This window comes from Protopterus annectens, chromosome 9.part0 (genome assembly GCF_019279795.1).
Source record: "Protopterus annectens isolate FY-2018-M chromosome 9.part0, PAN1.0, whole genome shotgun sequence".
NCBI lineage: Eukaryota > Metazoa > Chordata > Ceratodontiformes > Protopteridae > Protopterus > Protopterus annectens.
In genome coordinates, this window is record NC_056743.1 from 1,901,110,262 (window position 1) to 1,901,182,350 (window position 72,089).

Consider the following 72,089-nt stretch of genomic DNA (forward strand, 5'->3'; position numbering starts at 1 on the left):
ATAACAAACATCCTGCTGACCTATAACATACATCCTGCTGACCTATAACAAACATTCTGCTGACCTATAACATACATCCTGCTGACCTATAACAAACATCCTGCTGACCTATAACATACATCCTGCTGACCTATAACAAACATCCTGCTGACCTATAACATACATCCTGCTGACCTATAACAAACATCCTGCTGACCTATAACATACATCCTGCTGACCTATAACATACATCCTGCTGACCTATAACAAACATCCTGCTGACCTATAACATACATCCTGCTGACCTATAACAAACATCCTGCTGACCTATAACATACATCCTGCTGACCTATAACAAACATCCTGCTGACCTATAACATACATCCTGCTGACCTATAACAAACATCCTGCTGACCTATAACATACATCCTGCTGACCTATAACAAACATCCTGCTGACCTATAACATACATCCTGCTGACCTATAACAAACATCCTGCTGACCTATAACATACATCCTGCTGACCTATAACATACATCCTGCTGACCTATAACAAACATCCTGCTGACCTATAACATACATCCTGCTGACCTATAACAAACATCCTGCTGACCTATAACATACATCCTGCTGACCTATAACATACATCCTGCTGACCTATAACAAACATCCTGCTGACCTATAACATACATCCTGCTGACCTATAACAAACATCCTGCTGACCTATAACATACATCCTGCTGACCTATAACAAACATCCTGCTGACCTATAACATACATCCTGCTGACCTATAACAAACATCCTGCTGACCTATAACATACATCCTGCTGACCTATAACAAACATCCTGCTGACCTATAACATACATCCTGCTGACCTATAACAAACATCCTGCTGACCTATAACATACATCCTGCTGACCTATGACATACATCCTGCTGACCTATAACATACATCCTGCTGACCTATAACAAACATCCTGCTGACCTATAACATACATCCTGCTGACCTATAACATACATCCTGCTGACCTATAACAAACATCCTGCTGACCTATAACATACATCCTGCTGACCTATAACAAACATCCTGCTGACCTATAACATACATCCTGCTGACCTATAACAAACATCCTGCTGACCTATAACATACATCCTGCTGACCTATAACATACATCCTGCTGACCTATAACAAACATCCTGCTGACCTATAACATACATCCTGCTGACCTATAACATACATCCTGCTGACCTATAACATACATCCTGCTGACCTATAACATACATCCTGCTGACCTATAACATACATCCTGCTGACCTATAACAAACATCCTGCTGACCTATAACATACATCCTGCTGACCTATAACAAACATCCTGCTGACCTATAACATACATCCTGCTGACCTATAACATACATCCTGCTGACCTATAACAAACATCCTGCTGACCTATAACATACATCCTGCTGACCTATAACAAACATCCTGCTGACCTATAACATACATCCTGCTGACCTATAACATACATCCTGCTGACCTATAACATACATCCTGCTGACCTATAACATACATCCTGCTGACCTATAACAAACATCCTGCTGACCTATAACATACATCCTGCTGACCTATAACAAACATCCTGCTGACCTATAACATACATCCTGCTGACCTATAACAAACATCCTGCTGACCTATAACATACATCCTGCTGACCTATAACATACATCCTGCTGACCTATAACATACATCCTGCTGACCTATAACATACATCCTGCTGACCTATAACAAACATCCTGCTGACCTATAACATACATCCTGCTGACCTATAACAAACATCCTGCTGACCTATAACATACATCCTGCTGACCTATAACAAACATCCTGCTGACCTATAACATACATCCTGCTGACCTATAACAAACATCCTGCTGACCTATAACATACATCCTGCTGACCTATAACATACATCCTGCTGACCTATAACAAACATCCTGCTGACCTATAACATACATCCTGCTGACCTATAACAAACATCCTGCTGACCTATAACATACATCCTGCTGACCTATAACATACATCCTGCTGACCTATAACAAACATCCTGCTGACCTATAACATACATCCTGCTGACCTATAACAAACATCCTGCTGACCTATAACATACATCCTGCTGACCTATAACAAACATCCTGCTGACCTATAACATACATCCTGCTGACCTATAACAAACATCCTGCTGACCTATAACATACATCCTGCTGACCTATAACAAACATCCTGCTGACCTATAACATACATCCTGCTGACCTATAACATACATCCTGCTGACCTATAACAAACATCCTGCTGACCTATAACATACATCCTGCTGACCTATAACAAACATCCTGCTGACCTATAACATACATCCTGCTGACCTATAACAAACATCCTGCTGACCTATAACATACATCCTGCTGACCTATAACAAACATCCTGCTGACCTATAACATACATCCTGCTGACCTATAACATACATCCTGCTGACCTATAACAAACATCCTGCTGACCTATAACATACATCCTGCTGACCTATAACAAACATCCTGCTGACCTATAACATACATCCTGCTGACCTATAACAAACATCCTGCTGACCTATAACATACATCCTGCTGACCTATAACAAACATCCTGCTGACCTATAACAAACATCCTGCTGACCTATAACATACATCCTGCTGACCTATAACAAACATCCTGCTGACCTATAACATACATCCTGCTGACCTATAACATACATCCTGCTGACCTATAACAAACATCCTGCTGACCTATAACATACATCCTGCTGACCTATAACAAACATCCTGCTGACCTATAACATACATCCTGCTGACCTATAACAAACATCCTGCTGACCTATAATATACATCCTGCTGACCTATAACATACATCCTGCTGACCTATAACAAACATCCTGCTGACCTATAACATACATCCTGCTGACCTATAACATACATCCTGCTGACCTATAACATACATCCTGCTGACCTATAACAAACATCCTGCTGACCTATAACATACATCCTGCTGACCTATAACAAACATCCTGCTGACATATAACATACATCTGGCATTATTTTCTTTCTCTTTTGACATCCTGCTTATGATATTGTTTGAAAGTGGAACATTCGAAGAGCACATTTTTTGCACCTTCTCCAAATATAATGCCCACAACTTCATGGCATGCTGGTAAAATGAGATTTCAACAATTGGAGGAGGCTTAATTTGTTTGGCAACATTTTCAGCAACAGCAAAACTTGCTTCATGAGTTTTTCTTCAGTTACTTCATTCTCTTCTCAAAGACTAGAAATTAACTTTTTTTTTTTGAAAGGTTAACATTTTTTGAAGTAATCCAGATTTTCATCAAGCGTTTGTATGTGTAAATATATTCTCAGTTGTACTTGCTGCAGTATGTTCAAGCCTTTTTCTGCTGAAACAGTGCACAATGTTGTAGGATAGGTCCTGTCCCTAGTCCATGTAACTCCCATGGTGAAATATTTGTATTGCAGTAAAAACTGTAAGGCTGGTGGTTCACAGCAGCTACTTTTAAATGTTTCAGGTTTCCATTATTTGTCTTGCTTCTCAGAGTCCATCTGTTCCTTAAAAGGCTCCTCTAAATTAAAAAAAAAATGTAAGTCTCTCAATAAAAGTGTAGCATATGGAGCTCACTGATTATGTTATCTTGACTGCAACCTGACTTTTTGGATTTGACTACATAAAAGTCTACAAGATCAGGTATAAGTGTATTTCCCTTCATTCTATTAAAGCATACTGTGTTTGCTATACACTAACACTGAGTTTTAAGTAATTTGTTTCAAAATTGTTTGCTGTTTTACTCTGATGAGATGAAGGGGACCTGACTGTTTCTGAGCTTCTAATTATTTAGACCTTTACAAAGGCATTGTTACTACTGGCTATGTGTTCTTTTGAGCCTTGTTGGTCTATGTACAGTGTCATTGTAATTTGCACTCCAAAGATTCAGTTTTATTGTCTATAGTCACGTGCAACTTGCCTTCAATAAATTTTATTGGTAATTTGTTCTCTCATTATCTAATGGCTGCTGTATTTTGCTTAGTGAGCCACAGTGCACTGTTAGCTGACCTCACTATTATTAGCTGTGCCTAAGTGAGAAGTAGCACATTGTGCATGGTACTGTTAGCTGACCTCACTATTATTAGCTGCGCCTAAGTGAGAAGTAGCACATTGTGCATGGCACTGTTATCTGACCTCACTATTATTATCTGTGCCTAAGTGAGAAGTAGCACATTGTGCATGGCACTGTTAGCTGACCTCACTATTATTAGCTGTGCCTAAGTGAGAAGTAGCACATTGTCCATGGCACTGCTATCTGACCTCACTATTATTATCTGTGCCTAAGTGAGAAGCAGCACATTGTGCATGGCACTGTTAGCTGACCTTACTATTATTAGCTGCGCCTAAGTGAGAAGCAGCACATTGTGCATGGCACTGTTAGCTGACCTCACTATTATTAGCTGTGCCTAAGTGAGAAGTAGCACATTGCACATGACACTGTTAGCTGACCTCACTATTATTAGCTGTGCCTAAGTGAGAAGTAGCACATTGTGCATGGCACTGTTAGCTGACCTCACTATTATTAGCTGTGCCTAAGTGAGAAGTAGCACATTGTGCATGGCACTGTTAGCTGACCTCACTATTATTAGCTGTGCTTAAGTGAGAAGTAGCTCATTGTGCATGGCACTGTTAGCTGACCTCACTATTATTATCTGTGCCTAAGTGAGAAGTAGCACATTGTGCATGGTACTGTTAGCTGACCTCATTATTATTAGCTGCGCCTAAGTGAGAAGCAGCACATTGTGCATGGCACTGTTATCTGACCCCACTATTATTAGCTGCACCTAAGTGAGAAGCAGGACATTGTCCATGGCACTGTTAGCTGACCTTACTATTGTTATCTGTGCCTAAGTGAGAAGCAGCACATTGTGCACAGCACTGTTAACTGATCTCACTATTATTAGCTGTGCCTAAGTGAGAAGAAGCACGTTGTGCATGGCACTATCTGACCTCACTATTATTACCTGCGCCTAAGTGAGAAGAAGAACATTGTGCATGGTACTGTTAGCTGACCTCACTATTATTAGCTGTGCCTAAGTGAGAAGCAGCACATTGTGCATGGCACTGTTAGCTGACCTCACTATTATTAGCTGCGCCTAAGTGAGAAGAAGCACATTGTGCATGGCATTGTTAGCTGACTTCAGTATTATTATCTGTGCCTAAGGGAGAAGCAGCACATTGTGCATGGCACTGTTAGCTGACCTCAGTATTATTATCTGTGCCTAAGTGAGAAGCAGCACATTGTGCATGGCACTGTTAGCTGACCTTACTATTATTAGCTGCGCCTAAGTGAGAAGCAGCACATTGTGCATGGCACTGTTAGCTGACCTCACTATTATTAGCTGTGCCTAAGTGAGAAGTAGCACATTGTGCATGGCACTGTTAGCTGACCTCACTATTATTAGCTGTGCCTAAGTGAGAAGTAGCACATTGTGCATGGCAATGTTAGCTGACCTCACTATTATTAGCTGTGCCTAAGTGAGAAGTAGCACATTGTGCATGGCACTGTTAGCTGACCTCACTATTATTAGCTGTGCCTAAGTGAGAAGCAGCACATTGTGCATGGCACTGTTAGCTGACCTCACTATTATTAGCTGCACCTAAGTGAGAAGCAGCACATTGTGCATGGCACTGTTAGCTGACCTCACTATTATTAGCTTTGCCTAAGTGAGAAGTAGCACATTGTGCATGGCACTGTAAGCTGACCTCACTATTATTAGCTGCGCCTAAGTGAGAAGCAGCACATTGTGCATGGCACTGTTAGCTGACCTCACTATTATTAGCTGCGCCTAAGTGAGAAGCAGCACATTGTGCATGGCACTGTTAGCTGACCTCACTATTATTAGCTGTGCCTAAATGAGAAGTAGCACATTGTGCATGACACTGTTATCTGACCTCACTATTGTTATAGATTCATAGATAGGATCTAGGCTATTGGTCCTAGGGCCTATATAAGCCTAGCCAAAAATTTACCCTGGCTTCCCCTACCCAAAAAAATTATTCTCCTGTGTCCCTGTCAAGCAGAGCCACAGAGGTGATCACCGGGGTGAATTTCCTATTTCCCATCCAATCATCAAGATTTTTCTTGAAGAGTGCTAATGAGGAACTTTGCTTGATATAGATAGGTAGTTTGTTCCAGCGTATGAGAAGTCTCTAGGACAGGAATCTATCCCTCCAGCATGTTCTGTTTATTGTGGTGACAAGGCTTAGGTCCCTAGAGCATGTAGCTCAGAGGGATTGGGATTTCTTTAAGTGAAGCCTGTCCAACAGCTCTGGGTTTGACATAGCTTTGTATGTTAGGCCTAGATTGCCTCTGAGTAAGTGATATGCGATGGAGTAAAGCTGGAGTTTTTTTGAGACAGTCTGCATAGGGCATCTGTTTGAGGCTGGTAATCCTCTTTTTGAGGTATTTCTGCAGCCTTTCCAGTTGTTGGAGATGTCTTGTGATGTATATACCAAAAGGGGCGTTGTACTCTATAATGGGTCTAATGAGTGATGAGAAGAGGGGAACAATTACCTCTTTTTTTCCTGGATGAGAAACCTTTTGTGATGAGGTGTGCCACGTAGAAGGATTTCCTGACTACTGTGATGATGTGATTATCAAAGGAGAGACTACTGTCCACCTGTGTTCCAAGGTCTCTTATCACACATTTGGTGTTAAGTAGATGACCTCCTATGTGGTAGCTCATGGGTACAGAGTTTTTACCAAAGGGGATGACAATGCATGGCATTGAGCTTGAGGCCATGGCAGTGACACCAGGCATCTGTCTCAGTGAGGCCCTTTTGTAGGATGTCCACATCATTAGGAGTTTCAATTATGGCTCCTAGTTTGCAGTCATCTGTGAACTTTGTTAGCCAAAGACCTTCTGTGTTAGTCTGTACTTCAGAAAAGTAGATACCAAACAGGAGACGGCCCAAAACTGAACCCTGTGGTACTCCACTTGTCACTGGCCTGAAGTTGGATTTGGAGTCTGCTACGTTCACAGAGTGGGTTGTCAGAGAGCCATTTGGCAACCCATCTTGTGACATAGTGATTTATACCTAGTTTAGTGAGTTTGTTTATAATTCCAGAGTGGGGGGTGGTGTCGAAAGACTTGGCGAGATCTAGCTAGGCTGTGTGAACCACCTTACCCTCATCTATGGCTTTGGTGACTGCTTCAAAGAAGTCTATCAGGTTTAGGAGACATGATCTGCCTTTTACAAACCTGAACTGGGTGGGATCTAAAGTTTGGAGATTACCAATGTCTTTGTTTATAAGTTCCATGGAATACACTGCCCAAACATGCCAAGCAGAGCATTTCTTGCAGAACAGGCTCATTAGGCTAATGGGGCAGTAGTTCCTGGGATCCGTAATGGCTCCCCATTTGTGGAGTGGTATAACCATCGCTGTGTCCCATTCAGTGAGCACAAAGCCTGAGGCGAGGCTATGATTGAACATGGTGCTTAGGTGGGATGCCAGTTCATTCTGTAGTTCATGTAGAATGCATCCTGGGATGTTGTCAGGTCCCATTGATTCATAGGTTCATAGACTGGTACTAGGCTATCAGCCCAAGGGCCTGTATAAGCCTAGTCATAACAATTCCCTGGATATTTCTTCCCACAATATTTACTTCCCTAGACCCCTGTCTTGCAGGGTGACTGATGTGATCCCTGGGTGAATTTCCTATCTCTCATCCAATCATCAAAGTTCCTTTTGAAGGGGGCCAAAGAAAAGCTCTGCTTGACATGTTTGGGCAGTGAATTCCAGAGGATGGTGAGTTTCTGGGTCAGGAACCTATCCATCCAGCATATTTTTTCATTGTGATGACAAGGTTTAGATCTCTGGAGCATGTGGCTCTGAGAGATTAGGATTTCTTTAAGTGGAGCATGTCCAACAGCTTAGGGTTTGACATGGCCTTGTATGTTAAGCAGAGATCGCCTCTGAGTAGACGATATGCCACAGAGTATAGCTGGAGTTTTTTTAGACGGTTAGCATAGGGCATCTGCTTTAGGTCTGTGATTCTTTTAGTGAGGTATTTATGTGGCCTTACCAGCTGTTGCAGATGTCTTGTGAGGTACATACCAAATGAGACATTGTACTCTAGAATGAGTCTAATGAGGGATGAGTACAGTGGGACAATGACCTCCTTTTTTCTGGATGAAAAGCCCTTAGTGATGAGGTGTGCCACATAGAAGGATTTCCTGACTGTTGTGGCAATGTGGTTATCGAAGGTGAGACTACTTCCACCTGTGTCCCTAAGTCTCCCATCACATTTTCGGTATTTAGTGTACTGCCACCTATGTGGTAATTCATGAGTACATTTTTCCCAAAGGGGATAACTATACATTTCTTGCCATTAAGCTTGAGCCCATGGCTCTGGCATCAAGCATCTGTTTCTGTAAGACCCTTTTGTAGAATATCCACATAATTTGGGGATTCAATAGTGGCTCCCAGTTTGCAGTCATCTGCAAACTTTGTTAGCCAGAGTCCCTTAGTATTGGCCTGTACTTCAGAGAAGTAGATGCCAAACAAGAGTGGTCCCAGGACTGAACCCTGAGGTACTCCACTTGTCTGGAGCTGGATTTAGAGTCGGCTACTTTTACAGTCTGGGTTCTGTCAGTAAGCTGGTTGGCAACCCATCGAGTGATGTAGGGATTTATGCCCAGCTTAGTAAGTTTATCTATGATTCCAGAGTGGGGGGTGGTGTCAAAGGCCTCAGTGAGGTCCAGATAGGCTTTGTGGACTGCCTTACCCTCGTCCACAGCTCTGGAGACTGATTCAAAGAAGTCAGTCAGGTTCAGGAGACAAGATTGGCCTTTTCTGAACCCAAACTGGGTTGGGTACAGTGTTTGAAGGTTGCTAATGTCTTTGTTTATAAGTTCCATGATAATGCGTTCCATGTCCTTGCAGATCAGGCTCATCAGACTGACTGGATGGTAGTTCCTGGGATCCAAGGTTGATCCCCCCTTGTGGAGTGGGATAACTGCAGTTGTGTGCCACTCAGTGGGCACAAAGCCTGAGGTGAGGCTATGATTAAACATGACACTTAGGTGAGGTGCCAGTTTATTTTGTAGTTCATGCAGTACACAGCCCAGGATCTCATTTGGTCCCATGGATGGTGTATTCTTAACTTTGGAGAGTGTGGCTTCTACCTGTGTGGCCGTGATTACTAGAATTTGGCAGTCTTTTGGCACTGAGATGGGCCCTTTAGGGGGTGAAAGGGGGGTGAAGTTGGCACTAAATCGATCTGCCAGGATATTGGCAATATCCTTGGATCAGTATATTTAATGCCATTCTGTTGTAGCTCAGAGCAGATCTGAGCATTGCCATTTAGATTCTTGACACAACTATAGAATTCCTTGTGGTTGTCTTTGGAATCTTTGGCAATTTTATTTTCGTAACTAGCTTTGGAGGATTTTATGAGGGGTCTCAGCTTCTTACTGAGGCTGGTAAGGGAGTTTTTTGCATCCTGGGATTTTTCTCTTTTCTGCAACAGTTTCTACCTTCTGTTGTATAGTTAGTTTATGGCAGAGGACCACCAGATTGGCTTCCTTTTTTTGGAGGAGAGAGTCTTGGTTCTATTTGGGATGGCACGATTCATGCACGAGTGGATGTGTTCGTACAGTGCCTTAGTGTTGGATTTGGCAGTCGAACTTTCAGCTCCTGTTTGCATGGGTGTCATAAAGTTTGTCACTTCTGACTTGAGTAGTAAGAAGTTGGCTTTGGAGAAGTTTTTTTACGGAGGTTTCCTATCTGGGGGGGGGGTGGGATGTGGATGTCAAGGGTGATTTGCTTATGGTCAGACCTGACCAATGAGGGGTTGACCACTGGTGTGGAGCATCTATCTTCCATGTTAGTAATGACCAGGTCTAGGATATTGGAGCCCCTGGTGGGACAATGGATTAGTTGATCCAGGGCATTGAAATTTATGAATTCACAGAACCATTGGGAAAAGGTGTTTGTACCCAAGTAGTTTTCCCAGTTAATGGCAGGGTAGTTGAAATCACTCAATATTAGGGTGTTTGGTTGTATCTTAATATTTTCCAGTATGTTTAGAAAGGTGTAGTGAGAATCTTGGGGCATGATGGGGGATCTGTAGCAAGCTACAATTTGGATTGCAGTCTTACCTAGTGTTAGTTGCACCTGGAAAATTTCAGATGCATTGTGTTGGGCAACTAGCCTGGAAGTGTGAATATCCATGGTGAATATGGACACTCCTCCACCTTTAGTGTTTTGGTCTTGGCTTGGTGGCTGAAAAGTGTGGTAAGAGTTGTAGCCTGGTATTGCAGGGGTGCTCTCTGGAGCTTTGAACCAGGTCTCAGTTACTGCACAGATATCAACCTTCTCAATTTTTAGGAGTGCCTTGAGAGAGTGCATTTTGAGGTTTAGACTTCTAGCATTGAGTAGCATTGCCTTCAGATTTTGCATGCTTGTATCTGTTACGGTGGTGGTTTTATCCTTTGAACCTTGCCTAAAAAAGGCACTACAGGGGTGACAAGAGCTTTAGCCAGTAACCTGAATCACAGGGGTGGCAGGTGAAGACCATCTCTGGCAAAGCATTGTGGTTTGTCGATCATGTTGTCCCAGGCAGACACATACTGTATCCCCTTTGAATGACACCAGAACCTTAGCCAATTGTTGAAGTCAGTCATTTTGTCCTTATACTGTGGTATCATTCTGGGTGAAGGCAGGATGCTACTCAGGGCTAGGATCATACCTGCCTGGGCCACATGATCCAAGAGCTCTTCCATGTCTCTTTTCATGTAGTCCAGGGAGGTACGTCTCAAATCATTCACTCCAACATGGACAATGACAGAGTCGTATTTGTACTTGTGGAGTGACTTGAGTGCATGTGTTATGTGGTGGATCCTGGCATCCGACAGGCAGCTGACTGTAATTTTCTCCTTGTTCAGCCTGGTGAGTGGGACATTAGTGTGCCTGACTATAGAGTCACCTATGACTAAAGTGTTGGGTACATTGTCTTGCCTTAGGGGCTGTTGTTGGGTGGCACACTGGTGTTGTGAGCTATGTGTCACTTTGGTTGTGACTAGTGTTTGTTTGCATTTCAGCTTCAGAGGTCCTTGATGCTTGGGCAGGTTAATGTTAAGGACCTCCATATATGTGGGTTTAGTGTTGCTATGTGTTGGTGTTAATGGTGTGGGTTTTGAAGGGCTATGTGTTGCTAGAGGTGTAGTGTAGGTGTTAACCTTCTCCTCTTGACTGTCTAGCACAATCTTGGCTGGAGAGAGCTTTGCTTCCAGATTGGCTATGTAAGTGCATCTCTCACAGGTTGTAGTGTTGGGTGGTAGGAGAAGAGGGTTGTCTGTGTACATGAGGCAGTTGCTGCATTGCCCCAGTATGCCCAGATTCACCAGGTGGGCAGGATAAATCACTGGAAACTGAACCTTGGACATGCTTGTTTAGGTGATTTTTTTTGTAAAGTACAATAGCAGTTTTCCCTTACCTTTGCAAGGTAGTTTGCAGTTATAGGCTGTTTAGTGCCTACGATTAATTTCTCCTTTTTAACAAGGAGAGTTGAGTGCTTGTATCAGTTTAAGGCTTCCTAGTGCTTTCCAGCAGGTTCTAGAGCAAGTGCTAGTCACAGGCGTTCAGATTTTAGTGCTACTACTGAGAAACCAGCTAGTTCTAAGGGAAAATTTTAGAGCAGACTTTCTGGCACCTGGAATGGTTTAACTGTTGCCCTGCGGTGCTGCATGATGCATAAAATGCACAAACACACATGTTTTTTAAGCAAGAAAGTTGAAAGGGATAGAAATCAGCCCAAAATGGTTAATACAATTACAATTTCGGAGCTGGAAACCACTCCTCTAGTGTTAGGCAGTACAATGCTCACCAGTCCCACTGGTAAGCAATAGGACTTCCCTCTACCACAGCAAGGTCTGGATAGCTCTGAACACAGAAAATAAAGTCCTGAAACCAGCAAAGCCTGGTATCTGGACTATACTAGCTAGGAACGGAGAGAGAGCAAACAAAGGATAGTAGTTATTTTTGGCTAAAACAGGCTAAACAATACAATAATGCAGTAAATAAACACAGAAAAGGTTAACACACTTGAGTGTGTAGCCCTAAACAGTAAATGCAATTAAAACTCCACACAATTAGAAATTTAAAACTTTTTAAATGAAGCAAGTGCACCACTGAAAAATGATTTAAGAGGCAGTGATAAGGTAGAATAAGTAACTAATCTACATATACAGAAAAGCAGCTAAAACACACTAAATTCAGATTCAGTGCAACCTAGAGCACTTGAGTTGTAGCAATATTAAGACAAATACAGATTTAATAACTACACTAAAATATAATCTATATTTCCAAAATGTTTGAGAAGCACAGTCAGAACACAAGCAGATTCAGGCAATTTAAGAAAGGGGGAAAGGAGGAACAGAAGGAATGAAACTAAGTGGGTTGACCTTCTCTGATATTCTCTCTGCATTGGGTAGAATGAGCTAATGACACTAGACTGGGAGGAGTGTCCAAGATCAAATTTAGAGTAGGGGTGGGCAACTGCAAGGCCAGCAGGCATAAAGACAAGATGCCAATAGGGAGGGTGGATGGGAAGCTATTTTAGGCAGAAAACACTACAGAAATGTTTAACACAGCAGAAAACCAGCAGTGAGACAATAGCTGTGACATACAGTACAAGTATGCAGTATACAATAAAATTGCTGTAAATATCTAGAATAAGCAATGACTACTACAAATAAGCAAAACACAGGCTACCTATTGCTGTATTTCACAGATCAGATGGTCCTCATCAGACAGCTCTGTGTGTAATGGCTGAAACACTCAAGTTAACTTCTTAAGTAACAGAAAGTTGAAACCTGAAACAACTTTAAAATAAAGCTTAAAGGAACCAATGAGGTGATTTCTACAAGCCGTAGATCTGGCAACCTGTGTTCTTGGCTTTGGAGAGTGTGTTTTTTACCTGTGCACCCATGATTACAGGAACTTTGCATTCTTCTGGTATAGAGATGGGCCTTTTAGGGGGTGAGAAGGGGGAATAGTTAGTACTAAACCTATCTGCCAGGATGTTGGCAATATCAGTTGGTTCTGTTTATTTAGTGTCATTGTGCTGTAACTCAGAGCAGATCTGAGTGATGCCATTGAGATTCTTGGCATAGCTATAGAATGCTTTGTGGTTGTCTTTAGAGTCAGTGGAAATTTTGTTTTCATAACTAGCTTTGGAAGATTTTATGAGGAATCTCAGCTTCTTATTGAGGCTGACCAGGGAGTTCCTCCAATCACGGGATTTTACTCTTTTTTTGAAACAATTTCTTTCTTCTGTTGTTGAGTTTGTTTATGACAGAGGACCACCAGATTGGCTTCATTTTTTTGGAGGATACCATCTTAGTTCTGTTAGGGATAGCATGATCCATGCACTCATGTATGTGCATATAAAGTGCAATTGTGTAGGATTCAGCAGTCGTACCTCTATTGTCCATCTGCATGGTTGTTGTGAAGTTTGCCACTTCTGTCTTAAGAAGTGTGAAGTTGGCTTTGGAGAAATTTTTCACGTGGTTTCCCTAATGGGGGGTGGTGGTGGGATGTGGATGTCTAGGGTGATTAGCTTGTGGTTGGATATGACCAATGAGGAATTTACTTCTGGTGTGGAACACCGGTCACCCATGTTGGTAATGACCAAACCTAGGATACTGGTGCCCCTGGTGGGGGTGTGAATATGTTGATCCAAGGTGTTGGAATTTATGAACTCCAGAAAACATCGAGCAAAAGAGTTGGTACATGAGTGGGGTAGTTGAAATCACCCATTATTAGGGTGTTGGGTTGTACCCTAATATTTTCCAATGTATCAAGAAATGAGGAGTGGGAATCCTGGGGCATGGTGGGGTATCTGTAGGAAGTTACAATTTGGATTGTGGTCTTGCCCAGAGTTAGTTGCACTTGGATAATCTTGGATGCATTATGCTCTGCAACTAGCTTAGAGGTGTGGATATCCTTAATGAATATGGACATGCCTCTGCCTTTAGTGTTCTGGTCCAGGTTAGGTGGCCGAAATGTGTGGTATGAATTATAGCCTGATGATGCAGGGGTGCTCTATGGAGCCTTGAAGCAGTTCTCTGTCACTGCACAGATGTCGATGTTCTCCATTTTAAGAAGTGCCTTGAGTGAATGCATTTTGAGGTTTAGGCTTCTAGCATTGAGTAGCATTACCCTCAGATTTTGCTTGCTTGTACCTCTTACAGTGGTGAATTTGTCATTTGACCCTTGCTTAAAAAAGGCACTATAGGGGTGGCAAGATCCTTAGCCAGTATCTGGAATCCCATTAGCTACACCAAAGTGAGAAGCAGCACATTGTGCACAGCGCTGTTAGCTGACCTCACTATTATTAGCTGCGCCTAAGTGAGAAGTAGCACATTGTGCATGGCACTATCTGACCTCACTATTGTTAGCTGTGTCTAAGTGAGAAGCAGCACACTGTGCATGGCACTGTTAGCTGACCTCACTATTATTAGCTGTGCCTAAGTGAGAAGCAGCACATTGTGCACAGCACTGTTAGCTGACCTCACTATTATTAGCTGTGCCTAAGTGAGAAGCAGCACATTGTGCATGGCACTATTATCTGACCTCACTATTATTAGCTGCGCCTAAGTGAGAAGAAGCACATTGTGCATAGCACTGTTAGCTGACCTCACTATTATTAGCTGTGCCTAAGTGAGAAGTAGCACATTGTGCATGGCACTGTTAGCTGACCTCACTATTATTAGCTGTGCCTAAGTGAGAAGTAACACATTGTGCATGACACTGTTAGCTGACCTTACTATTATTAGCTGTGCCTAAGTGAAAAGTAGCACATTGTGCACAGCACAGTTAGCTGACCTCACCATTATTATCTGCGCCTAAGTGAGAAGCAGTACATTGTGCACAGCACCGTTATCTGACCTCACTATTATTAGCTGTGCCTAAGTGAGAAGCAGCACATTGGGCATGGCACTATCTGACCTCACTATTATTAGCTGTGCCTAAGTAAGAAGCAGCACATTGTGCACAACACTGTTAGCTGACCTCACTATTATTAGCTGTGCCTAAGTGAGAAGCAGCACATTGTGCATGGCACTGTTAGCTGACCTCACTATTATTAGCTGCGCCTAAGTGAGAAGCAGCACATTGTGCATGGCACTATCTGACCTTAGTATTATTAGCTGTGCCTAAGTGAGAAGTATCACATTGTGCATGGCACTGTTAGATGACCTCACTATTATTAGCTGTGCCTAAGTGAGAAGCAGCACATTGTGTACAGCACTGTTAGCTGACCTCACTATTATTAAGTGCACCTATGTGAGAAGCAGCACATTGTGCATGGCACTGATGTTCATCGTGCTATACTGCTGCAGTCATCACACTTGGGTTATCCTGTCGTCAGGCGGTCCCGCAGTTGTCTGAATCCCAAAGTCTTGGTCCCGAGTCAGTTTTCGTTGCCTCTTCCCTGATGTCAGTGCGACAGGGGTATAAAAGAGACAGCCAACACCATTTTCTTCAGTCTTTCTTGCCGCGCGGTGCCCGAAGCAGAAGCAGTTTGCAAGTGCTGGTCGGCCAGCTCCTGAAATTTTCGAATCGAGTTTCAGCCTGAAGTCTTCCCTAAAGCTAAGTACCCCACTGGGGAAACTTTTTTTGCCTCAGACAGATGTCAGACAAAGTTAATAATTGTATTTCTTGTGGGAAGCCAATACCTCATAAGGATTTTCATTCTTATTGTATTCCTTGCCTAGGCCCAGACCATGACTTCTCTGGTTGTCGATTCTGTGCTAGGTTCAACAAACGTACAATAAAGCATCGGGCAGAATTCGCCCAGCATTATTTTGGCAGAAAATATAATTATAGCATGCCGTCGGAGCATCCGACATCAGCAATGATTAAAAAACGCAAAGATAAGGACTGGCAGCCAAGGCCAAGACCAGATACCGAGGCCTCAGCAAGGCCTGATGCCGGTTCTCCGGTTTTCAGCGAGGTGCCTTCGCAGCCCCTGACTACCGCTGATTCAGAATTTCTGACAGCATCCCAAACCAAAACTGTTGGGCCTCAGGATCCGGTCCCACCTCACTCCTCGGACGCCAGCCCCGATGGGGATCTGGAAACTTTGAATAGACCTTCGGTCTCAGAGGGTGTTTTCAAACTGACAACTGCCTCTGCCAAGCCTTATGCTAAGCTCAAAGCCCCCTTGAAAGTTAGAAAACCGGGGCCACACCCCCCCACAGACCCCTATGCCTAAAAAACAGATGCTTAAGATGGCCGAGGATTTAATTACCCTTATCAGGGGATCCCAACGCCCACCTGACAAAAGGCCTAGACTGGAGGAAGATTATCCTTCCTCTGACCAAGCATCAATTTCCTCAGGTAACTCTGACAACCAGGATTACTCCTTCCCTCCTTATGAAGACTCAGATGCTGAAGAGTCCATTCCCTCTGTCTCCCCCCCTGAAGACTACTCTTTTGGGGAAACTTTACACACCATGAGGGAACACTTCCACTGGGAAGGCCAAGACTACTCTGACTCCAAGAAAAGACTCCACAGCATAGACCCCTGGCAATTCCTCCAGTTTTAGACATTTTGGATGATGTTTTCTCTGAATCCAGTTTAAACCCAGATTCCTTACCTCCAGCTCCAGCTAAACCAGATAGATACTACCGAGTTCCTGATGCTCATAAGTTTCTATACAAAAACCCTAATGCAGACTCCGAGACCATTTCCCAGGGTCCCAAAGGGGTTAAGGCCTCTACTGCTAAGAATCCACTCCCTTCTGAAAGAGATTCCAAGGCATTAGAAAGATGGGGAAAGAAAGTGTATACTTCTGCCACTTTGGCCATGAGGGCATTAAACTGCCAATTCCACATGCTAAAATACCAACAGTATTTGATTACACAGTTAAAGCAGAAGCTGATCCTTCAGACAGATCAACTAGATTTAAAAGAGATACAGGATTTGCTGCATGCAGCAGAACAAGTGGGAAAACATACCTTACAGTATGGTTTTGATTCATTGGAAGCCTCATGTAGAGCAACTGTCACAGGGTCTGTCATACGTAGGCATGCTTGGCTTAAAGAACAAGTATTACCACAACATGTCAAAGCAAAGTTATTGGATGCCCCATTGCAGAAAGATGTGTTATTTGGTGTCAAAGCAGAGGAAGTTTTGAAGAAAATGGAAGAAAAGTCAAAATCTATGCAAACAGTTAAAGATTTTTTACAGGTATAACCTCCTCTTTTCAGCAGAAACTGGCCATCAAAAAACTGGTCCTTTCCTGCATCAGACAGACCCCAAAGAGGTAGGTACAGGCACCCAAGGGGCAGAGGCCAGCAACAAGGTTCTTTCAGGCCTAGACAATGGCATACAGCAACTCAAAGAGGTGGAGATGAAAGATCTCAACCTTTCAGGAAACAAACACAATGACTTCCCTCTTCACCTGCCAAGCAAAATTGCCCTGGCAGCACCTTTGGGAGGGAAACTGGCTCTATTTCCACAAAATTGGTGCATCATAACAAAGGACAAATGGATTCTGGACTTTATTACCCGAGGGTACAGATTTCATTTCCACACCTTACCTCGGATGAGAGGCATGCCAAATCTGCCTCCAAACCAATGGGCAGAGGCTCAAACGCAAATTTCAGCCCTCATGGATATGAAAGGAATTCAAAAGGTACCTACAAAAGAGCAAGGTCAAGGTTTTTACTCAAGACTGTTTCTAGTCCCAAGAAAGGACAAAGCCTGGAGGCCCATTTTAGACCTCTCAATTCTGAACACATACCAGAGATACCCAAATTCAAAATGCTCACTCTGCAGCAGCTCCTTCCCATGCTGGGCAAGGAGTCTTGGCTGGTAACATTGGACCTCAAAGAGGCATACCTGCATGTCCCTATCAGACAAGATTGCAGAAGATACCTCAGATTTTTGTCAGGTACAATGCATTATCAATTCTCTGCACTGCCCTTTGGCTTATCTACTGCGCCCAGAGTATTTACGAAATGCCTGGCATCAGTAATTGCATATTGCAGACAATGAGGAATACAAATTTACCCATATCTGGATGACTGCCTGATCCAAGCGGACAGCAAGGACATTCTATTACAGCATCTGGCTTTTGCAACACAGCTGCTCAGTTGCCTAGGGTACACAGTAAACAAAAAGAAGTCAAAACTAATACCCTCGCAACAAATAATATTCCTGGGTGCCAGCTTAAATACAACGGCCCAGATGACTTACCTAACGCCAGACAAACAAAAGCAATTGACTCAATACTTCAAAAACATAGCAACTTTTACCCAGTTCACTGCAAGGAAAATCCTGCAGGCATTGGGGTTCATGGCATCATGCATTCAACTAATCCCATATGCAAAGCTGCATATGAGAAAATTGCAATGGTACCTGAAAAGTGTATGGTCTCAACACAGGCACAGCCTCGAAACAAATATACCTATCATTCCCTGCCTTCAAAAAGAGTTCCTATGGTGGGCTCAAGCATGTCAAACAAACAAGGGTCTTCCTTTCATCTTGCCTCCAGCAAACCAAACCATGACAACAGATTCTTCAGACTACACCTGGGGAGCGCACATGGCAGGAAAGTGCATACAGGGCAAATGGTCTGCAAAACAAATGCATCTTCACATCAACCAAAATGAGATGCTAGCTGTGCAAAATGCCCTGACAGCCTTCAAGGGCCTCTTGCATCCAGGACAACTTCTAATAAGGACAGACAACACCACAGTTATGTGGTACATAAACAAACAGGGAGGAACACACTCCTACCCTTTATGCAGACAGGCTATGACCTTATGGAACACAGCTTTGACCTACCAAGTACAACTACAAGCACAATTCCTGCCAGGAAAGGAAAACATATTGGCAGATGAATTAAGCAGAAACATGGCAGACCCCCACGAGTGGAGACAACACCCACAAGTATTTTCAATGATAACTCAAAGATGGGGATGTCCGGACATAGATCTATTTGCATCCCCCAACAATTGCCAATTACAAAAATTCTGCACAAGGACTTATCACTCCCTAGCCTGGAAAGTGGACGCTCTATCATTCAGTTGGACAACACTGACAGTCTATGCCTTCCCTCCACTACCTCTATTGACCAAGGTATTACTGAAGGTCAGATCAGAGAGACCACAAATGATCCTCATTGCTCCAGACTGGCCACGCCAGCACTGGTCCCCATTTCTAAGGAACTTGACTCACAGTTTTCCATGGATCTTGCCTCAATTCCCACTACTGTTGACTCAGAAAAACTATCAAACCCATCACAGCCAGCTCAGAACTTTAAATTTAGCTGCATGAAGAATTCCTTAAATTATCAATCAACACTTCTCTCAAAGTACGTCCTGAATTTAATTACGGAGGCCAGGAGGCCCAGCACCAGGAAGACTTACTCAGACAAATGGAAAAGATTTTGTGCATGGCACCAGGCTAAAGGTCAAAATCCTTGGATTCCAAACATTCCTCACATACTGCAATACCTAGCTGAGATGTTACACAAAGGCCTTTCCTTCTCCTCCATTAAGATCCATGCTTCAGCCATTTCAGCTTAATATAAGACGGATTCCCCAATTTTCTCACACCCTTTACTTAGACAGTTTCTCAGAGGTGCTAAGAATATAAGAACCCCCAGAAAACCACCAACACCAACTTGGGACCTGAACTTCGTTTTAGAAAAGTTAACACTGCCTTCTTTCGAACCAGCATTCTCAGCAGAACTACAATGCTTGTCTTGGAAAACAGCCTTGCTACTGGCTATTACCTCAGCACGCAAGGTCTCAGAACTACAATCACTTATGGCAGTGGAACCTTTCATCATTTTCCATCAGGACAGAGTCTCTTTACGAACTAACCCTACCTTCATGCCCAAGGTAGTATCCAGTGTGGCCTTGAATCAGACCATTCATTTACCCACCTTTTATCCTAACCCACAGAATAAAGGAGAAAGGCTCCTTCACTCTTTGGACATTCACAGACAGCTACGTTACTATTTAGATAAGACAAAGATCTTCAGAAAAACTGACCAACTCTTTGTATCATATGCTGCAGGTTCACAAGGAAAGGCTATTTCAAAACAGAACATTTCCAAATGGATAGCACACTGTATCCGCTTTTGCTACTTGCACCATGGGAAGGCAGTGCCTGTCAATATTAGATCCCATTTTACCAGGGCTACTGCAACCTCAGCAGCCTTTCTCAGAGGGGTTCCAACCAAAGACATTCTGGAGGCAGCTACTTGGTGTTCAGTGCACACCTTTACCAAGCACTACAACCTTCCATTATACTCAAAAACCAGGGCTGGTTTTGCCACTGCATTTCTGCAAGGCATCCTAGCATCACCTAACCCAGTTTAGTACCAGCCACCCTTCCATAGCTTTGGGATTCTACCCAAGTGTGATGACTGCAGCAGTATTACACGATGAACATAGTACAGTTTTGTACCTACCATAAATGTAGATGTTCGAGTGGTTATACTGCTGCAGTCCAGGTTACCCTCCCTCCATCCCCTCTACATACCAGGGTGTTAGTTACAACTCCATGTAATTCAATCTTTTGGATGCATGTCTATATGGTGTATTTGCTAACAGCTAGTTCTATAGCTTATATACTAAGGTATTGTTGCATAGCTATTGTATTGCCTTCCTACTTAGGGGCACCTGACATCTGGGGCAAGAAAAACTGAAGAAAATGGCGTCAGCTGTCTCTTTTATACCCCTGTCACACTGACGTCAGGGAAGAGGTGACGACAACCAACGCCGGACCAAGACTTTGGGATTCGGCCGACTGCAGGACCGCCTGATGACAGGATAACCCAAGTGTGATGACTGCAGCAGTATAACCACTCGAACATCTACATTTATGGTAAGTACAAAACTGTACTTTATCTGACCTCAGTATTATTAGCTGCGCCTAAGTGAGAAGTAGCACATTGTGCATGGCACTGTTAGCTGACCTCACTATTATTAGCTGCGCCTAAGTGAGAAGTAGCACATTGTGCATGGTACTGTTAGCTGACCTCACTATTATTAGCTGCACCTAAGTGAGAAGTAGCACATTGTGCATGGCACTGTTAGCTGACCTCACTATTATTAACTGTGCCTAAGTGAGAAGTAGCACATTGTGCATGGCACTGTTATCTGACCTCACTATTATTAGCTGTGCCTAAGTGAGAAGTAGCACATTGTGCATGACACTGTTAGCTGACCTCACTATTATTAGCTGTGCCTAAGTGAGAAGTAGCACATTGTGCATGGCACTGTTATCTGACCTCACAATTATTAGCTGTGCCTAACTGAGAAGTAGCACATTGTGCATGGCACTGATGTTCTTCATGTTTCACTGTTGCAGTCATTACATTTGGGTAATCTGCTGGCAGGTTGCCCTCAGACAGCCTGATTAACAAAGTCTTGGGTCCTGAGTCGGTTGCTGTCCATTCTTCCATGACGTCTGGTCATCAGGAGTATAAAACATGCAGCCAATGCCATTACATCATTTTTTTCTTGCTGCGCGGTACCCGAAGCAGAAGCAGTTCACAAGTGCCGGTCGGCCGACACCTGAAATTTTCTTTTTCAAGTTTCAAAACCGAAGTCTTCAACTAAAAGCTAAGGACCCCGTTGAGTTAACTTTTTCTTGCTCCTTACCAATGTCAGTAAAAGTTAATAGTTGCATTACTTGTGGGAAGCAAATACCTCCAAAGGATTTTCATTTGTACTGTATTCCTTGCCTAGGCCCTGATCATAACGTACCTTGTCGGTTTTGTGCTAGATTTAATCAACGCACTATTAAGCGTCGGTATATTTTTGCTTCTAAATATTTTGGTTCATGATTTAACTGTCCAGAAATGACATCAGTTAGCAATCTGACTACCAGAATACCAAAAAAATGCAAAGAAAAAGACAGAATTAGGCTGTCGAGGTCCAAAACTGACAATGACGCTTCTCCTAAGCCAGTCGCTAATTCGCCGGTACTCAGTGAGGCGCTTTTGCAGCCCCTGATGCCCGTTACTTTTGATTCGCTGGCCTCTACTGAGACCCATTCAGAGTCCGGTATGCAGCGAGATGCTTTAAGTATTGAACCCACGGATGTCTCTAACTTATATGGGTCTGGAGCCGCTGTGCAGGCACCGGCTTCTGAAGGTGTTTTCAGGCCTAAAGAATTGAATATTAAACCAATGCCATCTTCAAAACTAAGGCCAAAATCTACTTCTATTTCTAAAAAACTGACGCTTGAGCCACGTGTACAGACTCCTATGCCTAAAATGCAAATGATCAAAATGGCTGAAGATTTAATTACCTTGATCAGGGGTAGCCAACCCCCTCCTGCTAAGAGGCCTAGGCAAGACATTGATTATGAATCTTCTGATCAGGATTCTATTTCTTCTGATTCTTCTACTGAGCAGGATTTATCTATACCTACTTATGAGGACTCTGATGCAGAAGATTCCATTCCTTCTGCTTCTCCCCCTGAGGATTTCTCTTTTAGAGAAACTTTACATACCTTAAGGGAACATTTCCACTGGGAAAGTCAGGATTTCTCTGAATCTAAAAAGAGACAGGGATTTTCTTTTTCTTTCTCAGCATAGGCCTTTGGTTATACATCCTGTCTAAACATTGTTGATGATGTTTTTTCAGAATCTAGTATGGCTCCTGATTCTCTGCCTCCGGCTCCTAGTTAGCCAGACAGATACTACAGGGTTCCTGACTCCCACAAATTAATTTTCAAAAATCCTACTGCTGATCCTGAAACCATTTCTCTAGGCCCCAAGGGCATTAAGGCCTCTACTACTAAAAATCCTACCCCTTCTGATAGAGATTGCAGGACGCTGGATAGATGGGGTAAGAAGGTTTACACATCGCAACCTTGGCAATCAGGGCTTTAAACTGTCAATTTCATATGCTTAAATATCAACAGCATATCCTGGGACTACTTAAACAGAAAATTATGTTAATCTCTGACTGTGTGGAAAATAAAGATTTGCAGGATTTATTACATTCAGCTGAACAAGTTTGAAAACATACTTTGCAATGTGGTTTTGATTCCTTGGAGGCCTCTTGCAGGGATGTTGTAAATGGATCTGTGCTAAGAAGGCATGCTTGGCTCAAATAATAAACTCTGCTTGACCATGTTAAAGCAAAATTGTTGGATGCTCCTTTACAACAGGACTGTCTCTTTGGTAATAAGGCTGAAGAAGTGTTAAAAAAGAAGGAAGATAAAGCTAAATCTATGCAAACTGTGAAAGATTTCTTACAAGTGCAACCTCCAAGATTGAGTAGGCACTACCCTACTAAGAACTGGTCCTTTCCATTCCCTTCAAGAGCCGTTCAAGTCAAATCCAGACATTCCAAAGGCTCCAGGTTTCAGTCACAAGGAACTTTTAGAACAAAACAATGGGGTGCCTCCACCTCCAAATCTGAAAACAACAAGTCACCTTCCTATGGTAAACAATCTCAATAACTTCCCTCTACAATCACCAAGCACTTACCTTTTAGCCACCCCTTTGGGGGGAAAACTGGCACTTCATGCATGAAACTGGCAACTTATTACCCAGGACAAATGGGTTTTAAATATAGCATCCCAGGGATACAGATTTCATTTCCACATGTTGCCAGTCCCAAACGGATGGCCAGATCTGCCCCCAAATCAGTGGGCAGAGGCCCAGAAACAAGTTCTGCCCCTCATGAACACGGGGGCTATTTAACCAGTACCAGAAGAGGAAAAGGGACAAGGTTTCTATTCAAGACTTTTCCTGGTACCCAGAAAAGACAAATCATGGCATCCAATTCTGGACTTATCCACTCTAAACACATTTCTGGACATTCCAAAATTCAAGATGCTGACTCTTCAAAAGTTAGTACCTATGCTAGGCAAAAATGCCTGTTAGATAACTCTAGATTTAAAAGAGGCTTACCTGCATATCCCAATTAGGGAATCTTGCAGAAGATACCTCTGCTTCAAAGCAGGCTACTTGCATTACCAGTTCTCTGCACTACCCTTTGGCTTATCTACTGCACCCAGGGTCTTCACAAAGTGCCTGGCTCCAGTAATTGCATTTTGCAGGCAAAGAAATATTCAAATATATCCATACCTGGACGACTGTCTAATTCAGGCAGAAAACAAGGGCATTCTTCTAAAGCATCTGGCATTTGTAAAAAGGGTTCTAACTTGTCTAGGGTACACCATAAATGAAAATAAATTGCAACTGGTACCCTCTCAAAAAATTACATTCTTGGGTGCAAGCTTGAATACAACTGCTCAGATGACTTACCTTATGCCATTAAAGCAAATTCAATTGGTGACTTACTTCAAACAGGTGAACACAAAAACCCTGCTATCTGCAAGACAAATTCTGCAAGCCTTGGGGTTCATGCCCTCCTGCATTCTTCTAATTCCATATGCAAGACTGCATATAAGGAAGCTTCAGTGGTGCCTAAAAAGTTTATGGAGTCAACATTGTCACAGCCTGGAAACGATTCCTATCATACCTTGCCTGCAACTAGAGTTCCTATGGTGGGCAGAGGCCTGCCACCAAAACAAAGGACTGCCATTCACTCCACCCCCTGACACCCAAACCCTAACTACAGATGCATCAGACTATGCTTGGGGGGCTCATCTGGCAGGAAAGTGCATTCAGAGCAAATGGAGCCCAAATCAAATGCACCTACATATCAATCAGAAAGAGATATTAGCTGTACAGAATGCACTGACAGCCTTCAAGGACTACCTCCGTCCAGGACAACTAATGATAAAGACAGACAACACCACAGTTATGTGGTACATAAACAAGCAGGGGGGTACACATTCCTACCCCCCTTGCAGACTAGCCATGGCACTGTGGAACGCGGCCTTGACCTACCAAATACAACTACAAGCTCAATTCCTGCCAGGAAGGCTAAATACTCTGGCAGATAAACTAAGCAGAAATCTTATGGACCCACATGAATGAATGGAAACTGGAACCACAAGTTTTTCGCATGTTGACACGCAAATGGGGGAGTCCAGACAGATCTTTTTGCCTCACCCCAGAACTATCAGTTGGACAAATTCTGCACAAGAATTCATCACAAAAAAGCTTGGAAAGTGGATGCTCTATCATTCAGCTGGAAAAACCTATCAGTCTATGCTTTCTCCCCTCTGCCTCTGCTCTCCAAAGTTCTACTAAAAGTCAGACAGGACAAACCAAAAATGATTCTGATTGCTCCAGACTGGCCTCGCCAACATTGGTACCCACTCCTGTGCAATGTGTCACACCTTCCTCTGTGGCACCTACCTCAGACACCTTACCTACTGTCTCAGCAGAACTACCAAATTCTGCACACTCAGCCCCAAACTTTGAATCTTGCAGCATGGCTAATCAACTAATTTCACCATTGTCATCCCTCAGCAAACCTGTGATGGATGCCATTTTGGAGGCTAGAAGGCCTAGTACTAGAAAATCATATGCTGACAAATGGAAAAGATTCTGTGCCTGGAACCAATCACAAGGAATAAGTACATCAATGCCCAATATTTCTCAGATTCTGCAATATTTAACTGAGATGCTTCACAAGGGCATATCTTTTTCTTCCATAAAAATCCATGCCTCAGCCATTTCAGCTCATTACAACACAGAACCTCCCCTCTTCTCTCATCCTCTGCTAAAGCAGTATCTCAAAGGGGCCTAAAAATTTAAGACCCATCAGGAGGGCACAAACTCCTGCATGGGACCTCAATTTTGTTTTGGAAACACTCACTCTCCCTCCTTCTGAGCCAGCGGCTACTGCAGACCTAAAATTTCTCTCCTGGAAAACAGCTTTCCCTTTAGCAGTCACTTCAGCTAGAAGGATTTCAGAATTACAGGCTCTTATGGAGGTGGAGCCTTTCATTATTTTTCATGCGGACAGGGTGTCTCTCAGGACCAATCAATCTTTCATGCCTAAGGTGGTATCCAGTGTGGCTCTTAATCAGACCATTCATCTGCAAACTTTCTTTCCCAATCCACAGAACAAGGATGAGCGGATTCTGCATTCATTGGATGTACACAGACAACTTAGATTCTACTTAAACAGGACAAAATCTCTAAGAAAATCTGAAGAACTACTGTTGGCATTTGCCACAGGGGCAGAGGGAAAGGCTACTTCAAAGCAGACCATTTCCAAATGGATAAGCCATATCTGCTATATGCACCATGGTAAACCTATCCCCAAGGGGATCAGATCTCAATCCACCAGGGCTGCATCTACTTCTGTAGCCTTTCTCAGAGAGGTTCCTACCAGAGACATTCTAGAAGCTGCTACCTGGAGCTCAGTTCATACGTTCACCAAACATTACCATTTGCCTCTCTTCTCTAAATCCAGAGCCTTGGCTTTGCCACTGCTGTCTTGCAGGGCCTTATAGCTGCTCCTAATGCTGTATAAATCTATCCTCCCAACCATAGCTTTGGGATTCTACCCAAATGTAATGACTGCAACAGTGAAACACAAAGAACATAGTACAGTTGTGTACACTTACCATAAATGTAGATGTTCGAGTGTATTCACTGTTGCAGTCCTGGTTACCCACCCTCAAGCCCCCTGTTTTATCTCTTACTATACCTCTCCTTTCTTTTACTATGCTTAAAAGCCTTATTGGTGTATTTGCTTTTGTTTGGAGGTGTATTTTTTGTGTTTTAACTTATATATATATATATATATATATATATATATATATATATATATATATATATATATTTGTTGTTTGTCTTTCAGCATTTTCCAGGTAAGGGGTCGGCACAGCGGAACTCCGGTCCACTAATGATTGGCAATAAATTTTTATGAAATGCCAAGGTGCCAGCTCGATGCCCAACCTTCAAGGAAGGCACACCCATTTATGCACATATGTCTTTCGAAGGCTACCCAACCGCAGGGAGGACATACAGACTCCACACAGAAGGCATTCCCAAGCCAAGCCGAGAATCGAATGGGAGAACCTCTTGCTGTGAGGTAACAATGCTACCGGCGTACCACTGTGGCATTTTGTATATATATATATATATATATATATATATATATATATATATATATATATATAGATAGATATAGATATATATATATATATATATATATATATATATATATATATATATATTGCTCCCCATTTGGGGGGCACCAGCAACCGATGCAGGGCCAAGACTTTGTTAATCAGGCTGACTGAGGGCAACTGCCAGCAGATTACCCAAATGTAATGACTGCAACAGTGAATACACTTGAACATCTACATTTATGGTAAGTGTAGACAACTGTACTTTATCTGACCTCACTATTATTAGCTGCACTTAAGTAATAAGTAGCACATTGTGCATGGCATTATCTGACCTCACTATTATTAGATGCACCTAAGTGAGAAGTAGCACATTGTGCACAGCACTGTTAGCTGACCTCACTATTATCAGCTGCGCCTAAGTGAGAAGTAGCATATTGTGCACAGCACTGTTAGCTGACCTCATTATTATTAGCTGTGCCTAAGTGAGAAGTAGTACATTGTGCATGGCACTGTTAGCTGACCTCAGTATTATAATCTGAGCCTAAGTGAGAAGCAACACACTGTGCATGGCACTGTTAGCTGACCTCACTATTATTAGCTGCACCTAAGTGAGAAGTAGCACATTGTGCATGGCACTGTTTGCTGACCTCATTACTATTAGATGCACCTAAGTGAGAAGCAGCACATTGTGCACAGCACTGTTAGCTGATCTCACTATTATTAGCTGCACCTAAGTGAGAAGTAGCACATTGTGCACAGCACTGTTATCTGACCTCACTATTATTTGCTGTGCCTAAGTGAGCAGCAGCAGATTGTGCATGGCACTATTATCTGACCTCACTATTATTAGCTGCGCCTAAGTGAGAAGTAGCACATTGTGCATGACACTGTTATCTGACCTCAGTATTATTAGCTGAGCCAAAGTGAGAAGCAGCACATTGTCCATGGGATTGTCAGCTGACCTCAGTATTATTAGCTGTGCCTAAGTGATAAGCAGCACATTGTGCATGGCACTGTTATCTGACCTCTCTATTATTAGCTGTACCTAAGTGAGAAGTAGCACATTGTGCATGGCACTATCTGACCTCACTATTATTAACTGTGCCTAAGTGAGAAGCAGCACATTGTGCATGGTACTGTTATCTGACCTCACTATTATTAACTGTGCCTAAGTGAGAAGTAGCACACTGTGCATGGCACTGTTAGCTGATCTCATTATTATTAGCTGCGACTAAGTGAGAAGCAGCACATTGTGCACAGCACTGTTAGCTGACCTCACTGTTATTAGCTGTGCCTAAGTTAGAAGCAGCACACTGTGCATGGCACTGTTAGCTGACCTCAGTATTATTAGCTGCGCCTAAGTGAGAAGTAGCACATTGTGCATGGCACTGTTATCTGACCTCACTATTATTAGCTGTGCCTAAGTGAAGAGCAGCACATTGTGCATGGCACTGTTAGCTGACCTCACTATTATTAGCTGTGTCTATGTGAGAAGCAGCACACTGTGCATGGCAGTGTTAGCTGACCTCACTATTATTATCTGCGCCTAAGTGAGAAGCAGCACACTGTGCATGGCACTGTTAGCTGACCTCACTATTATTAGCTGTGCCTAAGTGAGAAGTAGTACATTGTGCATGGCACTGTTATCTGACCTCACTATTATTAGCTGCACCTAAGTGAGAAGCAGCACATTGTGCATGGCACTGTTAGCTGACCTCAATATTATTAGCTGTGCCTAAGTGAGAAGCAGCACATTGTGCATGGCACTGTTAGCTGAGCACACTTTGCATGGCACTGTTAGCTGACATCACTATTCTTAGCTGTGCCTAAGTGAGAATAGCACATTGTGCATGGCACTGTTATCTGACCTCACTATTATTAGCTGCGCCTAAGTGAGAAGCAGCACATTGTGAATGGCACTGTTAGGTGTTAGCTGACCTCACTATTATTAGCTGTGCCTAAGTGAGAAGCAGCACATTATGCACGGCACTGTTAGCTGACCTCACTATTACTAGCTGTGCCTAAGTGAGAAGCAGCACATTGTGCACAGCACTGTTAGATGACCTCACTATTATTAGCTGTGCCTAAGTGAGAAGCAGCACACTGTGCATGGCACTGTTAGCTGACCTCACTATTATTAGCTGTGCCTAAGTGAGAAGCAGCACATTGTGCATGGCACTGTTAGCTGACCTCACTATTATTAGCTGTGTCTAAGTGAGAAGCAGTACATTGTGCACAGCACTGTTAGCTGACCTCACTATTATTATCTGTGCCTAAGTGAGAAGCAGCACATTGTGCATGGCACTGTTAGCTGACCTCACTATTATTAGCTGCATCTAAGTGAGAAGAAGCACATTGTGCATGGCACTGTTATCTGACCTCACTATTATTAGCTGTGCCTAAGTGAGAAGCTGCACATTGTGCATGGCATTGTTAGCCGACCTCACTATTATTAGCTGTGCCTAAGTGAGAAGCAGCACATTGTGCACATCACTGTTAACTGACCTCACTATTATTAGCCGTGCCTAAGTGAGAAGCAGCACATTGTGCATGGCACTATTTGCTGACCTCACTATTATTAGCTGTGCCTAAGTAAGAAGTAGCACATTGTGCATGGCACTGTAAGCTGACCTCACTATTATTCGCTCTGCCTAAGTGAGAAGCAGCACATTGTGCATGGCACTGTTATCTGACCTCAGTATTATTAGCTGTGCCTAATTGAGAAGTAGCACATTGTGCATGGCACTGTTAGCTGACCTCACTATTATTAGCTGTGCCTAAGTCAGAAGCAGAACATTGTGCATGGCACTGTTAGATGACCTCACTATTATTAGCTGTGCCTAAGTGAGAAGAAGCACATGGTGCATGGCACTATCTGACCTCAGTATTATTAGCTGTGCCTAAGTGAGAAGTAGCACATTGTGCATGGCACTGTTAGCTGAACTCACTATTATTAGTTGCGCCTAAGTGAGAAGTAGCACATTGGGCATGGCACTATTATTTGAAGTCAGTATTATTAGCTGCACCTAAGTGAGAAGCAGCACATTCTTCATGGCACTGTTAGCTGACCTCACTATTATTAGATGTGCCTAAGTGTGATGCAGCACATTGTGCATGGCACTGTTATCTGACCTCACTATTATTAGCTGCACCTAAGTGAGAAGCAGCACATTGTGCACAGCACTGTTATCTGACCTCACTATTAATAGCTGCACCTTAGTGAGAAGCAGCACATTGTGCATGGCACTGTTAGCTGATCTCACTATTATTAGCTGTGCCTAAGTGAGAAGCTGCACACTGTGCATGGCACTGTTAGCTGACCTCACTATTATTAGCTGCGCCTAAATGAGAAGAAGCACTTTGTGCATGGCACTGTTAGCTGACCTCACTATTATTAGCTGCATCCAAGTGAGTTCAGAGTGCTGATTCTACCACCATATATCATATTAAAAACTCTGGTCCTGACTGGAATCTTACTTTCACCCAGAATGATACCCAAGTACAAAGCTTGTGTCATTTTAGGCAGGAATCTAGTATATTAGCCCTGGGTTGAGGTAGCAAGCAGACCAACCTGCTTTACATTGGTTGGCATGCAAATATTTTTCCATGGCTTAACTTTAATGGCCAAATCCTTGCTTCCCCATAGTGTATTTTAGGCAGAGTCCGGCTACTGGACATCCCAGCATAGTAATTACAATTACAGTAAATTCCAACTCTACTCAACATCAGAAGTCTCAATAACAAATGTCCTGACCTTGAGGCTCCCCTGCAACACAGTCTCATTCATGACTGTGTCACGACTGAGCCATGGTTTAATTACAATGATTACACTCCATCCTAACCTACACAGACACATCCATCTCTGTGTCATAACTGAGCCTTGGTTTAATTATAAAGATAACACTCCATCCTAACCTACACAGACACACCCATTGCTGTCTGATGACTGAGCCATGGCTTATCTATAAAGGTAACACTCCCTCCTTACCCAGAGAGACACATCCATGTCTGTGTCATGACTGAGCCATAGTTTAATTATAATGATAACACTCTCTCCTTACCTGTACAGGCACATTCATGTATGTGTCATGACTGAGCCATTGCTTAATTATAAAGGTAACACTCCCTCCTTAAATACACAGACTCATCCACGTCTATGTCAGGACTTAGCCATGGTTTAATTATAATGATTACACTCCCTCCTTATTTACGCAGACACACCCATGACAGTGTTATGACTGACCAATGGTTTAATTATAAAGATAACACTCACTCCTAACCAACACAGACACATCCATGTCTGTGTCATGACCCAACCATAGCTTAATTATAATGATAACACTACCTCCTTATATACATAGACACATCGATGTCTGTGTAATGGCTGAGCCATGGCTTATCTATAAAGGTAACACTCCCTCCTTACCTACAGAGACACATCCATGTCTGTGTCATGACTGAGCCATGGTTTAATTATAACACCCTCTCCTTACCCACACAGACACAACCATGTCTGTGTCATGACTGAGCCATGGTTTAATTATAATGATAACACTCCTTCCTTACCTACATATACACATCCATGTCTGTGTCATGACTGAGCCATGGTTTAATTATAATGATAACATTCCCTCCTTACCTACACAGACACATCCATGTCTGTGTCATGACTGAGCCATGGTTTAATTATAATGATAACATTCCCTCCTTACCTACACAGACACATCCATGTCTGTGTCATGACTGAGCCATGGATTAATTATAATGATAACATTCCCTCCTTACCTACACAGACACATCCATGTCTGTGTCATGACTGAGCCATGGTTTAATTATAATGATAACATTCCCTCCTTACCTACACAGACACATCCATGTCTGTCTCATGACTGAGCCATGGTTTAATTATAATAACACCCTCTCCTTACCCACACAGACACATCCATGTCTGTGCCATGACTGAGCCATGGTTTAATTATAATGAAAACACTCCTTCCTTACCTACATAGACACATCCATGTCTGTGTCATGACTGAGCCATGGTTTAATTATAATGGTAAAACTCCCTCCTTACCTACACAGACACATTAAATGTCTGTGTCATGACTGAGCCATGGCTTAATTATAAAGGTAACACTCCCTCCCTACTTACACAGACACATCAAAGTCTGTTTCATGACTGAGCCATGGTTTAATTATAAATAGAACACTCCTTCCATAAATACACAGACACATCCATGTCTATGTAATGACTTAGCCATGGTTTAATTATACTGATTATACTCCCTCCTTATTTATGCAGACACATCCATGACAGTGTTATGACTGACCAATGGATTAATTATAAAGATAACACTCCCTCCTAACCTACACAGACACATCCCTGACTGTGTCATGACTGTGACATGCTTTAATTATAATAACACTCCTTCCTTACCTACACAGACACATACATGTCTGTGTCATGACTGAGCCGTGGTTTAATTATAAAGATAACACTCCCACCTTACCTACACAGACACATCCATGTCTGTGTCATGATTGAGCCATGGTTTAATTATAAAGATAACACTCCCTCCTTACCTACACAGACACATCCATGACAGTGTCATGACTGAGCCATGGTTTAATTATTAAGATAAAACTCCCTCCTTACCTACACAGACATATCCATGTCTGTGTCATGACTGAGCCATGGTTTAATTATAATGATAACACTCCCTCCGTACCTAAACAGACACATTGAAGTCTGTGTCATGACTGAGCTATGATTTAATTATAATAACACTCCCTCCTTCCATACACAGACACATCCATGTCTGTGTCATAACTGAGCTGTGTTTTAATTAGAACGATAGCACTCCTTCCATACCTACACAGAAACATTTATGTGTGTCTCATGACTGAGCCATGACTTAAATATAGTGATAACTTACCTTCCTTAACTACAGAGACACATCCATGTCTATGTCATGACTTAGACATGGTTTAATTATAATGATTACACTCCCTCCTTATTTATGAAGACACATCCATGACAGTGTTATGACTAACCCAACGGATTAATTATAAAGATAACACTCCATCATTACCTACATAAACACACCCATGTCTGTGTCATAACTGAGCCATGGTTTAAATACAAAGATAACATTCCCCCCATACTACACAGACACATCTATGTGTGTGTTATGACTGAGCCATGACTTAATTATAGTGATAACTTACCTTCCATACCTAAACAGACACATCCATGCCTGTGTCATGACTGAGCCATGGCTTAATTATAAAGGTAACACTCCCTCCTTATTTACAAAGACACATCCATGTCTGTGTCATGACTGAGCCATGGCTTAATTATAAAGGTAACACTCCCTCCTTATTTACAAAGACACATCCATGTCTGTGTCATGACTGAGCCATGGTTTAATTATAATAACACTCCCTCCTTACCTACATAGACACATCCATGTGTGTATCATGACTGAGCCATGGTTTAATTATAGTGACAACTTACCTTTCTTACCTACACAGACACATCCATGTATGTGTCATGACTGAACAATCCTTTGATTATAATGATAACACTCCTTCCTTACTTGCACAAACAGATTAATTTATGTGTCATGACTAAGCCATGCTTTAATTAAAAGGATAACACTCTCTTTTTACCTACCCAGACACATGCTGAGCCATGGATTAATTATAAAGGTAACACTCCCTCCTTACCTACACAGACACATCCATGTCTGTGTCATGACTGAGCCATGGTTTAATTATAAAGGTAACACTCCCTCCTTACCTACACAGACACATCCATGTCTGTGTCATGACTGAGTCATGGTTTAATTATAAATATAACACTCCCTCCTTACCTACACAGACACATCCATGCCTATGTCATGACTGAGTCATGTTTTAATTATAATGATAAAACTCCCTCCTTACCTACACAGACACATCCATGTCTGTGTCATGACTGAGCCATGTTTTAATTATAATGATAAAACTCCCTCCTTACCTACACAGACACATCCATATCTGTGTCATGACTCAGCCATGGTTAGATTATAAATATAACACTCCCTCCTTTAATACACAGACACATCCATGTCAGTGTCATGACTGAGCAATGCTTTAATTATAATAACACTCCCACCTTACCAACACAGATACATTCATGTCTGTGTCACGACTGAGCCATGGTTTAATTATAAAGGTAGCACTCCATCCTTAAATACAGAGACACATCCATGTCTGTGTCATGACTCAGCCATGGTTTAATTATAAATATAACACTCCCTCCTTAAATACACAGACACATCCATGTCTGTGTCACGACTGAGCCATGTTTTAATTATAATGATAACACTCCCTCCTTACCTACACAGACACATCCATATCTGTGTCATGACTCAGCCATGGTTTAATTATAAATATAACACTCCCTCCTTAAATACACAGACACATCCATGTCTGTGTCATGACTGAGTCATGGTTTAATTATAAATATAAGACTCCCTCCTTACCTACACAGACACATCCATGTCTATGTCATGGCTGACCCATTGTTTAATTATAATGATAACGCTCCTTCTTTACCTGCACAGACACATTCAAGTATGTGTCATGACTTTCCATGGTTTAATTATAATGATAAAACTTCCTCCTTACCTACACAGACACATCCATATCTGTGTCATGACTCAGCCATGGTTTGATTATAAATATAACACTCCCTCCCTTAAATACACATACACATCCATGTCTGTGTCATGACTGAGTCATGGTTTAATTATAAATATAACACTCCCTCCTTACCTACACAGACACATCCATGTCTATGCCATGACTGACCCATTGTTTAATTATAATGATAACACTCCTTCCTTACCTGCACAGACACATTCACGTATGTGTCATGACTGTCCATGGTTTAATTATAATGATAAAACTCCCTCCTTACCTACACAGACACATCCATATATGTGTCATGACTCAGCCATGGTTTGATTATAAATATAACACTCCCTCCTTAAATACACATACACATCCATGTCGGTGTCATGACTGAGTCATGGTTTAATTATAAATATAACACTCCCTTCTTACCTACACAAACACATCCATATCTGTGTCATGACTCAGTCATGGTTTGATTATAAATATAACACTCCCTCCTTTAATGCACAGACACATCCATGTCAGTGTCATGACTGAGTCCCCCACAACCCCCCTAACTATATATTCTAACTCCAGGGTTGCACTGCAGTGGGGAAGGGGGCATATTCCATTTTCTTGCTAATAATACTTGTCAGTCAAATGAAGTGTCAGGCAAATGAAATTTCAGTCAAATGGGGTCAGGAAAATGACCGTCAGGCAAATGAAAGTTAGGTCAAAAGAAGTAGAACCCCTTAAATACACATACACATCCATGTCTGTGTCATGACTGAGTCATGGTTTAATTATAAATATAAAACTCCCTCCTTTAATACACAGACACATCCATATCTGTGTCATGACTCAGCCATGGTTTAATTATAAATAACACTCTCTCCTTAAATACACATACACATCCATGTCTGTGTCATGACTGAGTCATGGTTTAATTATAAATATAACACTCCCTCCTTACCTACACAGACACATCCATATCTGTGTCATGACGCAGCCATGGTTTAATTATAAATATAACACTCCCTCCTTAAATACACAGACACATCCATGTCTGTGTCATGACTGAGTCATGTTTTAATTATAATGATAACACTCCCACCTTAATGGCACAGATACAGTCATGTCTGTGTCATGACTGAGCCATGGTTTAATTATAATGATAACATTCCCTCCTTACCTACACAGAGGAATCCATGTTGGTGTCATGACTGAGCCATGGTTTAGTTATAAACGTAACACTCCCTCCTTACTTACACAGACACATCCATGTCTTTGTCATGACTGAGCCATGTTTTAATTATAAAGGTAACACTCCCTCCTTACCTGCACAGATACAGTCATGTATGTTTCATGACTGAGCCATGGTTTAGTTATAATGATAACACTACCTCTTTATTTACACAGACACATTTATGACAGTGTCATGACTGACCAATGGTTTAATTATAATGATAATACTCCCTCCTGACCTACACAGACACATCCATGACTGCGTCATGACTAAGCCATAGGTTCATAGGTAGGTACTAGGCTATCGTCCCAAGGGCCTATGTATGCCTAGCCAACAAGGTTCCCTGGCTTACACCACCCAAGAAAGTTATTTTCCTGTGCCACTGTCTAGCAGAGACACAGAAGTGATCCCCGGGGTGTATTTCCTATTTCCCATCCACTCATCAAGATTTTTCTTGAAGAGTGCTAATGAAGAACTTTGCTTGACATAGATGGGTAGCCTGTTCCAGAGTATGGGATGTCTCTGGGACAGGAATCTATCCCTCCAGCATGTCCTGTTTATTGTGGTGACAAGGGTTAGGTCCCTACAGCGTGTAGCTCTGAGGGATTGGGATTTCTTTAGGTGTAGCATGTCCAACAGCTCTGGGTTTGACATAGGTTTGATCGGACCAATGAGGAGTTGACTTCAGGTGTGGAACACTGGTCACTCATGTTGGTAATGACTAGGTCTAGGATATTGTTGTCCCTGGTGGGGGTGTGGATAAGTTGATCCATGGCATTGGAGTTTATGAATTCCAGAAAGCGTTGAGCTAAGGAGTGGGTACACAAATAGTTTTCCCAGTTAATGGTGGGGTAGTTGAAGTCGCCAATTATTAGGGTGTTTGGTTGAACCCTAATGTTTTCCAGTACATCAAGAAAAGAGGAGTAGGAATCCTGGGGCATGGTGGGGGATCTGTAGCAAGCTACAATTTGGACTGCAGTTTTGCCCAGAGTTAGTTGCACTTGGATAACCTCAGATGCATTATGCTGAGCAACTAGCCTGTTAGTGTGGTGTTTTGGTCCAGGTTACATGGCAGAAAAGTGTGGTATGAGTTATAGCATGGTAATGCAGGGGAGCTCTCTGGAGCCTTGAACCAGGTCTCAGTCACAGCACAGATATCGATGTTCTCCATTTTAAGTAGTGCCTTCAGTGAGTGCATTTTGAGATTTAGACTTCTAGTATTGAGTAGTATTACCCTCAGTTTTAATTAAGCCATGGCTCAGTCAAGACAGAGTCAGGGATGCACCTGTGTAGGTAAGGAGGGACTGTGTCATGACTAAGCCATGGTTTTATTATAAAGATAACACTCCCTCCTTACCTACACAGACACATCCATGTCTGTGTCATGACTGAGCCATGGTTTAATTATAAAGATAACACTCCCTCCTTAAATACAAAGACACATCCATGTCTGTATCATGACTGAGTTATGTTTTAATTATAATGATAACACTCCCTCCTTACCTACACAGACACATCCATGTCTCTGTCATGACTGAGACATGATTTAATTATAAAGGTATCACTCCCTCATTCCCTACTCAGACACATCCATGTCATTGGCATGACTGAGCCATGGTTTAATTATAATGATAGTACTACCTCCTTTAGTACACAGACACATCCATGTCTATGTCATGACTGAGCCATGATTTAATTATAATGGTAAAACTCCCTCCTTACCTACACAGACACATCCATGTCTGTGTCATGACTGAGCCATGGTTTAATTATAAAGGTAACACTACCTCCTTACCTACACAGACACATCCATGTCTGTGTCATGACTGTGCTGTGGTTTAATTATAATGATGGCACTCCCTCCTTACTTACACAGACACATCCATGTCTGTGTCATGACTGAGCCATGGTTTAATTATAATGATAGTACTACCTCCTTTAGTACACAGACACATCCATGTCTGTGTCATGACTGAGCCATGATTTAATTATAATGGTAAAACTCCCTCCTTACCTACACAGACACATCCATGTCTGTGTCATGACTGAGCCATGGTTTAATTATAAAGGTAACACTACCTCCTTACCTACACAGACACATCCATGTCTGTGTCATGACTGAGCCATGGTTTGATTATAAATATAACACTCCCTCCCTTAAATTTTTATTTTTATTTATTTATTTTATTTTACATTTGTTGACCGGGCTAGTCCAGCTGGATACATATCCATTTTCAGCAGAGGCCCGGGGAGAAAAGCTCCTCGAGAGTACAAAGCAATGTATGACGTTAATCAAATAAAAACAGTAAATAAATTCACAGTTTAACAAATAGAAGTACTATATACAATTAAGCTATTTTATGCAAAAAAGAACATATTGAAATAAGTAGTTGGTTAAAAAATAAGTAAAAATGTACAGTACAGGAACACACTAGAAAGAGGTGTGTTAACATAAGATACTAGAGTGACAAAGAGAGATATTAAGATATAAGAGATAGTCCAAATTAGTTGAAAGACAGGTTCAGCTTCTGGATTCCAGTATGCAGGTAGATTATGCAGACATTAAGATTTAGAAATTTAGTGAGAAGACAAGAGTTGTTAGTCTGGGTTAAGACAGGTGCATAGCCAATGTGTTTTAAGGTAGGATTTAAGCCTGATTTTGAATTGTGTAAGTGATGGTAGTGAGGTTAGGTCGCTGGGAAGAGAGTTCCAGGTTTTACCAACGGTGTTAGAAAATAGAGAGTCCCCTGCCTTGTTGTTGGCTATGTGTGTTAGTACTAGCATTTTAGTAACTGAGCCAGGGTATTAAGGTTACTGTAGGGAGTGATAAGGTTGGTAAGAATTGGTGTGTTACTAGGCTGATACAGGATTTTATAGGCAATTATTAATTGATTAAGTAGAAGTAGGTTGGGTAACTCTAGCCATCCAAGATTTTTATAATTAATACAGTGGTGGGTCCTAAATGTAGAGCCAGTTGCAAATCTTGCAATATTGTTGTAGGAGACTACTAGTTTGTTCATATTGGTTTTGAGAGGTTAGTATAAATAGGGAGGCATAGAGGAGGGTAGAGATTAAGTGGGTCTGGGCAATAGTAGATCTAGCTAGTGGGGTAAGAAAGGATTTGATTCTATATAGTGAGCCTAGTTTTTTGTTAACTGTTTTTATGGTATTGTTTATGTGGGCTTCAAAGTTAAGGTTATTGTCAATTAGTACCCCTAGGAGTTTTGTGTTAGAGTCAGGGGATATAATAGTTCCGTTGTTAGAAGTGACAGTAAAGTTTAGAGGTGTGTGTCTATGGGTGGGAGTAAAAAGTAGAAGTGTATGTGTAAATACACATACACATCCATGTCTGTGTCATGACTGAGTCATGGTTTAATTATAAATATAACACTCCCTCCTTACCTACACAGACACATCCATGTCTATGTCATGACTGACCCATTGTTTAATTATAATGATAACACTCATTCCTTACCTGCACAGACACATTCAAGTATGTGTCATAACTGTCCATGGTTTAATTATAATGATAAAACTCCCTCCTTACCTACACAGACACATCCATATCTGTGTCATGACTCAGCCATGGTTTGATTATAAATATAACACTCCCTCCTTTAATACACATACACATCCATGTCGGTGTCATGACTGAGTTATGGTTTAATTATAAATATAACACTCCCTTCTTACCTACACAAACACATCCATATCTGTGTCATGACTCAGCCATGGTTTGATTATAAATATAACATTCCCTCCTTTAATACACAGACACATCCATGTCAGTGTCATGACTGAGTTCCCCACACCCCCCTAACTATATATTCTAACTCCAGGGTCGCACTGCAGTGGGGAAGGGGGCATATTCCATTTTCTTGCTAATAATACTTGTCAGTCAAATGAAGTATCAGGCAAATGAAATTTCAGTCAAATGGGGTCAGGAAAATGAGTGTCAGGCAAATGAAAGTTAGGTCAAAAGAAGTAGACCCCCTTAAATACACATACACATCCATGTCTGTGTCATGACTGAGTCATGGTTTAATTATAAATATAACACTCCCTCCTTTAATACACAGACACATCCATATCTGTGTCATTACTCAGCCATGGTTTAATTATAAATATAACACTCCCTCCTTAAATACACATACACATCCATGTCTGTGTCATGACTGAGTCATGGTTTAATTATAAATATAACACTCCCTTCTTACCTACGCAGACACATCCATATCTGTGTCATGACGCAGCCATGGTTTAATTATAAATATAACACTCCCTCCTTAAATACACAGACACATCCATGTCTGTGTCATGACTGAGTCATGTTTTAATTATAATGATAACACTCCCACCTTAACAGCACAGATACGGTCATGTCTGTGTCATGACTGAGCCATGGTTTAATTATAATGATAACATTCCCTCCTTACCTACACAGAGGAATCCATGTTGGTGTCATGACTGAGCCATGGTTTAGTTATAAACATAACACTCCCTCCTTACCTACACAGACACATCCATGTCTTTGTCATGACTAAGCCATGGTTTAATTATAAAGGTAACACTCCCTCCTTACTTGCACAGATACAGTCATGTATGTGTCATGACTGAGCCATGGTTTAGTTATAATGATAACACTACCTCTTTATTTACACAGACACATTTATGACAGTGTCATGACTGACCAATGGTTTAATTATAATGATAATACTCCCTCCTTACCTACACAGACACATCCATGACTGCGTCATGACTAAGCCATAGGTTCATAGGTAGGTTCTAGGCTATCGGCCCAAGGGCCTACGTATGCCTAGCCAACAAGGTTCCCTGGCTTACACCACCCAAGAAAGTTATTTTCCTGTGCCACTGTCGAGCAGAGACACAGAAGTGATCCCCGGGGTGTATTTCCTATTTCCCATCCACTCATCAAGATTTTTCTTGAAGAGTGCTAATGAAGAACTTTGCTTGACATAGATGGGTAGCCTGTTCCAGAGTATGGGATGTCTCTGGGACAGGAATCTATCCCTCCAGCATGTCCTGTTTATTGTAGTGACAAGGTTTAGGTCCCTACAGCGTGTAGCTCTGAGGGATTGGGATTTCTTTAGGTGTAGCATGTCCAACAGCTCTGGGTTTGACATAGGTTTGATCGGACCAATGAGGAGTTGACTTCAGGTGTGGAAAACCGGTCACTCATGTTGGTAATGACTAGGTCTAGGATATTGTTGCCCCTGGTGGGGGTGTGGATAAGTTGATCCAGGGCATTGGAGTTTATGAATTCCAGAAAGCGTTGAGCTAAGGAGTGGGTACACAAATAGTTTTCCCAGTTAATGGCGGGGTAGTTGAAGTTGCCAATTATTAGGGCATTTGGTTGAACCCTAATGTTTTCCAGTACATCAAGAAAAGAGGAGTGGGAATCCTGGGGCATGGTGAGTGATCTGTAGCAAGCTACAATTTGGACTGCAGTTTTGCCCAGAGTTAGTTACACTTGGATAATCTCAGATGCATTATGCTGAGCAACTAGCCTGGAAGTGTGGTGTTTTGGTCCAGGTTACATGGCGGAAAAGTGTGGTATGAGTTATAGCATAGTAATGCAGGGGAGCTCTCTGGAGCCTTGAACCAGGTCTCAGTCACAGCACAGATATCGATGTTCTCCATTTTAAGTAGTGCCTCGAGTGAGTGCATTTTGAGATTTAGACTTCTAGTATTGAGTAGTATTACCCTCATTTTTAATTAAACCATGGCTCAGTCATGACAGAGTCAGGGATGCGCCTGTGTAGGTAAGGAGGGACTGTGTCATGACTAAGCCATGGTTTCATTATAAAGATAGCACTCCCTCCTTACCTACACAGACACATCCATGTCTGTGTCATGACTGAGCCATGGTTTAATTATAAAGATAACACTCCCTCCTTAAATACACAGACACATCCATGTCTGTATCATGACTGAGTTATGTTTTAATTATAATGATAACACTCCCTCCTTACCTACACAGACACATCCATGTCTCTGTCATGACTGAGACATTTTTTAATTATAAAAGTATCACTCCCTCATTCCCTACACAGACACATCCATGTCATTGTCATGACTGAGCCATGGTTTAATTATAATGATAGTACTCCCTCCTTTAGTATACAGACACATCCATGTCTGTGTCATGACTGAGCCATGATTTAATTATAATGGTAAAACTCCCTCCTTACCTACACAGACACATACATGTCTGTGTCATGATTGAGCTGTGGTTTAATTATAATGATGGCACTCCCTCCTTACTTACACAGACACATCCATGTCTGTGTCATGACTGAGCCATGGTTTAATTATGATGATAACACTCCCTCCTTACCTACACAGACACGTCCATGACTGTGTCATGACTGAACCATGGTTTAATTATAATGATAACACTCCCTCCTTACCTACACAGACATGACCATGTCTGTGTAATGACTGACCAGTGTTTTAATTAGAAATATAACACTTCCTTCTTGTGTCATGACTGTGTCATGCTTTAATTATAATGGTAACACTCCCTCCTTACCTACACAGGCACATCCATGACTGTGTTATGACTGAGCAATGGTTTAATTATAAAGATAACACTCCCTCCTTATTTACACAGACGCATCCATGTCTGTGTCATGACTGAGCCATGGTATATTTATAATGATAACACTCCCTCCTTACCTACACAGACACATCCATGTCTGTGTCATGACTGAGCCGTGGTTTAATTATAAAGGTAACACTCCCTCCTTGCATACACAGACACATCCATGTCTGTGTCATGACTGAGCTGTGGTATATTTATAATGATAACACTCCCTCCTTACCTACACAGACACATCCATGACTGTGTCATGACTGAGGCAAGGTTTGATTATACAGATAACACTCCCTCCTTAAATACAAAGATACATCCATGTCTGTGTCATGACTGAACCATGGTTTAATTATAAAGATAACACTCCCTTCTTTCGTGGAGTTCTTAATTTCCTTGCATTCAGACCTGAGGGAAACTTTGGACAGTGTTTGTCAGAAATCACATCACCTCTAGGACAATTCCCCGTGACCCACAAACCAAACTCACTGATCCTCAGTTTGCCATTAGAAAACTAATTATCAATTTATTGAGTGGTGTAAGACACCTTCTATGTACCCAGAAGACCTAGACAGATTCATAAATGTACTCACTGAACTACCCTTGATAAAAATGCTTTGATGGCTGGATATTTTTAACTACCCATCAACAACCTGCTGAACCTACACTTCAAAAATTGGCAAGGCCCAAAGATTCCAAGATTTAATCAAAAATTATTTCCTGGGACACCCCTGCAGTGAACAAATCTGAATTTAAGGACTTCAGACAGACAAACCTTAAATTCAGATTTGTTTGCTGCAGGAGTATTTGAGACTTTAAAAGTGGTAGTCAGATGTAACCACGGAAGGAGATACTATTGGAGTGGTACATGTAGGAAGTGAGCTGCTTTACTATTGTTCCAGGAAATTATTTATAATATATTTTGGGAAGGCCACTTTTGCAATGGCCAGTGATTACTCAAGCACACAGCCTACTTGTATCTGGCCAAAGTTTCTGGCTCCATGCACAACAGCACTTAATCAATTTAGTGAGGTGCATAACAAAGTGTATCAAAGGTAGAACTCATTAAAGTCAAGGTGGTAGGTACCACTTCAGAAAGTAAGAAAGTAGCTAGTACTATGCATCATAGGTCAGTGTTGGGACCCCTTAGTTTTTGTGCATGTGCACGCCTGCGTGCGCGCGCGTGTGTGTGTGTGTGTGTGTGTGTGTGTGTGTGTGTGTGTGTGTGTGTGTGTGTGTGTGTTTATTCATGTTTATGTGTCCGAGTGGTTCTTGTGTAGTTGCAGTGTTACAAGAAGGTTTCTTCTAAGGGAAAGTGTAGGGTTGGAAAATGCTCTCATTCAAGAAGAATATGATTTAAGAAAAGACCTGCTTGATTTAATAGAGGTGGATGGATATATTAAGGTCGATGAAAGAACTAGATTACAGAAAGTAAATAAGAGCCAAAATGTGAGCAGACAGGTAAAACAGGTGAACACAGTAATCAAGAGTATTGAGAGAAATTGACATGATATAACAGAAATAAACGTAATACATTACTGTGCAGCTAGACTAATAATAGATGATGTGCTAACACGAAAACACAGAGTAACAAAGGAAAGGAAGAAAACAAGTTAAATGCCATCATGGAGGCATCAAATAGAGAAAAGTATAAACTAATTAAGACAAGAAGTATCACTGTTAGAAGAATACAGAAAAGGAAACAGATCAGCAAAGATTCTTAGAAAGACAGACGTGGTAAAAACAGTCCATAGTAGTAAACAGACCAAGGTTTAGCATATATTATTGCCAATACCAAATTAAAAATATCAGCACAGGTAGAAAAATTTAGAAGACATGAAGGTAAATATAATGGAAAAGTGCAAAATAAGCAATTCATTGATGACACAAAAGATTTTATAGAGCATTGGGAAACAGTGTAAAAGGAATGAAACACCACCAAAAAGAAGAAATAATTACATTTGGCTCTGTATTTATGAAGACTCTCATTAAACATAACAAAAATACTGAATGGATGTGTGACAATAGGGTGTACTGCCAGCCATGCCAGGAGAAGTGGGACAGTGGATGTGTAACATATGTCAGTATAGCTAGCTGGAGTTTTGTAAAGAATTATACATCATTTGCATATCAAACTGATTTGTACAGATGCTTATGTTGAAAAATATATTTATAAAGATGCTTGTGTAAAAATGTATCAACAGTGTGCCCTGCTGGAAAGAAAAGAAATGTACATGCATTATTATAACTGAAGTAAATGTATATGTTTCAACAAAGGATACTGGAAGAGCAGAGGTTAATCACAATTCAGCCGCAGCAAATTTTAAATTATATCTGAAATTAAATTACTTTATGGGTTAAGCCATAAAGATGCTATCCCACTGTTTTGAATGGAGCTAGAGATGCAATATCTGTACTAGAGAATAGTTAGTAGCTCTACAGGAGGAAAAGAAGTGTTGAAATGGTTTTATGACTTCCAGGAGCAGCAGCAGATCTGAGCAAAGTTCTATCTGTGTGTATGGTAACATATAGGTGCTAAAATCCTGGCAGCTTCTAGTGAAGGGTGATAGTGCTGGAAACAGAGTCAGATGACCAGATGTGTGTGATGTCATTCTATAAGCCAAAAATAATATTTAGATATAGGTAGCAGATTGTTGTCAGTATTATGTATTCTGTATTCTGTATTCTGTCTTGGATTTGACACCAAGGACCACTCATCCCACGTCATCTTGCCTTGCTCTATTCAGTAAGTAGGAACAGTAATTCTCTTTAGATTAGTCAGGAAAATATAGTGAGATTACAAGTACTGTTAACTGTGTGAGTCTATTCATCTGTGTTATGTTATTCATCTGTGTTATGTTAATATTTCCTGTGACTGAAAGTCTGCTGTTTACTGCAAATAGATATTTAGTATTTTCTTTTATTATTAAATATCTTTAAACTTCTCATTGTGGCTGTTCCTTTTAGAAAAATATTTAAGTTTTGAGAGTATTTGCATATATTTATTTGATGATGACTCTGGCCACCCTTAAATGCCTTGCTGCTGGTCAAACTACCATTTGTATTAATATTGAATTCACTCAATATAATTGGGTGCCCTTGTAAGAGCCTTAGGTAGCTGACTTTGTAGTCACTGGTGGCAGGGATGACTACCTTATAGTCTGGACAGAAGGGGGCATAGCTAGTAAACCTCTGACAGCTTTTCCCAGGTGTGTGTGTGTGTGTGTGTGTGTGTGTGTGTGTGTGTGTGTGTGTGTGTGTGTGTGTGCGTGTGTGTGTGTGTGTGTGTGCACATCAAATCTCAAAGTATGTGAGTGCATCAGCTACATGGTGCAGGGACAAGAAGCACTGGTTTCACAGAAAGAGTGGTGGAGGACTTGGTTTGGGCACTCGTTTGAGGCTTAACTTTGAATCTATGCCAGTGGGGAGTCTTACTGGGTACCTGGAGGGAGGCAGATCAAGAAATCCAGACCCTGGGCTGACTGTGTTCCCTATGTGCTCTTAAAGGAAATTGTGCTTGATGCAGAGAGGTCTGTATCTGGAAATACTGAGTGTATCCATTTGTATTCCAAGTGAACGCCTCTCTCCAGTGTGAGTGATCAGGATTCAGACTCCTTGATTACTGGCCCAGAGTGGGGACATCATATACTGGTGTGCAGGGGTGTGGATATTGAACTTCTGTCACCTGTAAACAGTTGTGACTAAAGGTGCATACTCTCAAAACAGCCAGAAGGTAAACATTCAGAGCTTTAAATCACAACACTTTTTATATATTTTTTGTTAGTTTAGTTTAGTCAGGGAAAGCAGGTAAAGATGTCAGCAAAGGATTATGTCAGGTTGACAGAAAACATTTGGCCAAGGTGTGTGAAGACAAAGGATTGGTGTATGCCAACCTGACTAAAGAGGAAATGATTTCAGCCTTAGTCAGAGCTCAGACCAGAATCTAGGAGGATAACAAGTCTGGTGATGGGAATTTTCAGCTTTCAGAAACAAGACTGTTCAAATTTTCCTCAGAGGACTTAAAAATCTGTCTGAAGTTAAAGAGAATTGAACTGAAGGCCAACACATTTGGAACTAGAATCAGCAGACAGACTGAGAGGAAGATGCTGACTCTTTACCATGGTCATGAATGTAATATGAAGGGAATAGCCAAACCCCAGAAGAAAAAAAGGTCAGTAAATTTCTTCCAGAATTTACAGAGGGTGATAATTTTGATAGTTTTATTCATATATTTGAAAGAGTATGTAAACAGTATAATGTTGACCCAGGTTTCTTGGTACAGTTCCTGAACCCCTTACTCCATGGTAAAGCTGTAACTGCTGTTTCTAAATTGTCTGATATTAATTGTTTAAATTATGAGGGGAATTCACCTCCAACAGCAGACCTGTAACCAGTGGTGTTCCATAGGGTTCAGTCCTGGGACCTCTACTATTAGGAATATATTTTTCCAAAGTACAAGCAAAAACTAAAGATCTTTGGCTGACAAAGTTACTGATGACTGCTAACCGGGAGCGGTCATATAATCTCCAAATGATGTCAACATCCTAGAAGAGGGCCTTACACAAACAAATAACCAGTGCCAAAGCCATGGCCTTAAACATAATGCAAAAAAAGATTATCATTCTTTTCAGTAAAGGCAATGATCCTGATGACTACCACATCAATAGCAACACCCTAAGTACACACTCAGTGGTGAGAGACCTGGGCACACAGATTGACTGCAGTCTTACCTTTGACCACCATGTCTCCACAGTGGTAAGAAGGCCATTCTAAATTGCTTATCTCATAAGTAAGGGCATTGCCTCCAGAAAAAAGAAATTATAACCTCCCTGTACTCTTCCCTCCTCAGGCCAATAATTGAGTACAATGCCCCTTTTGTTATGTATCTTTCTGAGCACCTGTAGCAAATGGAGAAACCACAAAAGTTACTCACAAGGAAAATTCAAGGTCTTCAGCATCTGTCTTATGAGAATCATCTGAAATCCCTGTCACTTTATTCTATTTCTTACAGACTACTCAGAGGTGATCTCTGCCTTGCATGCAAGGCAATCTCTGACCCTGCTTTATTGGAAATGGTGCATATCTGTAAGTCAAATGATACACAGGTTACTCAGACTAAAGACTTTAACCTGGTATGTGACATTAACAAATCCTGCTGGAGGGACAGATTTATCTACCAGAGGTTACCACACCTTTGGAACAGACTCCCACTTCATGTCAAACAGAGTACCTCTTTGGCCTTCTACAAATGCAGTCTGGATAGTTGGATGGGTGATGGTAAATTCACCCTGGGGTTTCCACCTGTATCCATCTTGGGCAGGGGCAATAGGTGCTGATTGTGGAAATTAAGGGTACAAATTTGGCTAGGCTTGTTAGGGCCTTATGGTCATTACCCTAATAACTTCCTATGAACTTCCTATGAGCCTATGATAAAGTCAAATATTGTTTACTAGAATGTTTTAAGTTAACAACTGAAGCTTACACAGAATAAATTTATGAGGATAGATGCAAGGATGAGGGTGTGTGAGTATATTGCTAGGTTAAGCACTTATTTTCATAGGTGGGTGAGTGGGTGTCAGGACACCACCTTTGAAGGGCTGGCAGACGTTTTGGGAAGGGAAGAAGCCCTTAGCACTTTGTCTGAGGACATGATAATCTGGTTGGCAGACCGAGAATGAAACTGCAGGTGAGCTGGGAAAAAGGGGATCTCTACTTAGCAAGCAGGGCATCACTGCACACGAAGGTGATACCCAGTGCTGCACAGGGATTAAGGGAGCCCATGGTGGGCAGCAGAAACCACCCCAACAGAATCCATCAGTAACAGGGGGAGCCATTAGTTCAGATACTCAGCCAGGAGCAAAGGTTAAATGTTTTAAATGTAACCAGTAGAGCCAGGTTTCATATAGATGTCCATGGAGGCAAGGCAGGGAACAAAAGGTGGGGGAGCCAGCAAGTGGGAATAACAATATGCCAGTAGTAAGTAATCTGGAGACAACAGGGGCACCAAACTATCACAAGAGGTTATATCCTATCTTAGTTAATGGAAAACAGGCCACTGCTAAGAGAGTCACAGCCTCTGATATAACTATTGTGAAGCCTGCAGTGGTTAAAAAGGAGCAGTACTTGTTTGGGAAGTCCACCCCAGTCAGAGCTTTAGGAGAGACCCCATTCCAAATGTCTTTGGCCAGGGCTCACCTTGACTGAGAAGGTGGAAAAGGAATCAAGCTACTAATTGTGTTTGAGAATATCCCTGCAGATGTTCTGATAGGAAATTATTTTGATAATGCAGTACCTTGTGTGCATGCAGTTACACACAGTCAGGCTTGGAGACAGGCATGTGGGTCTGGTAACCTGGGGAGACCCAGACAGATACCACACCTGAAGTCATGGCTAGTGAGGTGGCTATTTCAGGGAGGGATCTACCCTGTAGCAGTGATCCTGAACATGAGACATAGATGCTGGAAGGTACTGATGTCCCCTTGGACAGAGTGACTGCAAGGGCATGGGTGAGTGGTAGTACCCAGTCTGACAGTGAGCATCACTGTCTGAGGATACCAGACTTCCTGTGGAAGGGGAGCTGGGAAGAGTCACAAAAGCAGAGCTGAGACAGGCTCAGCTCTCAGACGCTATACTAAGAGGCTTGAGGGAGGTAGCTAGAGAGGAACCTGATTCCCAAGGAAAAGGGTAGCCTGTATACTGGAACAAAGGGTTACTGTATTAGAGAGTGGATCCATAAGGGTGGGCTATTGGGTGAGGTAATACAGCAGTTGGTATTTCCTAGAGCCTACCATCTGTCACTTCTAGCCATAGCCCATTGCATTACTTTTGCAGGTCATTTCGGCATAATGCATACCAGCAGACATATTATGCAAAACTTTGATTGGCCTCTGATTACAAGGGATGTAACAGGGTACTGCAGGACCTGTGAGCAGTGCCAAAAAGTAAGCAAGGCAGGAGACAAGGTTAAAGCTCCTTTAATGCCTTTGCCTGTGATTGAGCAGCCATTTCAGAGGGTAGCTATGGATATTGTGGAGCCTCTGAGCATCCCACTTTTCCACAGGGAAGAAATATATCCTAGTGGTAGTTGATTATGCTACCAGATACCCTGAGGCAGTGACTCTGTCCTCCATCCATGTTTTGCTAGAGATTCTCAGCAGAGTAGGTCTCCCAAGAGAAATACTGACTGACAAAGGTGCTATTTTCATGTCAGACCTGCTAGCTTGTCTGTAGGGGTGCTGTGGGGTGAAGCACCTAAAGATAACCCCCTACCATCCGCAGATTAATGGTCTTGTGGAGATGTTAAACTCTACTCTAAAGACCATGCTATGGGCATTTGCAGATCAGTTTAAGAAAGAGTGGGACAAATATTTGCCCCATCTGCTGTTTCATACAGGGAGGTACCCCAGAAGTGCACAGGTATTTCACCCTTTGTGACCAGATTATAGCAAAAATTGGTTGTTCAGATGGATGCTTCAAACCATGGAGTGGGGGCTGTACTCAGCCAGGTTTCTACAGAATGGAGAAAAGAACCCAGTGGTATATCCCAGCCATGGGCATAGGCTGAGAGGACCTTTAAATTTGATTTGGGATGAGTGGGATGGTGAGCATGAATCCCACAAGGAGTCTGTTGTGGCATATGTCCTAAACCTCAGGACAAGGCTTAGGGAGCTCATGGGCTTGGCTCAGGAGAACCTGGCAAGAGCCCAACAGCAGAAAAAGTCTTCTATGACAGGAATGCTCGAGTCAGAGTGTATGCTGTGGGGCAGCAGGTGATGGTTCTCATTCCTGTCAGATACAATAAGCTGCAGACAGCTTGGGAGGGACCCTTCAAGGTGCTAAAGAAGGTCAGTGATGTTAACTACATGGTAGAACTGCTAGGTAGGATCCAAGGGTACAAACTGTACCATGTCAACATGATGAAATCTTACCATGATAGAGACGCTCTTGGGCTGAGTATTTTCAGTGGATGGCAAGAAGGGAGTGAGGGCAATCTGCTGAGTGATCTCTTCAGTGAGGCTCAGACACACACCTCAGTGGAAGGGGTAGCAATGTCCCAGCAGCTATCCCCTAATTAGGTTCGAGAAATACAAGCAATGTTACAGGAGGTTGAGGGCATGTTTACTGGGAAACCTGGGTGCACCCACCTGGTGCAGCACCATATGGATACATGACCCTAGAGGCCTATTAAGCATCCCCCTTACAGGGTGCCTGAGTGAGTCAGACAGACTCTGAGGGAGGAGATACATGAAATGTTGGAACTGGGGGCCTTCCCAGTGGTGCTGGTACCAAAATAGATGGCAGTACCATGTTTTATGTGGATTACTGGAAACTAAATAGTCACACAGAGTCAGATGCTTACCCCACACCTAGGACAGATGAAGCCTTAGAGCAATGGGTGGGGCTAAGTATCTGATGACTGTTGACCTGACCAAGGTCTACTAGAAGGTGCTCTTGACTCCCAAAGCTAGAGAGAGGTCAACCTTTATGATTCCTTTCAGATTATACAAGTTTACAAAAATTACCTTTGAGATAAAAAATGCCCCAGGGCCTTCCAGAGGCTGGCAGATAGACTGTATCCTAGCAGGAGCTGAAGATTATGCCCTTACTTACCTGGACAATATTGCTGTCTACAGCCATTGCTGGCAAGAGCACCTTCAGAATGTCAGGGAGGTCCTGGGCAGACTGCAAAGGCCAGGGTTGACCATTAAGCCCAGTAATTGTCAGGTTGGTATGACAGAGGTCTCTTACCTGGGACATAGAGTGGAAAGTGGTAAGATCAGGCCAGAACCTGCCAAAATGGAAGCCATTCAGGCTTGGCCTACCCCTGTTACCAAAAAAACAGGTGATAGCATTCTTGGAGACATCAGGGTACTATAGAAAGTTTATTTACATTTACAGTACAATAGCTGCTCCCCTCACAGACCTGACAAGGAAAAACAGGCCAGATAAGGTAGTGTGGACCCCAGCCTGCATACAGGCATTCCAAAAGCTTAAAGGAGCTCTGGGAGGACCCCCCCCCCCTGTGTTAGCCAGACCAGATTATAGCAAAAATTGGTTGTTCAGATGAATGCTTCAAACCATGGAGTGGGGGCTGTACTCAGCCAGGTTTCTACAGAATGGAGAAAAGAACCCAATGGTATATCCCAGCCATAGACTCCAACCTAGGTTCATAGGTTCATAGGTGTTTACTAGGCTAATGACCACATAGGCAACCCCAAATCTCTGACAAGTCCTGATACCCTTGATGAGTGTAAGCATGGACCTGGGAGATGAAGATGAACCATTTACAGGTTACTTGATTGTATTAGAGACGTAGGTGCCAAATCAGGGATGAATTTCTGGTTTCCCATCCAATTGTCCAAGTTGCACTTGTATTGCGTTAGGGAAGAACTCTGCTTCACATGGATGGGGAGCCTGTTCCATAGACTGGGTAGTCTCTGGGATACATATATATCTTTCCAGCTGGTCCTATTTATATCACAGGCAAGGTTTAAGTTTTTAGAATGGGTAATTCTGGTACTGTTTGATTTGTGGATATGCAGGCTGTCCATCAGAGTGGGGTCTGACAATGTCCTGTATGCCAGGCATAGATCTCCCCTCAAAAGCTTGTAGGAGACAGAATACAGGGAAATAACCTTATACAGTCTGCATAGGACATTTTACTTATGCCCTGTATTCTTTTAGTGAGGAGCCTCTGTGGATGTTCCAGCTGTTGGATATGCCTGGTTAGGTACATACCAAAGGGGGCATTGTACTCAATGATAGGTCTGATGAATGTTGAATACAGTAGATCAATGACTTCCTTGGACTTAAATGCCATACCTTTGTTTATAAGTTGCGCAACATAGAATGATTTTCTTACCACTGTAGACATGTGATGATCAAAATCTAGATTACTATCTATGTGTGTCCCTACGTCCCTAACTACTGGGTCAACTCTAAGGGGTGTGTTGTCAATATGATAGTTACCAGGGATGGATGACATCCTGAAATATACTATTATGCATTTCTTGGCATTTAGTTTTAGTCCATGGCTCTGACACCAGTTGTTTGTTTGTCAGCCCCTCCTGGAGAACATTCGTGTCAGTGTGAGATTCAATGACAGCTCCTAATTTGCAATCATCTGCCAATTTAGTCAGCTAGAGACCACTAACTTTGGCCTTGAGTACTGAGAAGTAAATGCCAAACAGGAGCGGTCCAAGGACTGATCCCTGAGGGACACCACTTGTGACTGTCTCACTCTCCCAAGTGGGGTATTGTGTCAAATACCTTGGTCAGGTCAAGGTAGTCAGTGTGAACGATTTTGCCCTCATCCATTGCTTTAGTGACCTTCTCAAAGAAGTCCACCAGGTTGAGTAGGCATGATCTGCCCTTGACAAAACCAAACTGGGTTGGGTCCAGTGTCTGGAGGTTTAATATACCTCTGTTGATTATCTACATGATAATTCTTTCCATGGCTTTACATATAAGACTAGTGAGACTTATGGGTCTGTAGTTTCCAGGGTCTGTAGATGGCCCACCTTTGTGCAGATGGTGGGCCATATACAGGGAGGAATGTTATGCAGCATTAGAAAAATAATGTTTCACCATAGTATAAAACTACGGTGGTGGTGTTGCAGTAGCGTTGTCGCCTCACAGTAAGACGTTGTCCTATTCGATTCTCAGCTAGAGCATCTTCTATGTGGAGACATGTGTGAATGGGCATACCTTCATTGAAGGTTGTGTGTCAGGGCTGGCAACTCGGCACGTAAAAATCTACTGGCAATCATTAGCAGACATTAGTTCTGCTGTGATGACCCCTAACTGGGAAAAGCTGAAAGACACAACAACAACAACAACAACATGGGCACTACAGAAACTTCAACCCTATCTATATGGAAGGAAATTCACTGTAGTTACAGACCAAAATACCTTAACATGGCTACATCAAGCCAGCCAGCAAAATGCCAAGTTACTAAGGTGGAGTCTAGGGTTGCAGGCATGAGATAAGACAGTGCAATACCATAGTGAGGTTAGCAATGCCAATGCAGATGGGCTCTCAAGACAAGGCATGGGGTCATGTATTCCCAGATAGGCTCATTCCTCTCAAGCAGCATTTCTTAAGGGGCACATGAAAAACTAGCTTGAGTCTTCAAATGGGGAGAGATGTGACAATAGGAGGTACTGCCAGCCATGCCAGGAGAAGTGAGGCAGTGGATGTACAATATATGCCAGCACAACTAGCTGGAATTTAGTAAAGAATTATATGTCATTTGTGTATCAAACTGATTTATGCAGATGTAAAAACAGAACAGAGGTAAGGCTCCAGGCTTCTCTTCAAAATAAGCATAGCGATTTATGCAACTAAAATAAACTTAAAAAAATAGACCATTGCGTAAATAATGTAATTTTAATAATTATAAGTCACAAACAGTTATCTAGATAGTTATATAGGTTTATTTTAGTTGCATAAATAGCTATGCTTATTTTGAAATTGAATGTTGTGGTTTAAATATATAACAATTTTTAAGTAATGTTATTTTATATATATATATATATATATATATATATATATATATATATATATTCATATGCCTTTAAGAATTTAATTTGATCATGTGACTTTTGGTATAAATGCAGGTGCAAGTGTGATATTTGTTACACCTGAAGAAGCCTAATGGTGAAAGCACTTGTATATTGCTACAATAAAATGATTTGGAGAAGCCTGGAGTCTTACCTCTGTTCTGTTTTTACATTTGAATTTAGTATACTCTTTTTACTGAGGTACCTGGTAGCTGTTGGGACTGTTTTGTGCCTTATTCATTTGATTTATGCAGATGCTTGTGTTGAAAAAATGTATTTGTAAAGCTGCTTGTGTTAAAATGTAGCACCAGTATGCCCTGCTGAAAAGAAAATAAATTAATCACAATCCAATTGCAGCAAACTTTAAAATATATCTTAAATTAAATTACTTTATGGGTTAAGCCATAAAGATGTTATCCCACAGTTTTGAATGGAGCCAGAGATGCAGTGTCTGTGCTAGAGAATAGTTAGTAGTTCTGTAGGAGGAATAAAAGTGTTAAAATGGTTTTATGACTTCCAGGAGCAGCAGTAGATCTGAGCAAAGCTCTATCTGTGTGTCTGATAATGCATAGGTGCTAAAATCCTGGCAGCTTCTACTGAAGAGTGATAGTGCAGGAAACAGTCAGATGACCAGATGTGTGTGATATCATTCTGTAAGTCAGAAATAATATTTAGATATTAGTAGTAGATTGCTCTCAGTATTCTGTATTCTGTCTTGGATCTGACAATAAGGACCACTCACACCCACATCATATTGCCTATCTCTATTCAGTAAGTAGGGACAGTAATTATCTTTAGATTAGTCTTGAAAATAAAGTGAGATTAGAAGTACTATTTTTCTGTAACTCGGTGAATCTATTCAGGTCTATATTATGTCCTCGAAGAGGCATTCCATCAAACGCCTCTTCATCGACCATTAAAACATGAAATCTCAGAACAGCGAATGGCCACATCAGTGAATTATTTCCCTAGGAAAGAAATCGCTTTGCCATCCTTGTTAGTTTGCCATTTTCCCCACTGTAGTGCGATCTCAGAGTTGATATATTTAGTTAGGGGGTTGGGAGGCAAAGCCCCCCAGTTTGTAATGATTGTAGTGATGTGTTTTCTTTTTATGGTAAGCAATTTCTTTCCTAGGGAAAGAATTCAGTGATGTGGACCTTCACTGTTTTGAGATTTCGTTTTTTGAGGGTCGAAGAAGAGGCATTCAAGGGAAAGCCTCTTTGAGGATATAATATAGACCCAGTCTATTCATCTGTGTTATTTTAATATTTCTTGTGGCTGAAACACTGGTGTTTACAGTAAATATATATTTAGTACTTTCTTGTTCTTATATTATTTATTATTAAATATATATAAACTTCTCATTGTGGCTGGTCCTTTTAGAAAAATATATAAGTTTTGAGAGTATTTGCATATATTTATTTGGTAATAATTATGGCCACTACTGAAAACCTTGCTGCTGGTCAAACTACCAGTTGTATTGATATTGATTTCATTCAGTATAATTGGGTATCCTTGTAACAGCCTTAGATTGCTGGCTTTGTAGTGCCTGATAACAGTGATAAATACCTTATAGTCTGGGCAGAAGGAGGCATAGCTAGTAAACAAAACTGGGCCAGGCTTTCCTAGGTGTGTGTGTGTGTGTGTGTGTGTGTGTGTGTGTGTGTGTGTGTGTGTGTGTGTGTGTGTGTGTGTGTGTGCGTGTGTGCGTGTGTGAGTGTGCGTGTGTGTGTGTGTGTGTGTGTGTGTGCATGTGTGCGTGTGTGCGTGTGTGTGTGTGTGTGTGTGTGTGTGTGTGTGTGTGTGTATGTGGGTGCGTGTGTGTGTGTGTGTGTGTGTGTGTGTGTGTGTGTGTATGTGTGTGTCAGCAGGCACATGAAGCACTGGTTTCACAGAGAGAGTGGTGGAGGACTTGGCTTGGGCACTCAGCTGAGGACTTAACTCTGAAGCTGTACTAGTTGGGAGTCTTGTTAGGAATGTGGAGGGAGACAGATAGAGAAATCCAGATCCAGGACTGACTGTGTTTCCTGTGTGCTCTTAAGGGAAATTGTGCTTGATGCAGAGAGGTCTGCAATGGGAAGTACCGAGTGTTTCCATTTGTATTCCAAGTGAATATCCCTCTCCAGAGTCAGTGGTCAGGATTTAGGCTGCTTTATTATTGGCACAGAGTGGGCATATCACATGGTAGAAGAATGAAAATAAACTGTAAGGAACTCTAATGTCGAATATATGAAATGGGATGAAGTAATGGCCAGAGAAACTGAGTCAAAATTAAGAAAAGCTCTGGAATGGAAAACCCTTTTCTATAAGCAGTACCTGACTTCTGGCTAAAAGCATTAACATCTTGCAGAAACATTTAGCCAGGAGTAAGAACTACCTATATATACATCCAGAACAGACACCAACCTGGTTAACAACTAGAAAAATGACAGTCCTCATTAAGAGTTAACCTGCAAGCCATCCTAAAAAACTGTAGACCAATGACTTGCCTTCCAAAGATGTACAAACTAAATACTGGAATTGATACAGATGGAGTTTATAGTCATTTAAAAAAATGTCAATTATGGCAGTAGAACAAAAGGGTAACAAAAGAAAAGCATAGACAACAAAGGATAATTTGTTGCTATATAAAGCCATAATAGAGAATTGTAAAAAGGGGAAGAATTGAAGTATAGCATGGATAGATTACAAAAAAAAAAAATTGATAACATCCACATTCATGGATAAAGCAATGTTTACAGATATATAAAAATCATCCTACATTGATCAGTTACAGTACAGTGACCATGAAACAGTGGCAAAACACATTTGCAGTTGAGCCATAACAAAAGGTAAATTATTATCCCAGTGATAAAAATTAAAAGGAGATATCCCATGGTGATTTTGTTTTGTCATCACTGCTGTATTGCACATAACCCTTTAAGCTGCCTACTTAACAGATTATGCTACAGTTACAATTTGGCTCCAAGACCAGCCATATTTAAAGACTTTTCATCTACATTTTGTATATAGTTCGTCAGATGAGGAGTTGAAAACACAGCTATAAACATTTAAAACTTTTTCAGATGATATACAAATGTCATTTGGTCTTGATAAATCTGCAAAAGCAACCTTTAAAGCAGGAAAGCTGTAGCACCAGGAAAATATCAACCTGGAATAGAAATGTGATATAACGGAACTTGAGCAGAGGAGAGTGTACAAATATTTGGAAATATATGAAGGATTAGCAATAAATGATGAACAAATTCCAATAAAGCTCAATAAAGAATATTTCAGAGTACTAAAACTGATATTGAAAACTGCCTTTTCATCTAGGAATAAAGTCCAAGCTATAAATCAATTTGGTCTTCCTGTTCTAAATTACAATTTTGGGGTGATCAACTGGCTTGAAAAAATTATTGGATTGATTGTACACGAAGACAAGAAAAATGTTTCATGCTTATCAGATGTTATCTAAAAATCAGTATATACCAAGATGATATATTCCGCTGCCTGGAAGGAGGTATAGGCCTCAGATATTATTTAAAAATCAGTGTATACCAAGATGATATATCCCTCTGCCTGGAAGGAGGTATAGGCCTCCTCAAAACTGATTACAAGTATAGATTTACAGTCGTTGGACTGCATACATGTCTGCTGACCTCATTAGTTCCAAATATAATGAAAGTTTACCATGAAAAGAAGCAGTCTCATGTGACACCTTTGATATGTTAGTAGAAGCAGGAATGGAAATCTAACTAGAAAGAGATAAAATCAGGCAGTAACTGAATGTGATTAAAACAAAGGAAAGACTATAAGGAGAAGGATAACACGAGAAGGGCAAAATGTGCAAAACCATAACTATAGTAGCAAACACAGATATGTCCTCCAACTACCACATGCTGACCAAAATTTGTCTCAAGGATGGTTAATGACAAGTGAATTAAAATGAAAAGATGAAAGTTTAATCATGTTGGGCCAGGAGAGTAGACTAAATACATGTTGATTTAAAAAATCAATTGAAAAGGTTTTAGAAACAGATAAATGCAGGAACTATAAAAAAATATCTGGAAAGAGTTACACATCTTTTGCTAGGTGCCATACCATTGGCAGAGGTTCGACATACTGAAAGGCACAATAATGTCCAAGACTGTTGCATCGGGGATTTTGTGAACATTACAATATTGAAGTAGTTGAGAAGCATTGGAAATGAGCCACAAAGCATTATAGTGAATGATGAAGTCCATAGTTCATGGGATCACACATTACCAACAGTTAAAAAAATAGATGCAATAAAACCAGATATAGTAGTCCATGAAAAGAAGACAAAAGTAGCATTGATTATTGAAAATTTTATAGGGTCTTAAATACAGAGATACACAAAGTCATAAAATATCAGAATTTGCAGGTAGAATGACAACAATGCAGAAAAATGATACCTAGACAGTTCCAATAACAGTAGGAGCGGCAGGTTTAATAAAAAAACGACTTTGCACTTGTACACGCTCGTAGATTAGTATGAGGCTAACTGTCCTTGTGGGCTGTTTAAGCCTGGCCAATTACTCCATGCAAGAATAGAACCCTGCATGTTGTGTTTGTAAGGTAAACACCTTAACCATCATACCAACCTCCCACCCTCTATGAGTACATGTAACTTGGTATGAATTAGAGAAGGAGGCAATTATGGGCAAAATGCAGTCAATAACAACTGCACTTCTGGCTAACATAAAAGATTGAAAAAAAAAAATTTCATGAATTCTAATCAAACTCTGACTTAGGAATGGGGCTCATTCCTATCATGTATTAGAAACCTAAAAAACTTCCAAAAATTAAAATGGCAGAAAATAGCACTGTTAGAGCACAGTGTACAATGAATAAAGCTTCAGACAGAAAAATAACATAAAACAGTGCTGTTAGAGAAGTGTGTACAGCAAATGAAGTTTCATACAGAAAAATGACATAAAACAGTGCTGTTAGAGCACAGTGTACAACGAATAAAACTTCACACACAAAAACAACATAAAACAGTGCTGTTAGAGAAGTGTGTACAGCAAATGAAGTTTCATACAAAAAAATTACATAAAACAGTGCTGTTAGAGCACAGCATACATCAAATGAAGCTTCACACAGAAAAACAGCATAAAACAGTGCTGTTAGAGCATAGTGTGCAGCGAAGGAAGCTTCACACAGAAAACAGCACAAAACAGTGCTGTTAGAGAAGTGTGTACAGCAAATGAAGTTTCATACAGAAAAATGACATAAAACAGTGCTGTTAGAGCACAGCGTAGAGCAAATGAAGCTTCACACAGAAAAATAACATAAAACAGTGTTGATAGAGCACAGTGTATAGCGAATGAAGCTTCACACAGGAAAGCAACATAAAACGGTGCTGTTAGAGCACAGTATACAGCGAATGAAACTTCACACAGGAAAACAACATAAAACAGTGCTGTTGTAGCACAGGGTACATCAAATGAAGCTTCACACAGAAAAACAGCATAAAACAGTGCTGTTAGAGCATAGTGTGCAGCGAAGGAAGCTTCACACAGAAAACAGCAGAAAACAGTGCTGTTAGAGAAGTGTGTGCAGCAAATGAAGTTTCATACAGAAAAATGACATAAAACAGTGCTGTTAGAGCACAGCATAGAGCAAATGAAGCTTCACACAGGAAAGCAACATAAAACTGTGCTGTTAGAGCACAGTATACAGCGAAGGAAACTTCACACAGGAAAACAACATAAAACAGTGCTGTTGTAGCACAGGGTACAGCGAATGAAGCTTCACACAGAAAAATAACATAAAACAGTGTTGATAGAGCACAGTGTATAGCGAATGAAGCTTCACACAGGAAAGCAACATAAAACGGTGCTGTTAGAGCACAGTATACAGTGAATGAAGCTTCACACAGAAAAACAACATAAAACAGTGCTATTAGAGCACAGCATACAGTGAATGAAGCTTCACACAGGAAAACAACATAAAACAGTGCTGTTGTAGCACAGGGTACAGCGAGTAAAGCTTCACACAGAAAAACAACATAAAACAGTGTTGATAGAGCACAGTGTATAGCGAATGAAGCTTCACACAGAAAAACAACATAAAACGGTGCTGTTGTAGCACAGGGTACAGCGAATGAAGCTTCACACAGGAATACAACATAAAACAATGCTATTAGAGCACAGCGTACAGTGAATGAAGCTTCACACAGGAAAACAACATAAAACAGTGCTATTAGAGCACAGCGTACAGTGAATGAAGCTTCACACAGGAAAACAACATAAAACAGTGCTATTAGAGCACAGCGTACAGTGAATGAAGCTTTGCACAGGAAAACAACATAAAACAGTGCTATTAGAGCACAGCGTACAGTGAATGAAGCTTCACACAGGAAAACAACATAAAACAGTGCTGTTGTAGCACAGGGTACAGTGAATGAAGCTTCACACAGGAAAACAACATAAAACAGTGCTATTAGAGCACAGCGTACAGTGAATGAAGCTTCATACAGGAAAGCAACATAAAACAGTGCTATTAGAGCACAGCGTACAGTGAATGAAGCTTCACACAGGAAAACAACATAAAACAGTGCTGTTGTAGCACAGGGTACAGTGAATGAAGCTTCACACAGGAAAACAACATAAAACAGTGCTATTAGAGCACAGTGTACAGCGAATGAAGCTTCACACAGGAAAACAACATAAAAAAACAACATAAAGTACAGCGAATGAAGCTTCACACAGGAAAACAACATAAAACAGTGCTGTTGTAGCAGAAGGTACAGTGAATGAAGCTTCACACAGGAAAACAACATAAAACGGTGCTATTAGAGCACAGCGTACAGTGAATGAAGCTTCACACAGGAAAACAACATAAAACAGTGCTGTTGTAGCACAGGGTACAGCGAATAAAGCTTCACACAGGAAAACAACATAAAACGGTGCTATTAGAGCACAGCGTACAGTGAATGAAGCTTTACACAGGAATACAACATAAAACAGTGCTGTTGTAGCACAGGGTACAGTGAATTAAGCTTCACACAGAAAAACAACATAAAATGGTGCTATTAAAGCACAGCGTATAGTGAATGAAACTTCACATAGGAAAACAACATAAAACAGTGCTATTAGAGCACATCATACAGTGAATGAAGCTTCACACAGGAAAACAACATAAAACGGTGCTATTAGAGCACAGCATATAGTGAATGAAGCTTCACACAGGAAAACAACATAAAACAGTGCTGTTGTAGCACAGGGTACAGCGAATGAAGCTTCACACAGGAAAACAACATAAAACAGTGCTATTAGAGCACAGCGTACAGTGAATGAAGCTTCACACAGGAAAACAACATAAAACAGTGCTATTAGAGCACAGCGTACAGTGAATGAAGCTGCACACAGGAAAATAACATAAAACAGTGCTATTAGAGCACAGCGTACAGTGAATGAAGCTTCACACAGGAAAACAATATAAAACGGTGCTATTAGAGCACAGCGTACAGTGAATGAAGCTTCACACAGGAAAACAACATAAAACAGTGCTATTAGAGCACAGCATACAGTGAATGAAGCTTCACACAGGAAAACAACATAAAACAGTGCTATTAGAGCAGAGTGTACAGTGAATGAAGCTGTTTCACACAGAAAAACAACATAAAACGGTGCTATTAGAGCACAGCGTACAGTGAATGAAGCTTCACACAGGAAAACAACATAAAACAGTGCTATTAGAGCACAGCATACAGTGAATGAAGCTTCACACAGGAAAACAACATAAAACAGTGCTATTAGAGCAGAGCGTACAGTGAATGAAGCTTCACACAGCGGTGGAGTCTTATGTGACCAAATAACAGATTACAAAGTACACTAGAAAATACTGGGATCTCAGTTGGAGGAACACACGCATGGTTAAGTTTCAGGGAAGACTTTACAGTAGCCCTCTACAAACAGAGGAAAGAACTTGAAGAAATATGTAGACAGTTCCAGAAGCAGAGTTTTATTGCAAGTATTACTCATTCCAAAATATCAGTTATCTGAATAGAAGGAAAGATATTGTACTTCAACAATAACACTGAGGTATGGTCGTTTCTAGAACAAGAGACCGATGACTGTACAATACAGGAGAATCAAAGTCGACGGGTAAAGCAGATAAAGAAAATAAAGACAGTATAAAATAAAATAATCAGTTGGACAGAACAGGCTTGGCAAGAACAACAGTCAGTTACCCAGCAGTAAGACCCCATGTTTGAAGAGAAGGGGCCTGTGCAGGTAGGACTGCAACTTAAATCAGTAGGAAAGATATGAAGCTCTTCAGTACTATAACATCACTTGAGCAAGATACAGAAAACCCATTTCAATCCCCAGAACTGTAGGAATGGCAGGAAGAAGCCCAGGTAGATTTGGATTTACAAGATGAATGTTATTGGGCATCAGCAGGGCTGTGCAGGCTTGAATTTTCATTGGATTCAAGAGACTCATTTTCTTCAGATTTACCAGAGAACGGGTTATATTCTTTAGAAAAAGGAAAGCATCCCTCCGATTAACCATAACTACCTAGAAATCTAATCATATATGTGCTGTTTTTGTCATGCGTGACCTCTGACCTATATCCATATGTCCACAATGGAATTCATTGCTGACTGTGGTGATAAGCTTTCTTTTAGGCAAGAAAAGTTAAAACCACTAGTACCCTTTTATTTAGGCAAATTATAACTAGCCTTGCAATGATAAACAAAGTTGCTGCTCAGATCAAATGTAGAATAAAAAAATTAGATGACTCTAAAGCCAGAAAAACCTTTGGGGTTATAATTACCTAGTCAAAGCTTGCAAAGGGTCAGCCTCACTGGTAGTTGGGTTTTTTTTCATTGTATCTTCAAGGCTTGTAGTTTCTTGTTTGTTCCTAGCAAAAAGTTTTTGGTTATAGTGCCAGTAATAATCTCAGTTCATTCTGTTAAGAAAGATGACTCTGAATGCAAAGTGTCTCAGTTCTGAATCATTTATTTTGATGTATTCATTTATTCCATGTCAGATGAGCACTGTGTCAGTGTGATTAAAATATTTGGGTTTCTGGCTTACATTTATATTATTTTTAGGAGGCGTGCCTGGGATGGTATCCACCCTGGGGGTAAGTCAGTAGTGATGTAACATTCCCCAGGGTGGGCCACTTATATGCCCTTGATTGACATGTCAAAAATGGCTTCAAGAGTCAGAGTCTGACAATAGTATTATTATTAAAAACAAGAGTGGCATTCTTAATGTAAGAACAGAAAAATCTTAACTAATGGAATTAAAGATACAAATAGAGTGATTCTATATTTTTTCATTTGTAAAAAATTTGTACAACACTTGCTTGTCTAGCTTCATCAGATCTACCTGTAAATCATAAAATCATGAAAAGGGAAGGAGAGATTATAGTTATTGTCAGGAAAGATGAGAGGATTAATAAAGATAATGGTAATGAAAAAAATGAATTTAAAACTATTTAAAAGGTCTCTTTAATAGATATAATGCCACTGTATTGTTCTAACTCATTTTGTACTGTACCAAATATCATTTTGGGTCAGCGATCTTAAATCTGAGTGGAGCGCATGTCATTCTGTAATGATACAAATTAGTTGAGCCATGTGGGGTTAGTGTTTATTCCCTGCAGTGGTTGTGAGGTTTGGCCTGGCTCTAATATGTTTCATGTGGGACAAAGCTTATTGTTAGCCATCCAAAGACAAGCATGTTCCAATACGTTAAGCTGACAGAGTTAGCCACCATCACAGTAGCTACCAACAGTATGCAGGTATGGTCCATGTGAATTACAATGAAAGCATTACATTTTTGTGTACTGAGCTGAGGAAAAGTCTGTCTGCTTGTTAAAGGCTGTTGATAGACTGGAAGTCAGGATCCCTAATCATAGCATGGGTCAAGCTAGGTCCCTAGTTTGTATAGCTGAGTGAGTCTGTATGTTGCATGAAGTGAGATTGGTTGTTATTTAAAGTGTGCCAGAAGAATACTGTGAAGTAGTCAGGGAAGCATTGAGGGGGCCTGTCTTATGTGATTTCCTGGGTGGTCTGAGGGAGCATTATGTTAATATGGTTCGCTGATGAGTGTCTTGCCATTAGAGGGTTATGTAATGGCAAGAATTAATTAATGATTGGTTAAAAAGATGGAAGTTGTGTCAAGACAGAGTTTATAAAATTTAACATAAATTATAAATGTGGGTTTTTTCTGGGTGCTCCAGTTTCCTCCCACCTTACAAAGACATGCATCTGGAGCATTTCTCCCCGGGCTGCCACTGAAAATTAGCTTTGCTCCATGTTGAACTTTCCCAGTTAATAAACGTTAAATGAATAAATAAATAAAAACAAGAAAAAAGAGCAGATTTTCAAGGTTAATAGTGGTTCTGTTTCACCCTGGATGAGAAGCAACTGGGTGATGGTATGGGAGGGTCAACCAGTTTGGGGTCTCACTAGCTGTTAGTTCAGCCTTTTACTTAGATTAATTGTGCTTATTATGCCCAAAATATGACCTTGGCAAAATTTGGACAGGATCACAGTTATTACCGTTAGTGTAGCTAAATCAGACAAAAGTGTCATTTTCACAGCTATTAAGTTTCATGTTTAGGGAGTGAGTGGTTAGACCATGGTAAAAACATTGTTAAAAGCTGCCATTGTGATTTTTTCCTATGCTGCTGTTACTGAATAGCAGCTATGGGAGTACCAGGTCTGTTCATAAAAGGTCACTGGAATGTTCCAAGGCGATGGCGATGGAAAATAGGTAAAAGGTTAACAGGAAACACATGAAGCATCTGCCCTGCCTGTGCATTAAATACAGATAACTCTGCTCATATTGGGTTCACAACACAAATTTTATACATACGTGAAACACAGTGTGAACGTTTAGGGTTCACTGTGTTTATGTTAAGCCATGGGTGAAAATTTATGAGCACACAGAGAATAAAACTTGGATACCATTCTGCTTGAGCCGTCACTCGGTGCTGAGGTAATTAGTTAATTAATAATTAATTAATAATTAATTAATTGAGGTCTTGCTGAGGAGTAAGGCAAAAATTAGTGTGTCTAGCTGACAGGGTTGCCAGATGCTTTTTTAAAATCCCACACACTTACCTCCAAAAAACAGCCCCAAAACAGCCTAATATACGTCTTCATATTCCCAACAGTAAATAAGAACAAAATGCCATACATTTAAAGTCATAATAAACCTTATAGAGACCGCACGTGTTGACAGCATGATAAAACTAATTGTAAACTATATCATGAATTGCTAATAATTAATCTTAATTGGCTGATATTTATCTGTAACTGCAAAATATTTGTCAGGTAGAATGTCCTCGTTGTGATATTTGGTCGAGTAAATTTTCGAACTGAATTTACTCAGCATTGCTGTTGTTGCAATAAATCCATTGCAACAGATCCCTTTGTGCTTGGATGTGTAACAAAGCTTCTAGCCTGCCTTGCCACATTCTGTTTCTCGGTTGTTTCATTTTAATCAGATTCATTCCAAAGTTCTTTCTACTGCACAACTGAAAGGCATTGTCAACACACTCAAAGCAAAATGTCCCAGCTGTAGGAAGTCAAAATCCCCTGAGGCATCTGTGTGATTTGTTATGGTTACCAAAACTGCTCAACATCATTATCACTGTACTGTGGCCACGCACAGCTTCATTCCAGGTCACATCCACTGCTGCTCCAGCTCTCCCAAATTCACCTTGTACAAAGGTAAAAATGACAGCTTTGTCAGTTGTGGTTTCTGTGGTCCAAGGATGACAGACGAGAGGTCTGCCACAGTCTCTTGCTGCTGCACATTTGCTGGCAATTTCTGATGCAGGTTCCTTAGGAGTTCCAACAGAAAATCACAGCAGTGCTGTTTTATAGGTTCATAGGTTCATACTAGGCTATCTGCCCTAGGGCATTTATAAGCCTAGCCAGAATGTGTTTGGCTTTCACCACCCATTTTTAATTAATTTTGCTATGCCCTTTTTCGAGGTTAGTATACTGTGCCTCTGTCTAACAGAGACACAGAAGTGATACCCGGGGTAAACCTACAAGCTCCCATCCACTCATCAAGATTCCTCTTGAAGAGAGTCAATGAGGGACTTTGCCTAACCTGGACTGGGATTTTATTCCAGAGTGAAGGGAGCCTCTGGGTTATGAATCTGTCCCTCCAGCATGTCCTATTTATTTCAGTGCTGAGGTTCAAGTCTCTCGAGCGTGTAGCTCAATGGGATTTGGATTTTCTGAGGTGCAGCATGTCCATTAATTCCGGGTTGGACATGGCTTTATACGTCAGGCACAGATCGCCTCTGAGCAGGCGGTATGCCACTGAGTAGAGCTGGAGTTTCTTTAACCGGGCAGCATATGGCATTTGATTGAGCCCTTTGATCCTCTTGGTGAGGTAATTTTTGGGTCTTTCCAGTTGCTGCAGGTGTCTGGTAAGGTACATCCAAAAAGGGGCATTGTACTCAATTATGGGCCTGATGAGGGATGAGTAAAGAGGCACGATGACCTCCCCTGATCTAGATGTGAATCCCTTCATGATTAGGTGGGCTATATAAAATGTTTTTCTAACCACTTTGGCCACGTGGTTGTCAAATGAGAGATTGCTATCAACTTGGGTCCCCAGGTCCCTAATTACTTCTTCTATACTTAATGGATTACCATATGTGGTAATTTGTGGGCACTTTGTTTTTGCCAAAGGGGATGACTATACACTTTTTGACATTTAGCTTGAGGCCATGGCTCTGGCACCAGTTGTCTGTTTCTATGAGGCCCTTTTGGAGGATGCTTGTGTTGGCTGGAGAGTCGATTATGGCGCCCAGTTTGCAGTCATCTGCGAACTTGGTCAGCCACAGTCCTTCCGTGTTGGCCTGTACCTCCTAGAAATATATACCGAACAAGAGAGGTCCCAGGACTGCGCCTTGTGGGGCACCACTTGTAACTGGTTTGGAGTCTGACATGGCTCCAGCAATTCTAACCATATGGGTTCTGTCCTTGAGCCAGTTTGCAATCCATCTAGTGACATAGGGGTTTATATTTAAGCTGGTGAGCTTATCTATAATGCCTGAGTGGGGTATTGTATTGAAGGCTTTTGCAAGGTCGAGGTAGGCTGTGTGGACCACCTTCCTCTGGTCAATGGCCTTGGTAACTGTTTCAAAGAAATCAACCAGGTTTAAGAGGCAGGATCTGCCCATAACAAAGCCGAACTGGGTAGGATCCAGTGTCTGTAGGTCCCCAATATCTTTATTTATGAGGTCCATGATGATCCTTTCCATAGCTTTGCAGACCAAGCTAGTCAGGCTTATGGGGTGATAGTTTCCAGGATCTGTTGAGGCACCACCTTTATGGAGAGGGACCACTGTTGCTGTACGCCACTCTTTGGGCACATATCCTGTAGTAAGGCTGAGATTGAACAGTAGTTTTATGTTTGGGTTTAGCTCTTCTTGGAGTTCATGTAGGACGCAGCCCGGGACACCGTCTAGTCCCATTGATGCTGTGTTTTTTGCTTTGGAGAGGGCGGCTCTTACCTGAGCATCTGAGATGTCAGGGGGGCAGCACTCTGCTGGGATAGATATTTGCCCTTTTGGTGGGGGGGGGGGAGTTTGCGCTGAACCTGTCAACTAAGATGTTGGCAATGTCTGTGGGTTCAGTGAATTTTTTGTCATTTTGGACTAATTCTGAGCATATCTGGGAATTACCACCCAGGTTCCTAACATAACTAAAGAAAGCCTTGTGATTATCCTTAGTGTCCTGTGCAATTTTTCTCTCGAAGCTGGCCTTAGACAATTTTATGTGTGCCTGTAGTTTTTTGCTAATACTGATCAGTGATGCCTTCCCTTTTTGGGATTTTGCTGTATTATTTAGTAGCTTCCTCCTTCTATTGTATAGTTTGTTTATGGATGGGGTCCACCAGACAGGACATCTGCCTTTGGAGGATTGGGTCTTGGTTTTATTTGGGATCGCATGATCCATGCATTCCTGAAGGTGTTCATTATTTGCTCTGCTGAAGAGTGCTCAATGTTAGACTCATGTAACAGTAAGTGAAATTCAGTGTCATAGTTTATAGCTGCTAGGATAGATGGTTAGATGTGTTTTCCAGATCAAAAGCCATTTTTACTCCTCAAAAAGTAAATGTGGTTGGTCTTACAATTTGCTGAATCGTGTTTCAATACAAAGTTAACAGTTCAGTCAGAAACTTTACAGAACTTTGTCTAAATGGAGTGATTTGTTCACTCTTTTTAGTTCCTGTAATATGGGTCACAAAAACAGCAAGTAAAGTATATTCTCTGGTGAAGTGAACATCTGATACAGTAGTTCACCCATATAGTTGCGTAGCTCATCTTTGGCTATCTGAAAATGAATCTTCAGTTCGTTATATTGATAAAGGACCAGCTGAATGCAAGAAGTCATAGACAGCCAATGAATATCTGACAACTTCAAAATCTTAAGTGGTTCTTCCTCAACATTAATGCATTTAAATAATCACTTATATTTCAGCTGGTGAATGGTACTGTGGCAAACATGTCATAGATCTCGGATGTCATGAATTCAGTGTTCCTTGTTATCACCTTCAGTGCATGAGATGAACTTAGTTGAATTGAATGACATATGCACTTTATGTCAACAATAGCTAGGCAAACTTCACAAAACTGTTATGACAGAATTATTTTTTCACACATAGTATTACAGCCATCATTTGCTAAGCCCAAGCATTTGCTAATTGCTAGTTTATTTGACTCAAGAAACTTATTTGCTAATTGCTAGTTTATTTAACTCAAGAAACTTGGTAATTGCACTGAATATTCCTTCTGCTGTTCCCGATTCAGGCAATATTACTCCAAGAAATATTGTGACAATAGAGCCTAGTGAATGACTGTAGTATCACACCATCACACAGAGCTGTAGCATTGTCATTCTCAAGAAGTCTTATACCTGGTGAAAGCGCTACATTAAAGAGTTATTGGATTTATCTTGGTGTCATTTCGGCCTGCTTAAGTGTTTGCCTTGGATTTATCATCACACAGAGCTAGTTTTGCAGGCCAATGCCAGTGCTTTCTTCAGTTATTAAGGAGTAGGCTGTCTCCTTATTGTCTAACTGGACTAAGTCCAAAATGAATTCTTCATGCAGTGCTGGGCTGACATCAGTCTTAATGAGTGCAGAACATTTTTTTCGGTGTAGGGCTATGACTTTATCGGAAATGTCTCTCCTATGTGATCTACTGTTGCAATACTGAAATGGCATGCAACATGTGCCTCCAGCTTCAACGAAGCTACCTTGACAGTGTTGTCTACAATTTTCACATGACAGCCAACATAATGTAAAGGCTATGCATTTGAAAATGGTGTGGCATTTCATTTATGTTTCTTCATTCCAGCATGAGTCACTAAATCACCATGATTGGGACAAATGTGCAATACCAACAGAATGCAATAGTATCATTACCAGGCACACTGCATATCTAGCCCTTTAATGAGTCATCTTTTCCCCAGATTTTGCTGTATCGCTTCTCGTACTGTAATCACTTACCCTTAACTATGAGTGAAACTGGCACACTTTGTTCTTAGAAAGGCAATTCCACTGCCCTCCCCTGGCTTCCAAAAGTGTTTCTAATAGTTTTAAATATACAGATGACAATTAGTTTTTCCTAACAAAACATTGTGAAAGTTATCAAAGCATAAATCTCTAGCCTCTTGATGGCAGATTCAGAATGGTTTGCACTTAGACTTAAATCAAACTTTACAGCCTAAAACACTGTGGAAGTTATCAAAGCGAAAAGGTCTAGCTTCCTGATGTTGGATTCAGAATGGTTTTCACTTGGATTTAAATCAAACTTTACAACCTAAAAGAAATGAAGCACAGTTTAATACAGTGCTTACTCAGACAGCCATGAAATTACTTTTTTAATCATGTGCAGTCTCTTATTACAATATGGTTTATTATGACTTTAATTATAGCTGATTTATGGCATTTTATTTTCATTTACTCATGGGGATATGAAGAAAAACTATGTTCCACACAATAGGGATGATGCCTTGCACCACAAATAAATTACCGACTGTAAAAGTGGCACAAAGTTTCTATCAAGTTTCTTATACAACTGGCTCTTAGCAGTCTGTAGGGTACAGGGTATAGTAACAGGGGTATGAGTTGGTCAGTATAGGACATGCTGTTTAGACCTTGTATCCTTTCAGTAAGGTGTCTGTGCTGGCATTCCCAAATCCCAAACAACTGGGTTAACTCTTATGGGCATATTAGTTATTAGGGATTCAATTACTACTCCTAGCTTGTAGTCACCTGCAAACTTAGACAGCCAGAGCCCTTTGGTAGTAGCTTTTACTTTAGAAAAGTAGATGGCAAACAGGAGAGGTCCCAACACAGAACCTTGATGGACTCCACTGGTGACTGTTCTCTTTGTGGAGGTAACTTTCCACTATTTTAATTATTTGCATCCTGGGAGCCAGATGACAATCCAAAAGGTGACACTGGTTTATTTCCAGTTTATTTATCTTTTCTACTGTGCCTGACTGGGGAACTGTGTTAAAAACTTTGGCTAGATCAAAGAATGAAATGTATACCATTATGCCTTCAGTCATTGTTTTGGTGACGTTTTCAAAAAATTCACCAGGTTGAGTAAGCATGACCTAGTGACAGACATTTGAGTTTCAGACTTACCCTTCAGAAAATTCATGTTAATGCAAAATCTGTTATCCTGTCAACTTTCTAAGTTTGTAAGAGCAATATTTAAAAATTGTCCATATGTTTGGGCCTTTCTCCAATGTTTATTTATGGCTTTATTCAGTGATCATGACTTTCTGAGAGGGGAGGAATACATTGACTACTGATACCAAAACAGAAACCTGTGCAGCAAAGGCAGAAATTCCCCCTCCAAGGTTCTTATCCATGCTTCCTTCCCTAACATTCAGTCCTTCTTTGTAAAAGCTCAAGCCCCAGTTTACCTAGAGGTACATACATTTTGCTTTTTTTTGTCACTCCTTAGGAGAGGGGTCAGTCTTTAGCTAGATGGGGAGTAAAGGGGCCTTTTCTGTTTCCGTTACAGTTTTCACAGCAGAGTTCAGCCTCAGCCTCTCTCTCTGGATCTTAGTCCTTAATACTTACACAATGCTGCCTTTAAAGTTTAGACCACGATGGGTGAGTAGGTGAGTGATGGGCAGCTAAAGGCTGCAGTGCAGACTTATTTCAGTAGCTAGATTGACTATCTAAAAAGCACTAGTGCATCTTTACTTTAAGGCTTACCTTTGTTGATGTCAGAAAAAAAACTTGAGACAATTAAATACCACACTAAAAGGATAAGTACATACCACGTGAGTTGTAGCAACTTCAATATTTTAAAACAACCCTATTTAAATCCATCTCCCATTTGAAAACTATGAAACAAGCAGCTTTAAACTAAACATTCAATTCAAATGGCCAAGCACAATTATGTACCTTGTTAGTTGCTACCCTCCATTTAAATTTAACACAATGCCAACAGCTTAACACAACTACTACACACAACAAAGTCAAGAACAGAAATTATTGAATTGAAACAGTAGCGCCTAAAATGGCGGCATCCTTCCACACCCATTAATTCTGTTCTCTTAACTCACTTTAAGATAAATATTAACTGTCCACAAAAAAGTTCCATAAAAACATGAACATGGACTTAAAAACAAACAGAAAAACAGCTAATCTCCAGAAATGTATTCACAGAAGAATATCATTATCACAAGGGGCCTACTGTGACAGCAGGCAAACAAAACAATAACAAAATTGTCACGCACTCACACAAACTTCGTCGCTTCCCTTTCCTTTCTTCTCCTACCAAGATTTAGGAGAGCACAGTTTCCTCAGTTGTTAATTGCTCAACACGTTTGGTCAGCTACTGCCCACTCCATATAAAAACCTAGAAAAGA